The sequence below is a fragment of the Megascapheus bottae genome, chromosome 29 (genome assembly GCF_031878675.1).
Source record: "Megascapheus bottae isolate mThoBot1 chromosome 29, mThoBot2.hap1, whole genome shotgun sequence".
Lineage (NCBI taxonomy): Eukaryota > Metazoa > Chordata > Mammalia > Rodentia > Geomyidae > Megascapheus > Megascapheus bottae.
The window spans coordinates 16212220-16280017 of record NC_143537.1 but is presented as its reverse complement, the minus strand read 5'-3'; the positions used below and the strand labels follow the sequence as shown (position 1 = coordinate 16280017).

Sequence of the window (67798 nt, the reverse complement as noted above, 5' to 3'; positions counted from 1 at the left end):
GCCTTGCTGGCCACACCCATAAACTCCTCTCCCAGCACCATTGGAAGAGGTAAGAGTGGTAGAAAGCGCCTAGGCCTTTTGGGATTGTAGGGCCACAACCAAAGTCTGTGACTGGTGGGCCTCAGTGCCTACAGCTCTCCAGCTCAAGGCTAGCACTTTGCCACTTTGAGCTCCAAAGCAACTCTGCCCCAGCATTCTTCTGCTGGTAGATTAGACACCACAGTCTCACAGGGACTTTGCTTTGCCTGGGCTGGCTCAAAACTGCAGCTTTCAGATCAATGAAGCCTACAAAAGGCCACGATACTCCAATTGAAGCAACAAGTGGTAGTCTTTATTTGCATTTGAAAAGCCTTTAAGGGTTCAAGGAACTTCCTTTGTCTCCAGGCCTCCTAGAGCTCAAGGCACTCCCTTTGCCTTTTAGAAGAGGCTTTTTGTTTGTTTGTTTTTTTGCAGTTTAGCTTACTGTCTAAAACTCCAAATAAGTTTTTCTAAATCGGGACTTAGTTTCCTTCTTTTTCTAAGATACGTCCAATTGAAGGAGATAAACTTTTCATCACATTAGCATCCTATAAGTCACTGGGACTGGGGGATTAACAGCCTGGTTCCTTTCAGCCTGGGCATGGCACTCCTAATTAAAAAATGCACACCAGTTGAGATACAGGGGGCCAGGAAGCTCAGCCTTAGTTAAATTTTTCCAGTCCTGGGTGGTACACTGATGAGCCAGGCCTTGAAGGATGGCTTTGGCCCAGGGCGAATTAGGCCCATCTTTGGAGACTGCTTTCTTAAGCTCTTTTAGGGCCGGTATATTGCCCCCAGGGGTGGCGGAGGTCCCTCTACACCCCAATTGTCTGCAGCAAATTCTGGGGCAGGAGCACTTGGTGTAGGGCTCTGGGGCCCGATCCCAGGATCAAAGGGGCCCAAAAATCCCTCCCCAGGGTGAGGCTCTAAACCCTTTCTTTCCTGAGCAGCGGGAGAGCCAACTCTCCACAACTCTGCCTTATCAGGAGGGCCAACTCTCCAAGACCCTGAGCGCTGGGTGTCACTCACCACAGCAGGGTCCTCCACCTTCGTCCCAGATTTTCAAGTCCCTGTTTGGGCGCCACTTGCCGGGGCCTACCGGCAGCAAATTGGGGTTCCTGAAATAGGGGGCAGGGACTGGAAAAAATAGAAGAGAGACAAACACATGGGGTCCGGGAGGTCTGCAGCCCAGGTAAAGACTGCAGCCCCGTTTATTCGCAACTCAAGGCTTATATCCCTTCTTGAAACCAGGGAACTTGCAGGTGTTACATTCATATGGTAAATCTCAGGTCATTTAAACAGAATAAGGCCAGAAAACAATAAGACAATAAAGCAATTGTCTGATGCAAATCAAGGTACAGTTTGATTCCACTCTGGCTCCCAACAAGTATTAATTACTATTCTAGCCCTAGGATTAGCATATGAGTGAAGTAACAAAGGTCTATAACGAGATGAATATGGTAGTTAGTTTAATAAAAATGACTCGTTAGATTATGATTTAATTCATAACCATCATATGCCCCCCACAATATTAAACCTTTACCTAATGTTCTTTATTTCTTTAACCAGAATAATAACTTTCCAATCACATCTAATATCTTCTCTCCTATGTCTAGAGGGAATAATATTATCCTTATATCTTTTTTTTTTTTTTACCAGTCCTGGGCTTGAGCTCAGGGCCTGAGCACTGTCCTTGGACTTTCTCAAGGCTAGAGCTCTACCACTTGAGCCTCAGCACCACTTCTGGCTTTTTTCTATGTATGTGGTGCCGAGGAATCGAACCCGGGTCTTCATGCATGCTAGGCAAGCACTTTAACCACTAGGCCAAACTCCCAGCCCCTATCCTTATATCTTATAATAAGTGTAACCACAGCAACAAACCATCACATTTATTCATTTATATTTCCAATTATTTTATTAGTTCTAGGAGCATGTGAAGCAGCAATTGGACTATCCCTACTAGTTAAAATCAGATTATGTACAAAATTTAAACCTACTACAATGCTAAAGATCATTTTCCCACTAATTATAATTATTCCAATAACCTGACTAACAACAAAATAATCTGAATTTATTCAACATCCTACAGTTTAATGATCTCTCTAGCCTCTATTATTAGTCTTGTCTCACCATATCCTAGTATACACTTTTCCATCTTGTTTTTTTTCTGATCTCCTATCAATACCCTTATTAATCCTCACTTTTAGATTAACTCCTCTAATACTTATAGCAAGTCAAAACCATTTAGCTAAAGAATCCCCATTATGAAAAAAGACATACATCTCACTTCTAATTATTCTACAGACACTGCTAATTATAACTTTCTCAGCTACAGAGCTGATCCTATTTTATATCTTATTTGAAGCTACCTTAATTCCAACCCTAATCATTATCACACGATGGGGAAATCAGACAGAATGATTACAAGCAGGTTCATACTTTTTATTCTACACTCTATTAGGCTCCATCCCTTTACTAATCGCTCTAATTTGCTTATACAAAATTGCAGGAACCTGTGGCCGGGAGTTTGGCCTAGTGGTTAAAGTGCTTGCCTAGCATGCATGAAGACCCGGGTTCGATTCCTCGGTACCACATACATAGAAAAAAGCCGGAAGTGGTGCTGAGGCTCAAGTGGTAGAGCTCTTGCCTTGAGAAAGTCCAAGGACAGTGCTCAGGCCCTGAGCTCAAGCCCAGGACTGGCAAAAAAAAAAAAAAAACAAAATTGCAGGAACCTTAAATATATGTTCGCTACAACATACACTCAAGATTGATGTACCCACATGAGCAAATAATGTACTATGACTAGCATGTATAATAGCATTTATAGTAAAAATATCATTATATGGCCTACACTTGTGACTTCCAAAAGCCCATGTTGAAGCCCCAGTTGCAGGTTCTATAGCACTTGCTGCAATCCTTCTAAAACTAGGTAGCTATGGCATAATACGAATATCACTATTTATTAACCCAAACTCAGAAAAGATAATTTTTCCATTTATCTTATTATCTCTTTGAGGTATACTAATGACCAGCTCAGTTTGCCTACGGCAAACAGATCCTAAGTCACTAATTGCTTACTCATCAGTTAGCCATATAGCTTTAGTCATCCTAGCTATTATAATCCAAACTCCCTGAAGCTATATAGGTGCTACAGCTATAATAATTTCTCATGGACTAACATCATCAGCCTTATTCTGCCTGGCCAATACTAATTACGAACGAGTTCATAGCCGAACAATATTATTAACATGAGGCCTATAATCAATCCTACCCCTAATAGCTATATGATGATTTCTACTTTCATTAACCAATCTAGCTTTACCCCAACCATTAACTTAATTGGAGAACTATTTATCATTATTTCAACTTTTAAATGAGCCACCACAACCATTCTAGTAACAGGATTAAATATACTAATTACAGCAGCTTACACATTATATATATTAATCTCAACTCAACGAGGAAAACTCCCAACCCATCTTACAAACCTAAAGCCTACTCACACTCGAGAATACTCCCTAATTTTATTACATTTGCTCCCTATTGCCCTATTAACACTAAAACCAGAATTAATTTGGGGACCCACATTTTGTAGTTATAGTTTATAAAAACACTAGGTTGTGAAACTAGAGATAAAGATTAAACCCTTTTAATTACCCGAAAAAGTAATAGCTAAGAACTGCTAATTCTTATGCTCCATATATAAAAATATGGCTTTTTTACTTTTATAGGATAAATAGTAATCCGTTGGTCTTAGGAGCCAAAGAATTGGTGCAACTCCAAACAAAAGTAATAAATCTAAAAATTTTCTCTTTTATATCTATTTTCATTATTCTTCTAAAACCATTAATATCAAATGTTGTGTATAATAAAAACTCAAGTACTCATAATATCTTAACTGTAAAATGAGCATTTATTATAAGCATTATTCCAATAATCATCTATCTTAATCTTAACAAAGAAATTATCATCTTAAATTGGCACTGGGTTACAATTCATACTATTAATATCACGATAAGCTTTAAGATAGACTTCTACTCAATTATATTTATACCTGTAGCCTTATATGTTACATGATCAATTATAGAATTCTCATCTTGATATATAAAACATGACCCCTATCTCAATCGATTTTTAAATAACCTAAGTCTGTTTCTAATTACTATACTAATTCTAGTAACCGCAAACAACATATTCCAGCTATTTATTGGTTGAGAGGGAGTAGAAATGATATCCTTTTTACTCATTGGGTGAGGATATGGACAAACAGATGCAAATACAGCAGCCTTACAAGCTATTATCTATAATCGTATCGGAGATGTAGGACTCGTAGTTGCGATAGCATGATTTTACAAAAATTTTAACTCTTGAAAATTTCAACAAATTCTTTCTCTAAAAATGACATCAAGCCTACCCTTAATAGGATTAATTCTTGCTGCCATTGGAAAATTGGCTCAACTTGGATTACATCCTTGACTACTGGCTGCTATAGGAGTGCCTACTCCCGTATCAGCACTATTACACTCAAGCACTATAGTTGTAGCAGGAATTTTCTTACTCATTTGATTTCATCCCTTAATATCTGATAACCCTATAATACTATCAACCATTATATGTATTGGAGCAATAACAACCTTACTTACAGCTATCTGTGCATTCACACAAAATGATATTAAAAAAAAAGTTATCGCTTTTTCCACCTCCAGCCAACTAGGCTTAATAATAATAACATTAGGAATTAATCAACCCTATTTAGCATTCTTTCATATTTGTACCCACGCCTTCTTTAAAGCAATGCTATTTATACGTGCTGGATCCATTATCCATAGTCTCAATGATGAGCAAGATATTCGCAAAATAGAAGGTATCTCTAAATCTATACCTATTACTTCTTCAGCCATAGTAATCGGGACTCTAGCCCTTACAGGAATTCCATTTCTATCTGGCTTTTACTCTAAAGACCTAATCATTGAATCAATAAATACTTCTTACGTCAACTCATGAGCTCTAGTAACAACGCTAATTGCTACATCATTGACAGCAGCTTATAGTACACGATTGATTTACTTTGTTCTATCAAACCCACCACAATCCCTAACTATAATATATATAAGTGAAAATAATAAAGAACTCACCTTTCCAATCCAACGTTTATTATTAGGAAGTATTTTTGCAGGTTTCATCCTACCCAGTTATAGTCAACCAATAAATGCACAAAACATGACTATACCCATCACAATTAAATTAACAGCTATATTAGTAACAATTATAGGAGCCATAGTAGCCATAGAACTTAATTTAATGACTCGATATATAAAAGTATACCCTAACAACTATAAATTTAACTTCTCAGTCATATTAGGTTATTTTCCCCTGATTGTACATTGATTCCTAATAATAAAAATACTGAAATTTAATGAAAAATTGCAACTTCATTATTAGATTATGTGACTCGAAAAAGTGTTACCTAAAAATATTGAATTGACACAAAGTATGGTATCTTCAGCAACTTCAAATCTGAAGGGGCTAGTAAAATTATATTTTATATCTTTCATATTATCTATAATTATCTTAATAATACTAATTGCCTAACCCCACGAGTAATTTCAATAATGATAAAAACTCCTATAAGCAGGGATCAGCCTGAAATAATCATAAATCAATTCCCTAGGTTATACATACTACCTACCCCGGTAGAATCCTCACATACTACCAAGATCTCCTCACCCTCATAGCCTAGTAAATATAAACCTATAAGAGGAGACGATAATAATTCTAACCCCCCAGCACCCATAAACAGGACAATTAAGATAATCTCTAAAATGATGCCAGAGAATAATAAAAATCATAAACATTAGAGCTTCAAACCTCAGGATACTCTTCTGTAGCTAAAGCAGTTGTATAACCAAAAACTACAAGTATACCACCTAAGTAAATTAAAAATACTATGAGTCCCATATAAGAACACCCATAACATAAAACAATTCCACACCCAGCACCCCCGCTAATAATTAACCCGAACCCCGCATAAATTGGTGATGGCTTAGCTGCCACCACAACAATTCCAAGAACTATGGCTATTAAAAGAAAATTATTCAAGTAATTCATAATTTCTACATGGATATTAGCCACGACTAATGACATGAAAAATCACCGTTGTTTATTCAACTATAGAAACTAATGACAATCATATGCAAATCATATTGATTTGATTGTTGTGATTTGGAAATCATATTGATTTGTGTTGTGATTTAGAAATAAAAAATGTAACTTAGGCATTCAGCATTAAAAGAGATGTACTATTAGTAAAAAATAAAAATAAAAAATGTCATGCCTAGAGTAGTTTTGTGTTTGAAGTACTTGGGATCAAACCCAGAAGCTCTGGTGAGGAAGTGCTGCACTTGTGTTTGAGTCTTGGTCTTCCTTTGTTACCCAGGTTAGCCTCCATGTTCTGGGCTTGAATGAACCTCCCTGCTAAACCTTCCAAGTTGTCAGACCTACAGTTGTACCACTGCGTTTCAGGAAATTAGGCTTACATGGAAGAAACACATTTACTATAAGCTTTCTAGGAAGCTTGTACTGGGTATTTTGGAATTCCCTGTAGAAGTTGCATTATCAATGAAGGAACTCTGTTGTCCCAAGTGATGGCTGACTATTCCTGACTGTGGGGCAAATGCCAGAAGGCAGGCACAAGCCTGACTTCTAGAAATGGCACTTGTCTGCTCCCACAGTAATGGTCTGGGAAACAAAACATTTATTCCACAGTGTAATGGATAAGGTCTGGGAAGACAAGTCTGAGGTCCCCTGATATGTAGCCTAGAGTTCTTGAGAGGAACTTTAAGGATCAGACAAGAGGTAGGAATGAAAATCAAATTAGGGCCTACAAAACTGGCAAACAGAAACAGCCTGGTTTGGGGGAAACAATCAAGCTTCACATCTACAAAAACCTCCTCTGAAGTTCACTCCTCTACCTACACTCAATTCACACTGATATTCTCCTTCCCCTCCCCCAACCACTACTTGTTTTGAAGAGCCATGAAAGTGATGTAGTATGCTAAAAACAAAAAACAGAGACAAAAAAGCAAAAAAAAAAAAAAAAACCTATGAGAAAATTTTCACTCTTTTTATTTTTGCCAGTTCTGGGGCTTGCAGGGCCTGAGCACTGTCCTTCAACTTTCTCAAGGCTAGAGCTCTACCACTTGGGCCATGGAACCACTTCTGCCTTTTTCTATGTATGTGGTACCAAGGAAACCAACCTAGGTCTTCATGCATACTAGGCAAGCACTCTAGCACTAGGCCAAACTCACCGCCCTACAGTACCCTCTTTTAAACACAAATTATACTTTTCCCCTTTCCTTTCCTTTCCTTTCCTTTCCTTTCCTTTCCTTTCCTTCCTCCCTCCCTCCCTCCCTTCTTTATTTCTTTGTTCCTCTCTCTTTCTCTATTTTTCCTTCCTTTTTTGGTTTTGTCGGTCGTGCACCCCGTCCCTGAGCCCTTCATCTCAAGGCTACTGCCCTACCTTCCTCTTGAACCACAGCCCCACTTCCTGTTTTCTAGTGGTTAATTGGAGATAAGAGTCTCATGTTCTTTAGTGCCCGGGCTAGCTTTGAACCACAGTCCTCAGGCCAAACTCCTGGCCCTATTACTCTATTTTTATACATGCATATGAAAAACTTTGCTTGTACTTTTTATTACACTTTTCTTTCTTTTCGGGGGGCCAGTTCTGGGCCTTAAACGCAGGTCCTTATGCTCAAGGCTGGCATTTATCACTTGAACCATATCTGCATTTCCAGCTTTTTTGGTTGTTTTTTTTGGTCATGGGGCTTGAACTCATGCTCTGGGTGCTGTCCCTAAGTACTCTACCACTTTGAGTCATAGCATCACATCTGGTTTTCTGGCGGTTAATTGGAGCTAAGAGCCATAGACTTTTGTGCCCAGTCTATTTTGAACTAAAATACTCTGATCCCAACCTCCTGAATAGCTGGGATTGCAGATGTGACCCCTCCTCTGAATAGCTAGGATTACAGGTGTGACTCCCCCCCCCCCCCCCCGCCCTCCCCCCCCCCCCCCCCCCCCCCCCCCCCCCCCGCCCCACCCCATGCCTGACATCCCTGAGTCTTTTGCTCTAGGCTAGCACTCTACCACTTTGAGCCACAATGCCACTTTCTACTTCCAGCTTTTGGCTGGTTAATTAGAAATTGGTCTTAGAGATGTATCTGCCTAGGCTAGCTTTAAACTTCAATCCTCAGATAGCATCCTGAAAGCAGGAAAGAAATGATGAATCATGCATAAGGGATCTTATGTGGCACTGAGTGGGTGCAGGCTGCAACCCTCCCATGGGCAGCTGAGGCCAACCTGGACTGCATGGTGAAATCCTGCCACAAACAGACAAAAACATTAAAAATAAACCAGAAGCCAGGTGCTGGTGGCTTATTCCTTCAATCCACCCTACTTAGGAGACTAAGCTCTGAGGATTACGGTTCAAAGCCAGCATGTACAAGAAAGTTGTGAGACTGTTATCTCCAATTAACCACCATGAAATGGAAAGGAGTGTGGCTCAGTGCTACCTCACTGGGGCCAGAGTGGGGCCTAGCAGGAGAGCGCTGGGCCGATAGTGTGGCTGGGAGCAGGCCAAGTGTAGAGTGCTTGATTAGCACACGAAAAGCTCTAGGTTCCATTCCTCAGAACCACATACACAGAAAGAACCAGAGGTAGTGCTGTGGCTAAGTGGCAGAGTGCTAGCCTTGAGCAAAACCTGTCCAAGGAGAGTGCCCTGGCTGTGAGTTCAAGACCGAGGACTGGCCAAAAACAACAAGAAGAAAAGTAGAAATCTCTGTAGAAGTCTACAGAGAAAGGCAGAATTAAATCAGCCAAACACAGGGTACAATAAAGGAGAAACCGAGAAATAAATAAGACATAAAACATAAAAGGTTGGGCATGGTTCAAGTGGCAAAGTATCTGCCTGGCAAGATTGGGGGCTGGGCTCAGCGTCACCACCAAAAAACAAAACAAAAGGACAAACATGAGTTTTTTCTTTTTTTTTTTTTCTGTCCTCTTTTCCTTTAGGTGGATTAAAGTTTCCAATCAAAAGGCACAATGAAAAAATAAAACCAACTAAAGAACCATCCCCCACAAAAATCACTCATGACCCAGTGAATGGGAACATATGTTTTAGACCCAAATTCATACATGGATTGATGTAAAATAGAACAAAAATACATTCTCTCTAATTGGACCAAAAAAATGCTGGATAACCATACCAAGATACAAGATAGAGTTAATTGAAGATTGCTACAGGGCAGAGGACATTACAGATGAGTGAGTGTTCAGCACAGCAAGGACGGGCAGTTGTTCATCAGAGCTGCCTTAGGGCTGTGCTGGTGGCTCATGCCTGTAGCTCCAGCTACTCGGGAGAGGCTGAAATCCTTTTCTTCTTCTTTGTGGGTCTGGGACTTGAACTCTCGGCTATCCCTCAGCTCTTTTGCTGTATCACTTTGAGCTCCACTTTGTTTTCTACCGGTTAGTTGGAGAGACTCACAGATTTTCCTGTGCTGTCTGGCTTGAACCACAATCCTCAGATCTCAGCCTCCTGACTTGCTAGGATTACAGGTGTGAACCACCAGCTCTAGCTCTAAAATCTATTTTTTTTCGGTCCTGGAACTCAAAAATAATAGCAGATAAAAAATCACAACAGGAACCAGAATCAGTGGCTCATGCCTGGAATTCCAGCACTTGGGAAGCAGAAATAGTAGGATCACAGTTCAAGACCAGCCTAGGCCAAACTTTCATGAAATCTTATATCAGAGAACAAGCAGAGCGAGGTGGCATGTGCCTGGAGTCCCAGCTGTGTGGGGGACAGAGGTGGGGCTGCATGCGTACAGGCTGGGTGGTAATCCAAAATTTTCCCTAGGCAAAGTATGAGACCTTGTATCTGAAAAGATATGGGCGAAAGATGATGGGCAGTGCTTGTTTAACAAGCACAAGTCCTTGAGTTCAAACCCTAGCTTCTAAACCTGAAAGAAAAACAATCACAACAGAACTTTAAAAATACTTTTGGAACATTATCCAGATATAAAGCCCCCAGATCTCCCTACTCTGGCCAAGAATACTGAGTCAAGCTCTAACATAATACTTATAAACATGATGCTAAGTGAAAGAATCCTGCCAGGTGCAGTGGCTCACGCCTGTAATCCTACCTACTCAGGAGGCTAAGATCTGAGGATCAAAGGTAAAAGCCAGCCGGGGCATGAGAGACTGTGAGACTCATCTCCAGTGAATCATCAGAAAACCAGTAGTGGTGCTGAGGCGTTGAGTGTTAGCATTGAGCTGAGAAGCTCAGGGACAACACCCAGGTCCAGGACCAGAGTTCAAGCCCCACAACAGGAGGGAAAAAGAAAAGAATCCATCCATAAAATACCTCAGTTATAAAATACTTCATGCTTAAATACCTATGATAGGTAGATTCACAAAAGCAGGAGATTCCCAGAGGGCAGCGGTGAGGGATAAACACGAGACTTGTTTCTGGAGTGATGGAAGTGATAGGTATTTGTGTGATTTGTACACCTCCAGGTATACTCAAGGTCATTAAAGTGTATCTTTTAAGTGGGAGATTTGATGTGCAGTGAACTATTTTTCTGTAAAGTTAATGTTAGGAAACATGAATTGCGGTTACAGGCATTAGGGTAGAACTTTGTGACTCCGGGGTGCCTCCATCCTGGGGTGCTGCGGCTTCCACAGAGGCCCAAAGCCCCTGTCAAAGTCCCCAGGGCTCGCCCCTCCCCTAGGGGCTCTGATGAGTGGCCTGGAGGTGGGGATGCTTCTCTCAGGGTGGGGACTCTAGTGAAAGGCCACCTTGTCACCTGGGAGGAGGAACCTCCCAGCCTTTCAGGGATTTCATGCCTGTCTGTGTAGGGCTTAGACAAAGGACATTGTGTGTGTGTGTCTGTCTGTGTGGGGCTTGGACACAGGACATTGTCTGTCTGTGTGGGGCTTGGACACAGGCCATTATCTATCTGTCTGTGTGGGGCTTGGACACAGGACATTGTGTGTGTCTGTATGTCTGTCTGTGGCTTAGACACAGGGCCTTGTGTGTGTGTGTCTGTCTGTGTGGGGCTTGGACACAGGACATTGTGTGTGGGCCTGCCCTGGCCCTGGACTGCAGGAGGCAATCACAGCCAACCACAGCCTGCACTGAGCCAGCCACCAAGCTGGAGCTCCACTGGTGGAGGAGGGAGCAGACGGGCTGGGGGCGGGGCCTGGCCAAGCTGAGGGGCGGGGTTCCGGGGGCGGGGCGGAGCCCTTGCTGAGGCTCCAGGGCGGGGCTCCGGGGCGGGGAGGGGCGGGGCTCCGAGGAGGGCGGAGCCCTTGCTGAGGCTCCAGGGCGGGGCTCTGGGGTGGGGCGGGGCTCCGAGGAGGGCGGAGCCCTTGCTGAGGCTCCGGGGCGGGGCTCCGGGGTGGGGCGGGGCTCCGAGGAGGGCGGAGCCCTTGCTGAGGCTCCAGGGCGGGGCTCCGAGGAGGGCGGAGCCTTTGCTGAGGCGGTGGGGCGGGGCTCCGAGGAGGGCGGAGCCCTTGCTGAGGCGGTGGGGCGGGGCTCCGGGGCGGGGCGGGGCTCCGAGGAGGGCGGAGCCCTTGCTGAGGCTCCGGGGCGGGGCTCCGGGGCGGGGCGGGGCTCCGAGGAGGGCGGAGCCCTTGCTGAGGCTCCGGGGCGGGGCTCCGGGGCAGAGCTGGCGCCAGGAACTCCAGGGTGATGTTTGCAGGCCTGACAGAGGCAGAGGACCAAAGAGGAGTGGAAACGGTGAGTGAGGGCGGCTCTGATCTGGCCAGTGGAGATTTAGGGCGGGAATCCTGAGGCGGGGGAGGAGGAGGAGGAGGTCTTGAGGAGGAGGAGGAGGAGGAGGAGGTCTTGAGGAGGAGGAGGTTTGAGGAGGAGGAGGAGGTCTTGAGGAGGAGGAAGTTTGAGGAGGAGGAGGAGGTCTTGAGGAGGAGGAGGAGGAGGAGGAGGTCTTGAGGAGGAGGACGTTTGAGGAGGAGGAGGAGGTGGTCTTGAGGAGGATGAGGAGGTTCTGAGGAGGAGCAGGAGGTCTTAAGGAGGAGGAAGAGGTCTTTAGGAGGAGGTGGAAGTCCTGAGGAGGAGGAGTTGGAGGTCTTGAGGAGGAGGAGGAGATCCAGAGGTAGAAGAAGAGGTTCTGAGGAGGAGGAGAAGGTCTTAGGAAGAGTAGGAGGTCCAGAGGAGGAGGAGGAGGAGGAGGAGGAGGTCTTAAGGAGGAGGAAGAGGTCTTTAGGAGGAGGTGGAAGTCCTGAGGAGGAGGAGAAGGTCTTAGGAAGAGTAGGAAGTCCAGAGGAGGAGGAGGAGGATGTCTTGAGGAAGAGGAGGAGGAGGAGGAGGAGGGGAAGGAGGTCTTGAGGAGAAGAAGGTCCTGAGGAGGAGGGGAAGGAGGTCCTGAAGGTCCTGAGGAGGAGGAGGAGGAGGTCCTGAGGAGAAGAAGGTCCTGAGGAGGAGGAGGTCATGAGGAGGAGGAGGTCCTGAGGAGCAGGAGGTCTTGAGGAGGAGGAAATCCGGAGGAGGAGGAGGAGGAGGAGGAGGAGGAGGAGGAGAAGGCCTTGAGGAGGAAGCAGAAGTCCTGAGGAGGAGGAGGAGGAGAAGGAGGAGGAGGAAGTCCTGAGGAGGAGGAGGAGGAGGAGGTCTTGAGGAGGAGGAAGAGGTTCTGAGGAGGAGGAGGTGTTTAGGAGGAGGAAGAGGTTATGAGAAGGAGGAGGAGGAGTTAGTCTTGAGGAGAAGGAATAGGTTCTGAGGAGGAGGTCTTGAGGAGGAGGAGGAGGTGTTGAGGAGAAGGACATTCTGAGGAGAAGGAGGAGGATGTTCTGAGTAGGAAGAAGTCTTGAGGAGGAGTAGAAGGTCATGAGGAAGAGTAGAAAGTCCTGAGGAGGAGTAGGAGGAGGTCTTGAGGAGGAGGAGGAGGAGGTGTTGATGAGGAGTAGGAGGTCCTGAGGAGGAGGAGGAGGAGGAGGAGGAGGAGGAGGAGGAGGAAGAGGAGGAGGAGGTGTTGATGAGGAGTAGAAGGTCCTGAGGAGGAAGAGGAGGAGGAGGAGGAGGAGGAGGAGGAGGTCCTGAGGGATGAGGACTGGAGGACTCTCCTGGCTGTGGTAAAGGATCCTCCATGTGTTTAATGGGACCCCTAAGGATGACGACCCTCCCAGCGTTAGTGTGGTGCCTGGAGCCACTGCTGGGGTGCTGCTCCTGCGTGGGGAGGGCTGCCACAACTCTCAGCGCACCAGAGGTCTGGGGTGAGGGACAAATTCAGGGGATGGAGTCCCTGCTGGAATCCATGTCCACCCTGTGGGCTTTCCACCCCATTCACAGGGAGGGGAGAGGAGGGCAGGAGGGGAGGGGAAAGGAGAGAAGAGCAGGAGAGGAGAGCAGGTGAGGAGGGGAGAGCAGGTGAGGAGAGGAGAGCAGAAGAGGAGAGGAGGGGAGGAGAGGGGAGGAGAGCAGGTGAGGAGAGGAGGAAAGTGGAGGGGAGAAGAAGAGAGGCAAGCAGAAGAGGAGAGGAAAGATGAGCAGGAGGGGAGGGTTGGAGGGGAGGAGAGTAGGAGAGGAGAGGAGAGGGTTGGAGGAGAGGATGGACAGCAGGCCATCGTCCTGACAGGTGGAGTCCAGGGGCGCTGTCCCTGCTGTCAGCACAGCTTGTCTCTCCGCCACCTGTCCTGGTTGCCTGTGCTGCGCTGCCCGCTGCCTGCCCCTCTGCCCCCTGTCTTGAAGGGGTGGAGAAGCCAGGCCTGGCTGGTCAGGGGAAGGAGCCTGTGTTCTGGGCAGTGGCTGTGTGGTGTCTTGTGGCAGCCCAGCCCTCTGTCTAGCAGGGACAGCCTGGTGAAGGTTTCTGGTTGGATTCCAGGCGGGGAGGTGCAGGGGGTCCTGCTGTTTGGATCCTGTCTTGGCTTAACCTCCATCTGCTCCATAAGCAGCAAGTCTGCATCCTGGCACTTGTTTCTTAAATTAATTCCCCCCACTCAGATTGCCTGTTCTGACTCCCAGTTGTACCTCTGCTTTGCTTGGAAGATCTGTGCCAGCCCCCCGGTCTTGGAGCCTTTCCAGGTCACTAGAACACTGTCTGTTGTCTTCCTATCTGACATCCTTCCTGGCTTCCATGTCTCTCAGCCAGCAGAGACACGAAGCCCTCTCAAGGCCTCGATGCCTGCTGCGCTGTCTGTACCAGGCCACCTGACACCACAAGAGAAGCCACAGCTGGGCTCTTGCCTCTGCCAGTGCCACTCAGCCCACAGTATCATCCAGCAGGCACCGGGCTCCCCTCCTCATTCCTCCTCCAGAGCATTCTGTTGTGCCCCCTCCACTCCCCCCCTCCCCCCACCATCTTTGAAGGTCCTTTTTACAGAGACAATGGAATCTAGGGGTCTGGATTCCACGGAATGGGTTCCCATCACCTGACACCCACCTGGCTCCTGTCCTCCAGGAAGGGCAGAGAGAGGCTCTTCCTTCTGTCAGGTGCACCCCCCCCCAGTGGCATTTCTCATCTATGAATTTCCGTTCTCCTCTAGTTTCTCCCTTCCCCATAAAATCTCTGGCATCCTGAAGATGTGGCCTCCATGTCCTCTGCAGCTATGATGGCCTTTTCTCTCCCCAGTTCTGTCACCCAAAACTATAGATATTGATCCAAAGTGTCACCATCACCTACTCATTACCTTTTTTTTTTTTTTAACCTTTTTTTGTGGTACTAGGAATTGAACCCAGGGCATTCTACCACTCCAGCTATACTCTGGCCAGCCTTTCCCACCGTGGTGTGGTTCTGCTTATATTTCCAAAGTTGTATCCACTTCCTTTGTCCTTCTGAATGGGCCTAGGTCAGAGCCCTGGACCCCAGCACAAGGGGGAAGGTTGACACTAGAAAGAGGAGTTTGTGAGGTCAATTCAGAAGAAGAGGCTGGCTTCAAGAGCAAGGCCATCCACAGAAACGAGCTGGGGGATGCAAGCTAGGTGAAGAAATGGCCACAGAGTCAGGTGCGGTGGCTCACACCTGTCATCCTAGCTATTCAAGAGGCTGAGATCTGAGGATCAAGGTTCAAAGCCAGCCCAGCCAGGACCCGAGACTCTTATCTCCAATAAACCTCTTGAAAATGGGAAGTGGGGCTTGGTTGAAGGGTGAGGTGGTAGCCTTGAGCTGAAGAACTCAGGGACAGTGCTCAGGCCAAGTTCAAGCCTATGACCCACAAAAAGAAAAGAAGTGACCACAGAAATATCCTGTCGGGAACCAGGAAAATGGCCTAAACTAGCATGCACGAAAGCCTGAGTTCAATTCCTCTAAACCACATACACAGAAAAGCCAGAAGTGGTGCTGTGGCTCAAGTGGCTGAGCATTAGCCTTGAGCAAAAAGTTTCCAAGGACAGTGCCCAGGCCCTGAGTTCAAGCTCCAGTACTGACAAAAAAAATCCTGTGAGGCAACACTAAGAACCCAGCATAGCAGGGCTTGGGTGGTGAATTATGAATTCTCAGGAAGGGTGGCATTGGTCACCTCAGCCAGGACAGCAGACACAGGCACCTTCCTTCCTTTCAGGAAGTCAGGGTTTCTGTGTTTTTACTCAGTGAATGCATTTCTCTGCACCTGCAGGGCATGCTGGTGTCTCCCATCCCAGTGATGACAGCAGCCTGCTCTAACTCGGCCTGGCCCCTCAAGGCAAGTTTCCCTTGGCAGCTGGGAAGATCCTGCTGAACATAAATGTAATTGCTTCCTGCCAGAAATCATGCACCTCTGGGTGGCTGTCAGGTTAAAGTCCAGGCTTTTGGTTGTATCACCTACAGGCCTACACACACACACACACACACACACACACACACACACACACACCACTATCACTCATGCCAATGGCTAAATTATGCTCTATTTTCTGACTCTTGGTAATAACAACACACAGTCACATCACCTGAGGTACACCACCAACACACTCACACACTGATAGCTGACACACACATGCATGCGTACATCACACACCTTAGCTTGTACACACACACACACACACACACACACACACAATTCTCATATATTCACACATGAATTTCCCACACACAGATGTGTACCCAGGCCACAGGCTCCACACCACTACAGGGTGAGCTGAAACCCATTCTTGCCACTCCCAATTGCATTTCTTTCTGGAATGCTCTGGGCTCCCATCCTCCAGAAAGTATGAGCTGGTGGCTCTTACCTGTAATCTCAGGAGACTGAGATCTGAGGATCATAGTTCCAAGCCCACTCAGGCAGCACATTCTGTGAGATTATCATCTCCAGTTAACTACCAGAAAGCCAGCATTGGTGCTGTGGCTCAAATGGTAGAGCACTTGCCTTGAAAAGAACTGATATAACAGCCAGCAAGGGCTGCATCCACAGGCCTAGCTCTCAGAGGCTGAAGTGGGACTCTGACCAGGTGAGTCGAAGAAACAAAATGAAGCTAAAGCTTCTTTGGTTATCACAAGAGTAGTAAGTCAGTCTCGCTTTTCTCCTCCCCTCACTCTACCTCTCTCTAACTCTCTGTCCTGGTGGTACTGTCCTTGCATAGGGTCCTGCTCACATCTAAGGTGTGTGCTGCAGAGAGGTCAGGTGCTAAAATGTGCTACCGATCATGCCTGGGGAAACCGGGACACCAGGCTGGTGCTAGCAAGCTTGGGGAAAGTGAGATGGCAGAGGAGTGAGCAGAGGCCCAAGAGGTGTTAGCTTTTGCATGCTAAGACCCAAGTTCTCAGACTCATGTCTGGTGTAGAATAGGCCAGGCCACAGGGCTATGGGGCCACATCTAGTGGACAGTTGAGGTAGTGCAGTGACAGCTTGGCTGAGTGTGAGCCTGGGTCAGGAGGCTGAGGCCCAGTGGCACCTGCTTGGGCACTAAGGGTCACAGGGAAGGGCTGTCGGCGTGACATGACAGGTCAGCAAGCCACCCGAGACTGTCTGGAAAGTCAGTCTGCGGATCCCCTAAACACTGGCAACAGCTGTCTGCCCTCCTGTCTCACCCTGTCCTGAGCAGCTCCAGCTCCAGCCTTCTCTCATTACTCATAAGCCCCAGACCTCTAGCTTGGGTCTTGTCTCAGGCCTTAAGCCTGAGTTTTCATCTCTAAGTGGAGAGTTTCTGGGGAGGAAGATGGTCATGCACAAGGCAAGGCTGGGAGAGGCTGAGGGCGAGGCTGGAGAAGGCTGGAGGGTTAGTTCCAGGCTGGACCAGCAGGGCTGGTTTGCAGTCTTGGTGTTGCTTTGGTTCAGGGGAGCAGGGGGAGGCAGGTGCTCCTTATCAGGTGAGTAGAATTAGGCCAAGATTTACCTTTTATCCTACTTGGGTCCTGTGTCCCAATTTGGTACTATCTACGGCTTACCTGACCCCTGGTCCAGGGGTCACCCCCCACTGTCCTTGAGCATGCTCTCTTCTGGTTGGTTACCTGGGTGCTAGGAAGGGCTGGCTCCGGCCTCGCCAAGCCCACCATTGAGGCTGCTAGCCTGAGTCTTCATGGCGGATTTGAGCTCCCGATTCTCCCAGATAAGCTGCACCAGCTTCTTCAGCACCTCATTTTCCCACACCAGCTTCTCTATCTAATGCCGAAGACCCTCGTAATTGATGGGTAAGGACATACCCCAGGGTAGTTTGGAGGGCGTTGCACCTGGAGGCCGCCCAGAGCCCCAGGCCTTTCCCGGACTGGAAGAGGATCCTGCAGTCTACAAGGCTGGCCCAGTAGACCCTGGGTATTATGAGGTCAGAGGCTGTGCCCACATCCTTGCCCCTGCATGACAGGCTTAGCTCTGTGCCTACAGGCCTGTGTACGGGCCCTGACTGGCCTGGAATGTCCAGCCTCTCTGTCTGGCCAGCCTCACCCCCATGTGCCCCTCTGCAAGGCCTTCTTCTCTCCTACAGCTGTGCCGCATGTTACAGCACCTAACCTGTTCTGTCCAGTGAGCTTCTTCATGCTGTACCTGGCATCGCAGTGAAGGTGGGGGCTGGGCCTGTTCCAGGAACGCCCAGCACCCCGCAAGGGCCTGGCTTGGTGTAGGTAGGTAGACATGGACAATGCACTGCTGCTTTCCTGGTTGGGTGTCCTTTCCCTTGCCCTCTTGAGCTTGCCCCAACCTGCCCTGCCAGCCTTCTCCTGAAATGGCTCCACCCTGGATGCCCGGAGCACCTTGGCTTCTTGTTTGGCTGTGGGTCCTGGGACTCCCCACAACTGCCTGGGCCTTCTGTGCTTGGTGATTCAGCCCCCATCCCCAGGGGCAACTCCTCTGCCCCTGGACCCCTGCTCCCCAGCCTTTCTCTTCCAGTTTCTAGGAACTCAAGACTCAGGGCACTGGCTCGCTCCCTCCTCCCGTCCTTATGGCGCTCCCTCCCTCCTCTCAGAGCTTTCTACAGGGGCCTCTATCCACTGGCCAGGAGGCCTTACCCTCATGCTGGCACTGGCTCCCAAACCATTCACAGGACCGGAAACAGAGGGTGAAGTCCAGGTTCAAGTCAGCGGGTAGCCCAGAAGGAGCGGAGGCCCGGGAGGAGGAGGAGCTCAGTCAGGGCTGGGGTCTGTCTGAGTTGAGAGGTCCACCTGGACCTCACAGTGAGGGGTAGAACAAGGCTGGCTGACTGGACGCCCCAGGGAGCAGGGAAAGCCCTGTGATCTCCTGTGATAAGGAGCACTGGCATGGCACCACCTGGCTCCTCTTCGGCTTTGGAGACAGCTGAGCTCTGAGAGTGGATGTCATCTGTGATTTTGGTAAATACCGCTCTACACAGTGCTGCAAGGGCATTTTGTAAGAAGAGAGGTTACCTCGCACCTATGGATGGTCTGATCGATCAGCTAAAGACCTGAAGAGCAAACTCTCTGTTTGAATTGCCATTGAAGAGTTTTGCAAAGGGACTGCACTTCCATAAGTCAGGTTAGGAACGCAGTGCTCCATAATCAGTGCCATCCCTTCCTTCATCCTTGCATCATCTCTCTCCCTGCCCACCATGCTAGGTTACCCTCCCTCCCTCCTTTCCTGTGCTCCCTCTTTGCCCACCCCCAAAAAACATTTCCACTTCCTAGCACTTATCTTGATAAGCTATATTAGTTGTTCAGAGGAGTTACACTTTTGATTCCTCCCCTAAGTAAACCCTCCTTTAGACAGCTTGTTTGTGTGTAAATGCCTTGAGCCCTGTGTGGGTTATCATGTCCAGTGGTATTTTACATCTACCATTTACATACACCATTTGTCTCTATGAGCCTGGCCTACTTAACATGGTTTATTCTAGGTCCATCCATCTTCCTGCAAGCAACGTAACAGTATTCATTCTAATGGATGAGTAAAATTCCATGATGCATATATATACCACATTTTGTTGATTCACTCCTCTATTGTAGGCATTGGGTGTTTCCATAACTTGGCTGTTGTGAATAGTGTGGCAGTGGATGTACATGTGCAAGTGTCTTTACCATTTCCTGGCTTGTGATGCTCTGGGTAGGTGCCCAGGAGTGGTATGGCTGGGTTGTAGGGAAGGTCTGCATTTAGTTTTGTGAGAAACCTCCAGACAGTCTTCCAGTGGTTTGTATTCATTTGCATTCCCACCAACAGTGGAATGGGAGGTCTTCTCCCACTATACCAGCCAGCATCTGTTACTGTTTGAATTCTCTGTCCTGGCCAGGCTTACTGGGGTGAGATGGGAGCTCAGTGTTGTTTTTATTTGTATTTTATTTATGGCTGGGGATGTTGAACATTTCCTCATGTGTCTGTTGACCATTTTTACTTCTTTAGGTAAATCTCTGTTCAGCTCCTTTGCCCATGTATGAATCAGGTTAATAGTTTGGGTGGGATTCATTTCTTGAGCTCCTTGTCTATTTTGGATACTAGGCCCTTATTGGATATATGAATGGCAAAGATCTTCTCCCAGTCTGATATTTGTCTTTCTACTTTAGTAACTATGTCCTTTGCTGTGCAGAAACTTTAGTTCGATGTAATCCCATTGGTTAAGTCCCTCTCATATTTGCAACACCCCTGTGACTTTTCTTTTAATTTTTTTTTGGGGGGGGATGGTTCTAGGGCTTGAACACAGGGCTGGAGCACTGTTGTTGAGCTTTCTCAAGGCTAACACTCTACCACTTGAGCTGCAGCACCAGTTCCAGCTTTTCTGAGTATGTGGTACTGAGGAATTGAACCCAAGGCTTCATGCATGCTAGGCAAGTACTCTACCACTAAGCCACACTTTCGGTCTTCTTTAAAATTTTGGTTGTTGGTGGTGGTAGTGGTGGTTGAGCTCCTCAGCTCAAGGCTACAGCCCTACACCTTGAGCCACAGCTTCACTTCTCAATTTCTCGTGATTAATTGGAGATAAGAGTCTCATGAGGGCCGGGAGTTTGGCCTAGTGGTTAAAGTGCTTGCCTCGCATGCATGAAGACCCGGGTTCGATTCCTAGGTACCACATACATATAAAAAAGCTGGAAGTGGTGCTGAGGCTTAAGTGGTAGAGCTCTAGCCTTGAGAAAACCCAAGGACAGTGCTCAGGCCCTGAGCTCAAGCCCAGGACTGGCAAAAAAAAAAAAGTCTCATGAACTGTAGCACCTGGGCTGGCTTTGAACCTTGATCCTCAGGTCTTTGCCTCCTGAGTAGCTAGGATTACAGGCATGAGCCACCACGCCCGGCCTAATTTTTTTTTTGATGGGCTTGACCTCAGGAACTGTCCACTCTCTTGAGCCTCTTTGTGCTCAGGTTATTACTCCACCACTTGAACCACAGCACCAGTTCCAGCTTTTTTGAGTAGTTTAATAGTCTCGTGGGGTCTTTCCTGCCTGGGCTGGCTTTGAACTACAATCCTCAATCTCAGTCTCCTGGATAGCTAGGATTATCGGCGTGAGGGGTGGGAGTTTGGCCTAGTGGTAGAGTGCTTGCCTAGCACGCATGAAGACCCGGGTTCGATTCACATACATAGAAAAAGCCAGAAGTGGTGCTGTGGCTCAAGTGGTAGAACTCTAGCCTTGAGAAAGCCCAAACACAGTGCTCAGGCCCTGAGCTCAATCACAGAGCCCAGCACTGGCAAAAAAAGATCTTTACCTCCAAGTATGTGAATATAATAGTTAATATAGTATAATGTGATATTATAGGATATTTATTACTAAATGTATGGCAGGCATCCTGCTTCATGCCAGTGGTAAGTGGACATTGTGCCTGCTTTATCAAACTCGCAGCGAATTGGAGTGGCTGGGGACAAAGTGATCACAATAACATGGAGGCAGGGGAGCGGCTCAGTGGTCGAGGGTTCATCTAGCAAGCAGGAAGCCTGGGTTCAGTTCTTCAGCATCACAATCACAGAAAAAGTTGGAAGTGGCACTGTGGCTCAAGAGGCAGAGTACTAGCCTTGGGCAAAAGAAGCTCAAGGACAGACCCCCAGGCCCTGAGTTCAAGTCCCAGAATCGGCACAATCAATAGCCACATGGAAAGGTTGTGTCACTCAGGGCACATGGCCCTGAAAGAGGCATGGCCGGCTCAGGTGAGACTCACTTGGATCATGGAGGGGCTCGTGTTCTTGAATTCCAGGGATGGTAGGATGAGGAGCAGGGATGTAGGTGCTGGAGAAGGAGGCAGAGGACAGGCTCTAATGTTGAGGCTTTCTTCCAGAGGCTTTGAGAAGTCCCAAGGGAGCTTTCGAGGGTGTGGAAAGGAGCTACAGAAGCCGTGTATGCACGTAAGCACCAAGGGAAGGGGGGCTATTCTGGGCTGAGGAGAGCTAGAGGCCTCGGATAGAATGGTCTTGGGATGGACAGATGTGCAGAATGGCCCCCGGGTTCTGGTACAGGTGGTGGCAATGCTGGGTGTAGCAGCATTGCAGGGGAGATATGTGGGGCAGGGTTCTGGAGGGGGCTCGGGTGTGCAGCTAAGCCTGCGATTTCACCAGGTGTGAAGAAAGCAGGGAGTCCCACCAAGTCCCCCAGTAGAATGGGCTGTGTGACCAGATGGAGTCAGCCAGGAATCAGTCATGAAAGAGACAGACTGGGCAGTGGACCTTGTACCCAGGAGTGCCAGAACAAAAGGCTCCCACTGACAGAGCAGAGATGCCTGCAGGGTGGGCTAGAAGGAAGACCTGAGGAGGCCCAGCTCATGATGCTGAGGGAGGGGAGAGGTGGGGGAGGCGGTGGGGGGGACAAGCCTCATGGCAGCCTAGAGAGGGTGTCCAGCATGGCAGTGAGGCCATCAATGGGGCAGTTGGCGTGGTGAGGGCATCCAGCATGGCAGTGAGGCTGTCACCGGGGCAGTTGGCATGGTGAGGGCATCCAGCCTGGCGGTGAGGCCATCGGTGGGGCAGCTGGTGTGGTGAGGGTGTCCAGCCTGGCGGTGAGGCCGTGGGGGTGGAGCCGTTGGGAGGGCGCCAGGCTGGAGGAGTCTGGCAGGTGAGTGGAGTGGGAAGTTGGAGTGGGGATGGGGCACGCAGCCCTTCTTGGGATCCAGTGGAGAGTGGGCAGGACTGCAGTGGGTCCTGATGGGGCTCTACGGTCCCCGAATGTGAAAGTCCAGCCCACCTCCTCAGGTGACAGGCCCCACCTGGCGAATGGGCCTGCCCGGCGGGTGAGCCCAGCAGGCTCCCAGAACCCAGCCTGCATGGACTACTTCAGGCCCAAGCCACAAGCGTGCAGAGCGCACCCCAAAACACACATCCTCCAGCCCCGGGCCCACGCAGGTCCTTCACTCTGCCCCCAACCCCCCACTCTACAGGTCACCACGGCAACCCTCTACACCTCTCCATTGAAGCTGATCTGGTCTGCTGAGGTCCCCACCAACTCCTTAGAACTCAGCCAGCCACTGGCTCCTGAGTGCTGAGTCAGATTCGCCCCCTGGCTCACAGGTGACTGGATTGGCACAGTTGGTCCCTGTTGTCTTGGGTGTGGCATGCCGCCCGGTGGTCTCAGGGGTCTTTGCCCTCCTCTTGACTTGAGGTTCTTTGGAGAATCAGCAGACTTCTTCTTAAGTGGTCTTTGCAAGGCACAAAGTAGTGGATGAGATGGGCGCGGTGGCTCATGCCTGTAATCCTAGTAACTTAGGAGCCTGAGATCTGAGTATCGAGGTTCAAAGCCAGCCTGGGCACTGAAGAACATGAGACTCTTACCTCCAATTCATCACTAAAAAGGGAAGTGGTGCTGTGTTTCGGGGGTAGGGCAGCAGCCTTGAGTGGAGGAAAGCAGGGATAGGGTCCAGGCCCAAATTTCAAGTCCCACAAATGGCAAAACAAAAACCCCAAAAAAACAAAAAACAACAAAAAAGTAGTGGATGAGCTTGGGCTTTACTCCAAAGGACATGGCCCACACCTGTCAGCTTTACCCCATTCCCTCTGCAAGGAGCAGCTGCCACGCACTGTCTCTGTCACCCAGTGTCCCTGTCACACATTGCTCCAGTCACACACTGCCCCTATCACACACTGTCCCTGCCCACTCTACTCTTGAGTAGCTAGGATTATAGGCATGAGACACTGTGCCTGGCACAAATTATAGTTCTAATAAAATAATCCAAAATACAAAACTTGTGATTTGAAACGGGGATGTTCAGTTACTAATGTGTATGAGGACAGTCCAAATCCTAAATCAAGAAGTCCAGTGTAACCTGCTTGACCACCTGCATATGGAGTTTACCTTTTGAAAGCTCAGCCCTACTGAAGCTCAGCGCTGCTTCCAACCAGTCCCAAGGCAGAGAGCAGTCTCTGTACAGCTATTAAAATGACTTCTACCTGTATTCACTGAGTGCAGTTAACTTTAATGCTGTGGTTTTGAATTCCTCCCGAATGGCTTGGATTTAATGTAAAAAATTATCCCACCATGCAATCATGACATTTCTGGTCTCAATTGTAAATATGGAAACTTAGCATGAATTGAGAAGTAGTTGACACATCCCGAAGGAGTATTTTCAGTAATAACTAGTTTTAGTGAAGGTGTAATTTGTATTAATTGATTTCAGTTATTGAATTATTTTTATGGGAACATTAGTTTACAAATTCTGTATGTATATTTAGAATGGAATTGCGTGTATAAAATCTATATCTAATGAACTGGGGATTCATCTTCTTTTTTTTTTTTTTTTTTGCCAGTCCTGGGCTTGAGCTCAGGGCCTGAGCACTGTCCTTGGACTTTCTCAAGGCTAGAGCTCTACCACTTCTGGCTTTTTTTCTATGTATGTGGTACCCGGGTCTTCATGCATGCTAGGCGAGCACTTTAACCACTAGGCCAAACTCCCGGCCCCATGGGGATTCATCTTTAATGGAGAGTATAATATTCTACTTGAGATATTAAAGATTCTTCTCCCATAAGAAGTATTTATGCTTTTACAGCTCATGTATAATTTGTGTGTGTGTGTGTGTGTGTGTGTGTGTGTGTGTGTGTGTGTGTAACAACTTAACCTCTGGGCCTAGGCATTGTCCCTGAGCTCTTCAGCTCAAGGCTACTGCCCCACCCCTTGAGCCACAGCCCTACTTGTGATTTTCTGATGGTTAATTGAAGGTAAGAGTCTCATGGACTTTTTAGTGCCAGGGCAAGCTTTGAACCGCAAACCTCAGGCCTCAGCCTCCTCAGTAGCTAGGATTACAGGAGTGAGTCACTGTGCCTAGATTTGCTCCACAAACTGTGGGGCAAAATCACACAGGTTCTTTCCTGACCTCTTCATTTGCCTTCTCTCCCAGCCATGCTTCCAGAATCTTTTGTTCATTGTCAACAGCAGGAAAGAATGAAAATGTCTCTGGTGAGTTGCTTTTTATTTCTTGTGGTTAATTGGAGTCTCAGACTTTTGTGCCTGCACTGGCTTTGCACTGGCTTTGAACTGCAATCCTCTGATCTCAACCTCCTGAGTAACTGGGATTACAGGTATGTGCTACAGGCACCTAGCAGTATTGTTTCCTTCTTGTTGTATTTTACTTTTTTTTCCAGTCATGGGGCTTGACCTTAGGGCCTGAGCATTGTCCTTGGGCTTTTCCTCAAGGCTAGCACTTTACCACCTAAACTGCAGCACCGTGTTCCACTCAAATGTGCTATCAAGGAATCAAACCCAGGTCTTTGTACATGCTAAGTAAGCACTCTACCACTAGGCCAAACTCCTACCCAAGTATTGCTTTCTTCTAAGAAAAACTTCAACTTGATTATGTAATTCTTTTTTTTGGGGGGGAGGGGTAAAGGGGCTTGAATTCTGGGCCTGAGCACTACTTCTAAGATTTTCAACTGGAAGCTACCCCCCTACCCCTTGGCCTGGGCACTGTCCCTGAGCTCCACAGCTCAAGGCTGTCATCCTATCCTTGAGCCACAGCGCCCCTTCCCATTTTCTACTGATTTATTCTCATTATCTAAGCAGCCAAATCAGTAGTTTGACAAAAATCTGAACTATGTTTCCTAATAAGAGACTATCTTTACAAATCTGAGGTAATTAATGTAATTGGATATATAATCTAGAGAAGAATGCATATGACTATTGGAAGTATGATCTAGGAATCATTAGTGTGTATTCATAATCCAAACCTGGCACTGGTGCATTGGTTTATCCTTGTAATCCTACCTACTCAGGAGGCTGAAATCTAACTACAATTAAGCCCTCAAGAACTGGAATTGGAACATGGATTCATACTGGTAGAATGCTAGCCTGGAGTAAAAGCTGAGTTCCAGCCACACAATGGGGAAAAAAATGTAAAGCTAGGGAAAAGTCAATCATGGAGCCAGTGAGAAATGAGAAACATTTAAGAGCAACCTTGGTGAACAGGATGTGTTGAGACCTTACAACACAGATGACACACCATGAGCAATAACTCTCCAATATTCCTTATCAACAGGGCATCTTTTCCTAAATCTATATTGATTGTAAAGCTGGAGCAGGGTGCAGAACCATGGATACGAGAAGTCTCAGAAAAGAATTTTACAGGGGAGTTATTGCATTTTGTATAGTGATGGTAGAGCCAGAGCAAGTAGATAAATACATCTTGAGCTGTATGAAGCAATAATATTCCTAGTTCCCCTAAGTTCTGCATGTGGCAGAGAACTAAATGATCCTTTTTCTCAAAGATTTATGAATCAAGAATTCATAGGGAGACATACTGAATTTTGTGTGGCAGTAGAGTTAAGAGTTAGAAATACTCTTTATCTTTGTGGAAATCATTCTCAAGCAAAAAAAATTAGAGATATAGAAAATAAGATTTCATTTTCTTTATAACTAGGATAACACAGGTAAAATATAAAATGGAATATGCCAGTGCTGGTGTCCTTTGATAAAAAAAAATGTCTTCTCAGTGATGGGCAGACACTGTGATTCAGATTCAAAGATTTTAGTCAACAGTGGATGAGTGACAAGTCCTGAGCTGGAGTATCCTTGATCTTTCATGGTTCTCATGGTCAGAATTGTCAGAAAAGGGATTTGTACTTAGACTTTGTCTAAGATTGATAGAAATGAACTTTAAAATTCCCACAGATACATGAAGAAATTGATCGTGAGAAGTTAGTACTGAAGAGATTCATGTATAAATCTTAACTCTCAGGAACCTTTACCATTTAGATAAAAGGCAAGGGGATGGATAAAATACTCCAGTGGTATCTGAATCTAGAAAATATTTCTGTTCTTCACTTAATGGCTAAGAAGGAAAGCAGCAATATATACATATTTCAAGAAAATAAAAGACACAGCTTATTCCCCCATGGTAAATAAAAACAGTATTTGAAAAACACAACCATAAGGATGCTATAGGTAGATGGTACTCAGTTTAAAACTCTACCAACACAAAGTGGAATTATTTGTAATGTTTTAAAGTCCTAAAAGTTAGGGAGGGAGAAAATGTCTACCGTGACCTGGCATGGTGGCTCACACCTGGAATCCTAGCTACTCCAGAGGTGATGTCTGAGGATCATAGTTCAAAGCCATCCTAGGCACTCTTATCTCCCAATTAACCACTATAAAACAGAACATGGCCTGTGTCTCTGTGGGTATAGTGGTAGCCTTGGGCAAAAAATTTTAGCCCAGGGACAGTGCCCAGACCCACAATTCAAGCTCCACAACCAAAAAAAAAAAAAAAAGCCAGAGGCGATGTCTCACACCTATAATCCTACTCAGGAGTTTCAGGTCTGAGGATCAAGTTTCAAAGCCAGCCCAGGCACAAAAGGACCTGAGACTCTTATCTCCAATTAACCTGGAGAAAATGGGCAGTGGGGCTTGGCCCAAGGGTAGGGTGGTAGCCTTGAACTGAAGAGCTCAGGGACAACACCCAGGCCAAGTTCAACCTCCAGAACCCACAATAAACAAACAAACAAACAAATAAATAAGCAAGCAAGCTAATAGTACAAGTAGCCTTGATCCAGGTGCTGTTGGCTCATGCCTGTAATCCTAGCTACTCAGGAGACTGAGATCCAAGAATCGGGGTTCAAAGCCAGCCTCCGCACTAAAGACATCCATGTCCTGGCATTGAGGAGCAGGGGGCAAGGCAAAAGACCCTGGACCTTCCCATGAACACTGAACCACGAAGCTGCCCTAGCCCAGGGAAGCTCAAAGCAGTGGCTGGGGCAGTCCCCATCCCCTTTTGTCCCCCACCTGTTGCTGACCATCACTCAGCCTGTTCCTAGAGTGATATGGCATGGCTCTCCTGATGACTGTCCTGTCCTATTAGGAAATTCATTTATTAAGTAAATCAAAAATTTTAAATTAAAAGTTGTTTTTTGTGTATCCTGGGTATTGAACTTAAGGCCTGAGCACTGTGCTTGGGCTTTCTCAAGGCTAGAGCTCTACCACTTGAGCCACAGCACCACTTCTGGCTTTTTTTCTATGTATATGGTACCAAGGAATTGAACCCAGGTCTTCATTTGTACAAGGATTCTACCTCTAGGCCAAACTACTGGCCTTGCATTTTCTTTAATAATTTCTTCAGCTAACTACTGAGTAACTAGGATTGCAGTATAAGCCACCACGCCTGCCTGGGAGAAATCTCTCATCTCCTTTCCTCTTATCTGAGATCCTATGCTTCTCTCCTAAAGGCTTATTATGATTTTTTTTTGTGTGTGTGTTATATGTGGGGCTTTACTCTGGGTCTGGTCACAGTCCCTGAGCTCTTCAGCTCAACGCGATCACCCTACCCTTGAGCCACAGCGCCACCTATGCATTTCCCGTGGTTAATTGGAAATAAGAGTCTCATGGCCGGGGCCGGGAGTCTGGCCTAGTGGTTAAAGTGCTTGCCTAGCATGCATGAACACCCAGGTTCGATTCCTCCATACCACATATAGAAAAAAAGCCGGAAGTGGTGCTGAGGCTCAAGTGGTAGAGCTCTAGCCTTGAGAAAGTCCAAGAACAGTGCTCAAGCCCAGGACTGGCAAAAAAAAAAAAAAAAAAAGCTGAAATATTAAGAAATGTGAGGCAAACTCTCATCAAACAGAGAAACTAAAATTAGGACAGTCCAGCCTCTGATAAGGCAAGAGAGAATCAGACACTGTGTCTTATCAGTATTCATTGTTAGAAAATAATAAAAGACATTAAAAAAAAAAAGAGTCTCATGGCCTTTAGTGCCCAGCTGGCTTTGAACTATTATCATCAGATCACAGCCTCCCGAGTAGCTAGAATTACAGGTGTGATCTATCAGGCCCAGCTTATAATGATTTTTGATGATCTTTTACATACAACATGAGTAGGAAATATTGGGTGAAAAACTTGACAGCAAATATAATTATACAAACTAATAAATTCCTTCCTTAAAAGAAAATTCCTCAGAGGCAAGCAGATCAGGCAAAACCTGGGATACTTGAAGACTATCTGTGCAGTGTAATTTTCATTGTCCAAGGCAACATTTTGGATATATTTTAAAAATATATTTTTATTGTAATTAATAGAAGGATCACATTATATTCGCCAGGTAGAACGTGCATTACTTCACAAACATTGCTACCCTTTCTTATTTTTTTTTGCCAGTCCTGGGCTTGAGCTCAGGGTTTGAACCCTGTCCTTGGACTTTCTCAAGGCTACATCTCTACCACTTGAGCCTCAGCACCACTTCCAGCTTTTTTCTATGCATGTGGTACCGAGGAATCAAACCCAGGTCTTTGTGCATTCTAGGCAAGCACTCTACCACTAGGCCAAACTCCCGGCCCCCTTTCTCATGTTTTTGTCCCATTTCCTACCCCCACCCCTCCCAATCATCTTCTTTTCCCAACTTCCCTATCCTATTTCAAATAAACAAAGATATGTACAAAACTATGGAATGCTTCATGAATTTGTGTGTCATCCTTGCACAGGGGCCAGGCCAATCTTCTCTGTATCGTTCATTTTAGATGTATTTATTCCTAAGTATTTTACTGTTTATACTAGTGTAAACAGATTTGATTCCTGACATTATTTCTAAATTGTAAATTTCTCACATATGTATGTCCACTTAACTTTATCCGATTACTATATCCTGTTACTGCACACTGAACTGTTATTGACAAAGAGTTTCTAAATCAAAGATAAGGTCAGCTTTGAGAGCCACTGGCAGCTGCCTATCATCCTAGCTCCTCAGGGTGTTAGGTGCTTAGATTCCACCATGGCAGAGGCAGAGGCTGCTGGAACACAGTCTCCAGCAAGGCCGCAAAGGTCCAAGTTTCCACCCCCAACACCAGTGTTGGGCACCATGGAGCCACCAGGCTTGTGGTGCCCTCTTATACACTTGCTAGCAAACACCTGTATCCACGCAGATCTACCTTGTGGAGCTTTCCAGTCTCTCTGGTGCAATCTGGTAGTTCCTACATCAGACCTCCCCCTCCAGCCTCAATGGTGCATCCCGCTCCCCACCCCCCCCACCCATATGGTGGTGAGAAATTGCCAGGGGTGGGTTGGGTGGTCATCTACTGGTGTGCACTGGGAGCTGCTACACAGGGTTCACTTAGCCCAGGTCCCTTGAAACTCCAGATCAGATCCCGGACTCCTCTGCGGCTGGTGCAACGAGTCCAGCTCCTCCCGCTTTGCAGATAGTGTTGGAGCCTCGCTGGTATCCAGCACCCTGGGTCTGGGGCTCCTCACATGCGTGGGCCTGGGACTCAGGACACCAAGACCTGCTTTGACCCCAGCACCTTAGTATCCTTGGACCTGAAAAGGGGTCCACGCTTTGCCCACTGCACACTGTTCCACCTATGGCCCATGGGATGCTAGCTGTTCTGTGCACACACCCATGTGTAAACCTGAGTGCAGTTAGTGCCCACTGCCCTGTGACACATGTCTGTTTTGTCTACTAGTGTTGTGGGGAGTCCATTCTGGGACATGGCACAAAAGTTATTCAAACTTGTCAGTGGTGGCACCTGCCTGTAATCCTATCTGCTAGGCGGCTAAGATCTGAGATGTGGCAGGAGAGTCCTTGAGACTTTTTTTATTTTGCAAGCTCTTGGGTTTGAACTTAAAGCCAGAGCACAGGCCTTGGGCTGTTCCCTTAGCTCTTTAGCTGAGGCTACTGTCCTCCCTCTGGACACACAGCCCCATTTCTCATTTGGGCCAGGAGTTTGGCTTTGTGGTAAGATGCTTGCCAAGCATGCATGAAGACCCAGGTTCTATTACTTGGTACTACATATGTAGAAAAAAGCCAGAAATGATGCTGTGGCTGGAATGATAGAGCACTAGCCTTGAGAAAGCCCAAGGACAGTGCACAGGCCCTGAGTTCAAGGCCCAGGACTGGCAAAAAAAAAAGTCTCACATTCTTTAGTGGCTAGTAGCTATGATTACAAGTCAAGTGTCAGCCACTGTACCCAGCGCCATTTTGAATTTTATCAGAGGAACATTTATGCCAGACTTTGGTGGCTTATGCCTATAAGCCTCTGCTTAGGAGGCTGAGATCTGAGGATCAGGATTCCAGGCCATCCCAGGCAGGAAATACCATGAGACTTATCTCCAGTTAAACACTGAGAAACCCAGAAGTAGTGCTATGACTTAATTGGCAGCATGGTATCCATAAGGATAAAAGCCAAGAGAAAGAATCCTGGGTTCAAGCCAGAGTCCTGGCACACATGAAAGAAAAGCAATGAAATTATTTTACAACTGAGAATCCAGACCCTTGCTCATCATAACTCATTCCAAATTGCTTGTGTGAGAGAGAGCTAATAGTTTTGTTCTTTCCTTAGAGAGGTGAGTTACTGCTGTGGGTTCTCACTCAGTTTGGAGGATGGAAATAGACTCTTTGTAGCACAGCCACAAAAGGGCAGAATCATTCCAGAATTGTGTTCAGTTTATGTCCTTGCAAACTGAAGATGACCATCAGCTCCTACTTTCTACATCAATGGCTAGGATGTAGGAAGTGGTTTGTTTCAGTCAGCTTCATAGAATAGTGATTTCTAATTTGAGTGAGACTAAATGGGGTCAGTCATTCTCCTTTTCTGTTTCAGAACTCCGTCCTATTAGTGTCAGTACTAAAAATGTGGTGTGTACTGGAAAGTGAATCTCTTCTGAGTATAATGTACCTTGCATTTTAGACAATAGACACTTAATTTTTACTTTTCTGTTGTGTTGAGGCTATTGTGCTTATTTAGTTTTCTGAATAAAACCACCAATGCCATAAGAGAGTGAAAAGACAATTGACAGAATTTAAAGGCTAGGGTGAGAGAATTAAAAGGCTAGATACTTATTTCTCAAGTATACCACACTGCATTTATTGCTCCTCCTTGGAAATAAATATGCTCCAAGACACCTTTGAGGTTTCATTGATTGCTCTTTTTTGTGTGTGTGATACTAAAAGATGTTTGTTCGAATACCGACTGTAAGTGTTATACACGATCTTTACCCACTCTTTGATCTCATACATTTGGAAAATTGAGGCATTTTTCCTATTTCTGCTTTGATTTTATGTTTAATCTGCCCTTATCCTTGAATCATTTCAGGTCAAAAGTTGGGACATGGCCACCCTGACTTCCCTTGGTGGGTTTTCAGACAGCCTGGCTTTCTCCCCTGTGTGTAGGCTGTTTCAGCATAGGTGATAAGGACGACAAGATCTGTGCATGGAATACACTCTCCATAAAATACAACTTTGAGGTCAAATCTTTTTGCAAAGTGTCAGGTCTAAAGTTACGCTGGAAAGGATGCTTTCTTTTAGGCTTTTTTAAAAATTTTTATTTATTTATTTATTTATTTATTTTCTTGCCAGTCCTGGGGTTGACCTCAGGGCTTGAGCACTGTCCTTGGACTTTCTCAAAGCTACCACTCTACCACTTGAGCCTCAGCACCACTTCCGGCTTTTTGCTATGAATGTGGGGTACTAAGGAATCGAACCCAGGTCTTCGTGCATGCTAGGCAAGCACTCTCCCACTAGGCCAAACTCCCAGGCATGGGCTTCTCATTTTTAAAAAATGCTGAATCAGCTTTTTTAAAGTTTATCAGTTTCTTAAATCTGGAAAATAACAAGTTAAAAAAATTTTGGTGAAATTTGAAACTAGGAAACTAAAAGCACCTATTGTCCCCAAAATGAACATTTAAAATTATTAAATGTTTGTTCTTATGTTTTAAATTATTAAAACTTTGTTCATGTGTTTTAATTGTTAGTAATTAGAACCAAGCATGATAGCTGTCACATGTATTCCTAGTTACGTGGTGTCTCACGTCTTTAATCCTAGTTACTCAGGAGGCTGAGATCTGAAGACCCCGATACAAGGAGACTCTTATCTCCAATTAATCACTAGAAAAGGTTAAGTGGGGCTGTGGGTCTAGGGGTAGAATGGTAGCCTTGAGCTGAAGAGTTCAGATACCACGCCCAGGCCCAGAGTTCCAGCATTATGATCCCACCCCCCAACCAAAAAAGAAAAAGATACTGAGAAACTGAGGATTAGGCAAAATGTTCACAGTACTGTATCTCAAGCAATAGGTAAACTCAGTGCATTGTGATTTTATCTCAACTACTTAGAAAGGGAAGAAAGAAAGATTGTGGTCCAAGCTGATCTGGTCATAAACATAAAAAAATGAGTAAAACAAAAAGAGCAAGGTGTGCAGCTCAACTCATAGAGCACCTACTTAGCATGAGTGATGCCTTGAGTTTAAGCACTAGGATAGACAGCAGGGGAGATTGGGAGAAAAGAAGAAATTGAGGAGTTATGATATAATCACATGCTGGAATTATGTGAAATATTAAGCAAAGGGATTATACATATTTTATATGAAAAGAGAATGATAATTTACTAAAAGGCAAATTGTAAAATATGGAATTCAGATTAAAATACATGTATAAGTGTTGTTTTTCTCTAAAATGATACTTACATGCCTGTTTAGTTTAAAAGCAGTTAACGATTTCAAAACAAATAATTCAAGAGCGGTTAGAAATGAATCAATGTTTTCTCATCATTTTTTCTGCTACCTTCCCCATGTACAAATTTCAAAGAACTGTTGTTTATGATATTTGTTATTTGTTAATTTAATCTTTCATCCTGAGTCTATAGTCTATTTTGCTCACTGTTTATGTTTGAGATCTTACTTTTCCCTTCAGTCTTGGGGCTAGAACTCAGGGCCCGGGCACAGTCACTGAGCTCTTTTGCTCAAGGCTAACACACTACCACTTTGTGCCACTGTACCACTTCTGGTTTTTGAGAACTTCACAAGGGGTAAGAGTCTCACAGTATTTTTTCTGCCTGGGCTGGCTTTGAACCATGATCATACAAGTGTGAGCCACTGACAATTGGCTGAACTCATTTTCTTTACCTGTTTGGTCTGTATAACCATAGCCCTCAAATACTTGCAAAGTGAGATACAAAATTAGCTTTAAGTAAAAATCACCATCTGAGGATGCTGTCCCATAGCTTTTGTGCCCAAGCCTAGCACTCTATTACATCAGACCTCAGATTCCTGAGTTGCTAGGATTATAGCACCAATAGTTGAAGAGGCATTTTCAGTGTATGTCTTTTGTTCCTTTGTGGAAGATCAGACAAATGTAAGTACATGGTTTTATTTCTGGGTTTTTCAATCTGTCCCATTGATCTTTGGGTCTATTTTTGTGCCAATACTAACTTGTTTGTGTTACTATGGCTCTGTAGCACGATGCATTATGTTCATGTGTACTGTGAAAGAGGGATCACTTGACAGTGGTATCTGTCACATGTATGGCAGCATGTCCAGTTCCATAGATACCACTCAGCAACAAATGAGTACATATCAGAACACATGACATTGATTCAGATACGTCTTTATTTTCCATTAGCCGAGTATGTATATTTGCTTTAGATGACACCACAAAGTGATTTCAAGGGAAATCTAATATTTATGTTATAAACACTTAACAATGTCCCCAGTTCTAATGTCAGCAAAGTGTGCAGAAAGTCCATGGCAAGGTCAGAGAGAAAAAATGATTTGTGCAGGATGAGAGGAATGGTGACAAGGAAGACATTGATGTGACCTGGAATGGCTCCTTGAAGCATGGTCCAAGACAGAACCTCGGCCTAGATGAGGAATGCAGGATTCAAAAGACAATGTGTGACTTTTACTTTGTCTATGTGTACACATTGTGCAGTGGGAAGGGGGATTTGGCCTCGTTTGTCTTCAGGTAGGTCTTATGTGAGAAGCAGCTTAGGTCATTGGGCAGTGCACTAAATTAATTTTACTAAATGGAATAAATATGTGGCATCAAGCTTCAGAATCTTTGCACCTGACATTTTAGTGGATAACAGACACACCCATGTTTTTGTAGCCAACAGAAATCTTAGCTTTGAGATTTCAACATTCCTGGTATCCTAATTTGGATGTGCTAACACTGCTTTCAATGGGGCACTTCAGTCCCACCATCCCACAACAATCAATGTCATCTGCCATTCACTAAACATCTCTATGTCCGGTGGTGCTAGGAAAAAGATTGATGTGCCAACTCCATACTGGCTTGACCTATGCCATCTTCAAACATGGAACAAGTGGGGCTCCTCTCTCCATGCCACCAGGGGCTAAAACAATTGCCATTTCCTTTTCTCTACTACCCCAGGAGGACCATTAGCTTGAGATAAAATTATGAAGACTATCTACCAGCAAAGATTTCAGTGAGATATGCCTACACTGATAAAGCTAAAATCTCACAAAAGGTAAGGTTGGGTCAGTGCTAGAGCCTGAACTCAGGACCTGGGCACTGAGCATTTGTACTCGACTAGCCCTCTACCAGTTGAGCCCAAGCTCCAATTCCAGCTGTTTTTTGTTGTAAGAATCTATCGGACTTTCCTGTTCCAGGTGACTTGGAACCTCCATACTCAGATCTCAGACTCCTGACCAGCCTGGAATAAAGGTGTGGATCAGCCATGCCCCATACCTGAGGACTTCTGCCAGCACATTTTTTTCCAAAAAATTGGAAGAAGATGAAGGAGGGTTGTGCTCATCCCGGGCCTGACCGTCATTCCCTCTTGTATGCTGCTGGAGGAAAAGGAAGCACATAGGCATAGGTTGGCAGCAGATGCCACAGAACAACTTGTGACCAAGACTTCTAGAGCAGACCTCAGAGTCAATGACAGAGGAGGAGCCACCCAGTAACAGAGGCAGTGGTGACAGCTGAAACAGTGTTTGAGCCTTTGCTCCAAATACAAAGGGCCACCCATGTCTCAATGAGAAAGGTGAGATTTTGATGGAGGTGAGATTAAACATTATGTATCATGCAAGAAGCCAGACTATACAGGGTCTTTTATTATTCCATGTGAGATTTTGGATTTCCTCTTCTGTTTCTTTCAAGAATGACATTGGGATATTGATGAGTATTGCATTGAATTTGTAGATAGCCCTTAGCAAGATTGCCATTTTCACGATATTCTTCCAATCCAGGAGTGTAGGTTTTTCCATTTTCTCAGTTCTGCTTTAATTTCCTTTTCCAGGGTTTTAAAGTTTTCATCAAAAAGGTCCTTTACATTCTTAGTTAATTCCTAGGTATTTTACTTTCTTTGAGGCTATTGCAAAATGAGTAGCTTTCCTGATTGTTGCATCGTTGCTCTCATTCGTTGGCATATAGGAAGGCACTTGACTTTTGAGGGTTAATTTTATACACTGCTACTTACAAAAATTTTGAATCAGCTCAAGAAGCTTGGGAGTGGAGTCTATAGGGTTTTTTAAAATACAGAACCATGTCATCTGCAAAGAAGAAAAGTCTCACTTCCTTTTTCCCCCTTTCCACCTCACTCCAGTTAGATGAAGAAATCTAATAACAGATGTTGGAGGCAATGTAGCCAGGAGGGATCACTACTACACTGCTGGTGGGAGTGCAAACTCATTCAACCACTATGGAAAGCACTATAGCAGTGCCTCTAAAAGACTAAATATAGAGCTCCCCTATGATCCAGCAGTTCCGCTACTTGGCATTTACCCAATTATCCACAAATGAGGACATACTAAATTCACTAGATCAACAATGTTCATCACAGCACTATTTACCATAGCAAAGATATGGAACCAACCCAGATGGCCCTCAGTTGATGGATAGATCAAGATATGGTATTTATACACAATGGAATACTGTGCTTCTGTCAGAAAGAATGACAGCAACTCACTTGTAAGGAAATGGAAAGACAGAAAAAAATCATATTAAGTGAAATAAGCCAGACTCAAAGGAACATAGGCTCAATGGTTTCCCTCATTTGCCATAACCAGTAGAAACCTTGGGCTCACCTAGCAGAAATTTAAAATAGAACAAAACCCAGATACATAAGGCCATATAAAATGATGCTAAATGAAAGGACCTCAAGTATATAGAAATAAAAGCAATATAAGGAGTGATTGTTGTCCTTAATGTACTGTTAACTCTCATCTCTTTTGCTGTCCCTTAGTTATCTCATATTGTTACAGTGTTTCACCTTGTTATCTGATATAATGTATATATGCGCTTTTGGTTATTTGAAATAGGATAGTGAAGGAGGGAAGACAAGATGAGGGATGGGGGTGGGGGAGGAAAATGGGGACCAAGATAAGAGAAAGGGTATCAATGTTTGTGAGGCAATGCACCTTCTGTCTTGTGAATATAACCCTCCTATTAATTACAATAAAAATATATGAAAAAAAGAAGCCAGATTATGCCCCCATGGAATCCTCAGATGAGGATGATGAATTTCAGTTCATTAAGAAAGCTGAAGAACACAAAGCAGTCAGAACAATAGGAGGAGTCATCTAGGGACACTCATTTGTGTTGCTTACAAAAGTATCACTGAAGAGGAAGAAAGTGGCTCAACATGGAAAAACAAAGGGAACCTGAAGTGGGAGGAAAATAGGAGATGTGTGGCGGATTGAATAAGAGAGCAGTGAAGAAGAGGAAATAGAAATGCATGATTATTTTGTGCAACTGCTCAGTATGTTTCTGTACATTAGTTTAATATATTACCATCCACAACCATCTAGAAGACTGTCCTCAAGACAAATACCTACCACATTTCTCCATGTATCTAGTTGTCTCTCGCATCCCTTGGGTTTTTTTTTTTTTTTTTGGCAGTCCTGGAGCTTGAACTTATGGCCTGAGCATTGTCCTTGGACTTTCTCAAGGCCACTACTTTACCACTTAATCCACCACACCACTTCCAGCTTTTTCTATGCATGTGATACTAAGGAATCGAACCCGGGTCATTGTGCATGCTAGGAAAGCACTCTACCACTACATTAAACTTCCAGACCACATCCCTTGGATTTCCATAATCATCTTCTAAATAGCTGCTGTTTTGCATCTTTTCCATGTTAATTTTTTTGGAGGGGGGTCAGGGGCTTGACCATGGCCTGGGCCCTGTCCCTGAGCTTTTCAGCTCAAGGCTATCACCCTACCCTAGGCCTGGGGACTGTCCTTGAGGTCTTCAGCTTGGAGCCAAGCCCCACTTCCCGTTTTCTAGAGCTTAATTGGGGATAAGATTCTCAGGTCCTCATGTGCCAGGGCCGGCTTTGAACCTTGATCCTCAGATCTCAGCCTCCTGAATAGCTAGGATTACAGGTGTGACCCAACGTTCCTGGCCATGCTTCTAATTTTTTTCACTACTGTAAGTTTCACAAATCTATGTCTTAATTGGGCTTTGGTACAAAATTCTGAAGGAAGATGGTTAAAGGAATAATTAGTGGTGGTAGAAAGATATTCATCCTCCTGTTAACTTCACCTCCAGAACAGTAAGAAAACACAGTCTCTTCACATTGTGAACACTGGTGTTTTATTAAAACTCATTCAGCAGAACAAAAGAACAAGGTAAGAGTCACTAAGACACATGTGATTCATCATCAGTGAGTAACTAAATATAAAGGAAGCACTGATGTCATTTTGGAGTTACTCTTCCAAAACTGAATACTTAATACTCTTGTCTTTACCCACCAAAGAAACCAGAAGTACAGCTGTGGCTCAAGTGGTAAGCATTAGAATTGAGCAGAGACGCTTAAGGAGTGCTTATGCTCTAAGTTCCAGATAAACAACTTGTGTAAACCCACACAGTATATCCCCAAAAGTGTGTCCTTACATGTTTTCTGAATGTTTCATAAATAACTTGAGGCAAAAGGTGATGAGAAACATATTCCTATTGTGCAAATTTTGCTATAAACAGGGAGTAGTATCTTCCATCATACCTTCCATTCAAAAATTGAATTTGAAACAGTAAGTCATTTGTATTTTAATGCATAGACCACACACACAGCAGATTTTAGGGGAGCAGTGGAGAAACTGATGCTCTCAGGTCCTTGGCTTGAATTGTGTCAGTCTTTCCCCATCCAGCACTCCTCAGCCCATCGTGGAGATTACCTTAGTCCAGTCTCAATGGGCCAGAGCTCTTATTACTGAGTTAATAAAGTTAACTGAAGGGTCATTTCCATTATATCTAGCTTACTTCTGCCATGCAGGATTTCTTTGTAGAGTTTAGAAGTTAGTTACCCTCCCCTTTTCTCTCTCCCTCTTTGTCTGTAAAGTTTAGTAGTTTCTCTGTCTCTCTCTCGTGACAATCCTCAGGCTTGAACTCAGGGCCTGAGCTTCTTTTGCTCAAGGTTAAACTCTACCACTTGAACCAGTGCTGCTTCTGGCTTGCTCTTTTTATGTAGTACTGAGGGATCTAACCCAGGCCTTCATCCTTGCTAGGTAAGCACTCTACCACTAAGCCACAGTCAGCTCTTGGATTTCTGACAAAGGTTTTCCTTTATAGTATTTATTTCTTCTGCGAGTGCTCTTAATGCTTGCTGAAGGTTGACTTCTGTTTTGAAGACTTACCCTAATGCTTATATATACAGAGATTCTATATATAGCTAAATGGTTTTCATTACTCAGAATTTCTCTCTTGTGTATGTTCTGAAATGTACTGAAGACTGACTTCTGATTAAAAGTCATTGCACATTTGATACATTCATTAGTTTTCTTTTCTTCTATGGGAATCAGGTTTGTGATGAAAACAGAGGTTTGTCTTCCAGGTCAAACACTTTCCACATTTGTAATATTCATAAGGTTTTTCTCTCCTATGTGCATTCTATACTTAGCCATGCCTTCATGATGGACTTTTCACATTCCTCATATTCATGTGTGTGTGGTCTCATGCAAACTCAAGTATGACTTCTTCAAAACATTTCCCTCTCATTTTATTCATAGGATTCTCTCCTGTGGGTGTTTAGTGATAAATCCTGTGTTTTGCCTTCTGGGTTAAAGACAACATTTACTACATTCATTAAGGGCTTTACCTTGAGTTGCTTCTGTGAGTTTTCTTCCACAGACTAAAAAGGCTTTCCCATTTATTACACTGCTAAGGCTTCTCATATGTGTGAACTCTCTTATGCTTCTTGAGGGGTGAATACTGGGTGAAGGACTTTCCACTTTGGTTACATTCCTAAGGTTCCTCATATTTGTGAATTCTGTTATGACTCCCAAGATGCGACTTCCACCTGAAGGCCTTACCACATTTGTTATTCTCATAAGGTTTCTATCCTGTGTGTGTTCTCTGATGCAATCTGAGGGAAGACTTAAATCTGTAAGACTTTCCACATTGGTCACATTCATAAGGTTTCTCTCCTGTGTGAACTGTTGTATGTGTTTTGAGGTAAGACTTCTGTGTGAAGGACTTTCCACATCTGTTACACGCATAAGGTTTTTCTCCTGTGTGTATTCTCTGATGAACACGGAGTGTTGACTTCCACTTGAAGGTCTTTCCACACTTGTTGCACTCATATGGTTTCTCTCCTGTGTGTGTTCTCTGATGAACACGGAGTGTTGACTTCCACTTCAAGGTCTTTCCACATTTGTTGCACTCATATGGTTTCTCTCCTGTGTGTGTTCTCTGATGCAATTTGAGAGAAGACTTCCATTTGAAAGACTTTCCACACTGGTCACATTCATAAGGTTTCTCTGCTGTGTGCACGGTGGTATGCATGTTAAGGTATATCTTCCATGTGAAGGACTTTCCACATCTCTTACATGCATAAGGTTTTTCTCCTGTGTGTATTCTCTGATGAACACGGAGTCCTGCCTTCTGGTTAAAAGACTTTCCACATCTGTTACACTCATATGGTTTCTCTCTTGTGTGTATTCTCTGATGAACATGGAGTGTTGACTTCCACTTGAAGGTCTTTCCACATTTCTTGCACTCATAAGGTCTCTCTCCTGTGTGTGTTCTCTGATGCAAATTGAGGGAAAACTTGCGTCTGAAACACTTTCCACATTGGTCACATTCATAAGGTTTCTCTCCTGTGTGTGTTCTCTGATGAACACGGAGTGTTGACTTCCACTTGAAGGTCTTTCCACACTTGTTGCACTCATATGGTTTCTCCCCTGTGTGTGTTCTCTGATGCAATTTGAGAGAAGACTTCCATTTGAAAGACTTTCCACACTCGTCACATTCATAAGGTTTCTCTGCTGTGTGCACGGTGGTATGCATGTTAAGGTTTATCTTCCATGTGAAGGACTTTCCACATCTCTTACATGCATAAGGTTTTTCTCCTGTGTGTATTCTCTGATGAACATGGAGTCCTGCCTTCTGGTTAAAAGACTTTCCACATCTGTTACACTCATATGGTTTCTCTCTTGTGTGTATTCTCTGATGAACATGGAGTGTTGACTTCCACTTGAAGGTCTTTCCACATTTCTTGCACTCATAAGGTCTCTCTCCTGTGTGTGTTCTCTGATGCAAATTGAGGGAAGACTTCCGTCTGAAACACTTTCCACATTTCTTGCACTCATAAGGTTTCTCTCTTGTGTGTGTTCTCTGATGCAAATTGAGGGAAGACTTCCATCTGAAACACTTTCCACATTGGTCACATTCATAAGGTCTCTCTCCTGTGTGTGTTCTCTGATGCAAATTGAGGGCAGATTTCTGTCTGAAACATTTTCCACATTGGTCACATTCATAAGGTTTCTCTCCTGTGTGAATTCTTGTATGCTTGTCAAGGTTTTGCTTTTGTGTGAAGGTCTTTCCACATGTCTTACACTCATATGGTTTCTCTCCTGTGTGTATTCTCTGATGAACTCGAAGGTGTACTTTCTGGGTGAAAGACTTTCCACATTTGTTACATTCATAAAGTCTCTCTTCTGTGTGAGTTCTCTGATGCCTGCTGAGAGCTGATTTCTGGGCAGAAATTTTATTACGTTTCTCATATTCATAAGGTTTCTCTTCATTTGGACATCGAGGTTGGAATGTCAGGTCTGACTTCTCAAAAATTGAATTTTCACACTTGATATACTCATCAGATATCTCAGGATATTTGCTCTGATGTATTGTAAGGCGTACTTCATTACTGAAAGATTTCTCACATTCACTACATGTACGAGGATTCTCTTCTGTGTACTTTTTCGCATGCGTAGTGATGGTCGGTGTTAAGTACAATATTTTTCGACACACAGTACATTCAGGATTTTTCCTCCCTCCCTGAAGAATTTTTTGGGCAGGGAGAAAAGGATTATAATTCTGCAAGTCTTTTGGACTGTCACAATTGTGACTAAAATGCTCTGAATATCTGAGGGATTGTTCAACAACAGGAGATATATGAGACCTATATGCAGCATGCATCTCTTCAGGCTCAGGAGTGAGAAGCATGTTCTGACACTTAATGAACTCCTTAGACCTCATCCCTATGGTGTTCCTACTATTATTGATCAGCTCTGGCTTATGTGTGGAGCTCAAATTAAACGTTGTTGCTAATCTCACGTTTTCCTCTGCTTCGATACTACTTGCAACTGCTACTTCACAAAGACATTCATGTGGACTTTCCTGGCAGGTCTTACACACATTCTCTATTACTTGGACATCTAAAATGAGTCATAGAAAAAAAGACACAAAAATACATGAGATACAAATATTCCTTAATGTAAAGGTAAGTACTTTACTTTCCCACCCTAAGTGTTAGATATTTTACAATATAAAAGTGGAAATTGATTTGTGAAAAATACAGGTGTTTCTCCTTACATACTAAGAAAATGATATTTTAGAATGTGTTTTAGTTTGTTTTTATATCACAGGAAATATTTATTCATATTACACAATTATGTATTGCAACAGTTTTAAGCTGAGTACCTGCAGCTGTTTTTTACAAATACTGTTTTGTTTATACATTGGGAAATAGCTGCCTTTCTTTTATTTTTGAGAAATGATTTATATATTGTGCTGCTTTGCTTATTTTTAAACTTTTTTCTTCTTTTCTTTCTTTCTTTCTTTTTGTAGTTCTTGGGACTGGGCCCTGTCCCTGAACTCTTCAGCAGAAGGCTACAGCCCCCATCCTTGAGCTACAACTCCACTTCCTGTATTCTTGAGGTTACCAAGAAATAAGACTCTCAGGTCCTTTTGTGCCCAGGCTGGCTTTGAAACTTGATACTCAGATCCTGAGTACCAGCTAGAATTACCTTACCCAGCTCCAATGCTGTTTTGCTTCTTAACCATTAAGTGTGGAACAGGAATATTTTCTAGATTCAGAGGCCACAAAAGTGGTTTATATGTCCTTTTGCCTTTGATCTAAGCAAGCATGGTTCTTGAGAGTAAGGACTTACACCTACATCCCTTCAGTTATACCTTCTCACTAAAGTCTCAATTTAGGTATTTGTGGGAATTTTGAAATTTGTTTCTTTCCATTTGAAGTCTCATCAGCATTCCTTTTCTGACACTCCTGTCCCTCAGAACCATGGAATACCAGAAAAATTACAGCTCATTTTCCAGTTAATTATCTTCTCTAGAATAAAACTTCATGTGTTTTTTCCTTCCAGACCTGGGCTTGAACTTAGGACCTGACCACTGTCCTTGGGTTTTCTCAAGGCTAGAACCCTACCAATTAATTCACTACTTCTGGCTTTTTCTATGCATGTGGTACCGAGCAATCGAACCCATGTCTTTGTGCATGCTAGGCAAGCACCATACCACTAGGCTCAACTCCTGGCTGGAAAAATCTGGTTCTGAATACCAGTTTATGCCTGCCAGCCAAAAGCCATTATCCTCACCAGAGAATAAAGCCCTGACATATTCCTTGTTGCCTCATACCTTTAGTCTTAGTTTCAAAGAAAATGAAATCTCATTTCTACATTTCCTTCCTTCTTTCTTTCTTGTTTTGTCAGTCATGGGACTTGAACTCTTGACCTGGGTGTTGTCCTTGAGCTCTTCAGCTCAAGGCTACTGCCCTACCTCTTTAACTTCAGCCCCATTTTCCATTTTCTACTGGTTCATTGGAGAGAAGAGTCTAAGGTCCTGTTGTGATCTGTCTGCCTTTGAACCTTGATCCTCAGATCTCAGCCTCCTAAGTAGCTAGGATTACAGGTATGAATAACCGGCTCCCAGCTTTCTAATTTTATTTCGCTTCACAGTAATTTCCACAGAGAAATCTACCTTTAACTCAACTGCCACAGAGAATTCATTATTTCACCATGTGATTCTTGGGGCCAGGAGTTGGGCCTGGCATGCACAAAGACCTGGTTCACTTCCTTGGTTCCACATACAAAGAAAAAAGCCAAAAGTGGTGCTATGGCTCAAGTGGTAGAGATCTACCCTTGAGAAAACCCAAGGATAAGCCCAGGGCTGGGAAAAGAAAATGCTTCTCAATTCATTCACAAAGAATTCCATAGGTTCCACACAGGACTTAGGGTAACTAAGAACATTATTGCTCAGTACATCACAACATGAACTTACCAATTGGGCTCAGGCTCCAACATCAGTATGAAGATGCATTAACTCACCTGTGATATTCTTGTCAGAACACTTTCCTATCCATGGTTCTGCACCTTGCTCTAGCTTGACAATTAATTCAGGTTTGGGAACACAGGGCCCTATAAATTAGAAACAGTGGAGAATTATTGCTTATGCTGGGTCATCATTGCTGTAAGATCGCAGACAACCCACTCACAAGGTATCTATTAAATCTTTCTTCTCATTTTTCATTGGCTCCATGGTTGACTTTTCCCCAGTTCTGGATTCATTTTCTATGGCATAAACTTAGCTCTCTTGCTCAAGGCCAGAAAAATACCAGTTTGAGTCCCAATGCCACTAGCATGCATGGGTCTTCATGCATGCTAGGCAAGCACCCAACCATGAAGTCAAACTCTCAACACTCCATTAACATTTTTGAGGGGTTAATTGGATTTATTGAGTTTCATGGGAACTTTTCTGGCATTGCTGGCTTCAAATTAGAATTCTCAGATTTCTTCCTCCTGAGTGTTTAAGATTACAGGCATGAAATATTGCACCTAGTGCCAGGTTTCCATTATAAACTCAATATTTAGTGATTTGTAGATCCTTTTTAAAATAATGATATATATTCTATTTTGGATTGTTAATCCACTTACAATGACTGTGTAAGTTTGACTGTCATCTCCATTAGTGGGAACATAATTTAGAACTTTTGTCAAAGTGCTTATGAGGTATCCTAAAGAATGAGAACAAAGTTACCTTAGGTTTTCTGTAGAATGCAATGATATTTCTCAGGGCCTGGAATCTTACATTTAAATAGCATTGAAAGTTTCATAAATATTCACATATCTACAGAATACCAAGGCACTTGACCTTGCATGTTAATTTGACTTTTGCTCACCTAATGACACCAGGTTGCTGTAGGTCTCCAGCATTACATCTCTGTACAGGAACCTCTGTGCATTGTCCAGATGCTGCCACTCCTCCCAGCTGAAATCCACAGCTACATCATCAAATGACACCAGCTTCTGTAATGGCACATATCCATCAAGTAATTATACCTGAGTCATAAGTACATCATGTCTGGAATTTTATTCTTCTACATAAATGCTTTAGACTTACATAAAATATTGACCTGAAGAGCTTAGGGATGGTGCCTATGCCCAGAGTTAAAGTCCCATGACCCACAAAAAATGAAAAGGCAAGCCAGGTGTTGGTGGCTCACGTCTGCCATCATAGCTACTCAGGAGACTGAGATCTGAGGCCCATGGTTCAGAGCTAGCCTGGCACAAAATTCCATGAGACTCATTTCCAATAACTCACCATAAAATGGTTAATGGCTTGTGGCATATCGTGGTAGAGCAATTGTGGTATTGACAAAAACAAGGGGGGGGTAGATTTAGGTTATAAATGGAATTATTCCATTGAAAAGGAACTACATTATATGATGGCATATGCTGGTAATTTGAGCATATTGCAAAATCTTAGGGTATCAAGTAATAATACAGTGAAGTATATCCAGAGTGTTAATTTCCTATATCTGGCATAATAATCAGTTGGGGAAAAAACTTTTTTTCTTTTTTTTATTTTTGTGGGTTGTAGCGCTTAAACTCTGGGCCTGGACACTGTTCCTGAGCTCTTCAGCTCACCCTACCTATGAAGCCACAATGCCATTTCCCATATTCTAGTGGTTAACTGTAGATGAGAGTCTCACAGACTTTCTAATGCTCAGGCTGGCTTTGAACCAAATCTTTAGATATCAGCCTGATATCTGAGTAGCTAGGATTACAGGAATAAGTCACTGCACCTGGCAAGAAATTTATTTCTTGCTGTTTCATACTAGTTTACTGTATGTTTTACTTTTTTTAAAAAAGAGTGGGATGACCTTTGTTCTGTACATAATGGGAAGTGGCTCAAGGGGTAGAGTGGTAGGGAGCCATGAGCAGAAGAACTCAGGGGCAATACCCAGGGTAGGACAATAGCCTTAAACTAAAGCGCTCATGGCCCAATGTCCAAGCCCCATGATTTCCTTGCTCTCCCACAAAAAAAGGGGAAAAAAATGGAGATTGGAGAGGCTTTTCTAATAGGAATATATACAAAGAGTGGTTCAAAATGTAGAAAGAAGTTCAATATTAACAGTCATGAGAAATATTAAAATTACAATGAAATCACTACTTTAAATGTTAATATAAACATAGTTTTAAACAAAAAGAACCACACACACACACACACACACACACAACCCAACTTCCAAAGTCTATTACTGGGAAGGTTGTGAAAAGAAAGAGAACTTTGGTATGTTTCTGCAAGGAATATACAACAATCAAAAATTGCGTGGAGAGTGCTAAAAAAGAACTAAATATATAATTACATAGGAATGTGGTCCAACACTTATATTTCTAGATTTGTACCTAACGGAAGAGAAAGCAGAGACTAGAACAAATATGTGGAGCATCACTTCACAACTACTCATAATAACCAAAAGAGAGAAGTATGCAAAACAGTGCACTAAAAAGAAAGAACATTTTACTATGTTTTACAGATGAATTTTGTAACTAAATAAAATATAGCAGTCACAAAGGAACAGCTAGGGTATGATTTCCCTTCCAGAGCTTCCAAGGATCAACAAACCCATAGACCCAAATAGCATGATGGTTCGAGAGAATGGAGTAGAGAGAAACAGGAGCTGAATGCTTAATGATTATACGTGGAAGATGAAAATTGCTATGGATGGGTAGAAGGAAGAGAGAACTGTACCTAAACAATGGTTAATGTAGCCACACAGGATGTGACACACCTATACTCCCTGATCTTGGGAAACTCAAGAAGGATTTCTAGCCATCCTAGACTACATGGAAAGATCTACCATCAAAAGGAATGTAGAGGGGCTGGGAGTCTGGCATAGTGGTAGAGTGCTTGTATGAAGACCAGGGTTCAATTCCTCGGTACCACATACATTGAAAAAGCCAGAAGTGGTGCTGTGGCTCAAGTAGTAGATCACTGGGCTTGAGGAGAGCTGAAGGACAGCACTCAGACCGAGTTCAAGCCAAAGGAGTCCTTTAAAAAAAAAAGGAAGCTAGGCACGGTGGGCTGGTGGCTCACTTCTATAATTCTAGCTACTCAGGAGGCTGAGATCTGAGGATCAAGGTTTAAAGCCATCCTGGCACAAAAAAGACCTAAGACACTTATCTCCAATTTACCTTTAGAAAATGGGAAGTGGGGCTTGGCTCCAGGGTAATGTGGTAGCCTGAAGCTGAAGAGCTCAGGGACAGTGCCCAAGCTGAGTTCTAGCTCTATGACCCACCAAAACAAAAAAGAATATGGAAAAATTTGGATTCTGAGAACTTTATCAGGCATATAAATGTCTTTTTTCCTGTTGAAATAACAAATTAAGTGTTTGGAAACATTTTTAAAGTTTTTACCTAGAAATGTACACTGCAAATGGATTTAATAACACATATGGACAAAAGATACAAATTATTATAATATGTGTATCCTGCTTTTAGTTTTTGTATCTTTTCACTGACTCCTGATCAAATGAGTCACATATTCCTGAATCATTTCTCCCAGTCGATATGTGCCACACATGTTAGCTTGTGAACTTCTTGAGAAATCAAAACAATTACTAAGCAAATGTCTGCTAGATTTTGCCAACAGTGATATTTCAAATATAAATCCCTACTCACTGTATTATTTAATATCAATACCAGCATCTAACACACTGGCAATGGATGAGAATCTTCAAAAGTAGGGAAAAGCAAAAGCAAAACTACAGTACCACATCCAATGAGGTTAGACCACATAAAGGCAATACAATCAGGAGTGTGCTTGCATAGCATGCATGAAAACCTGGGCTGGACTCCTTCATACTACATGCGTAGAAAATGCTGGAAGTGGTTCTGTGGCTCAAGTGGTAGAGCTCTAGCCTTAAGAAAACCAAAGAAAACTTCTCAGGCCCTGAATTCAAGACCAGGATTGGCTAAATAAATAAATAAATAAATAAACGTCTTGTAGGGAGCCCTGAATTTGAGCTGAAGGTAAAAAAATTCTGAGAGGTTGGAACTCCACCCTGACAATACTCTGAGAGCTGGCTAAGGAAGGATTAAAACACACAAATCTGGAGAGGGTTAAGAGACCCTACCCAACCTTCTTAACGTTCCTGAGTGCTGCAAAGGCTGGGAACTGAACCTTGGATGCTGTTGACTTTTGTTTTTTGCCAGTCCTTGGTCTTGAACTCAGGGCCTGAACACTATTCTTGGGCATTCCTCAAGGCAGGCACTCTTCCACATGAGCCAGAGCACCTTTTCTGGCTTTTTCTTTTTATGATTTAGTGGGTCCTGGGGATTGAACTCTGAACCTGGGCGCTGTCCCTGAGCTCTTCAATTCAAGGCTACTGCCCTATCCCTTGAGTCACAGACCACTTCCCATTTTCTATTGTTTGACTGGAGATAACAGCCTCACAGTCTTTAGTGCCTAGGCTGGCTTTGAACCCTGATCCTCAGGTCTCAGCCTCCTGAGTACCTAGGATTACAAGTGTGCGCCACCTTGCTCAGCAACTCTGGCTTTCTCTGTGTATGTGGTCCTGAGGAATTGAACCTAGGTCTTCGTGCATACTAGGCAAGCACTCTACCACTAGGCCACACTCATGGCCCTGCTGTTGGCCTTTAAGGCTAGGTAAGGTGAAGTTCACATCTGGACTTTCTCTGGGCTCTAGCTTACAGACTCAAATGAGTAAGTGAACAAGTGACTCTCCCAAACTCTTTTTTTGGCTCTGATTGTAGTAGCTTTATTGTCTAGGGTTACAGTTAACAACATTTTCCTACACTGTTGATAAGAATCAATTTGCAAGGTGTGATGACTCAGGCTTGTCATCCTAGCTACTCTGGAGGCTGAAAACTGGGGATCTCAGTTCAAAGCTGGTTCAAGAGGTTGAAAGCCAGCCTAAATCCAACCCAGCCACTGAAGTCCATGAGACTCTCATCTCCAATTAGCCACTTAAGTGGCTCTGTGGCTCAAGGGGCAGGGTGGTAGTCTTGAGCTGAAGAGCTCAAGGACAGCATCCAGGACCAGAATTCAAGACCCACACCCAACAAAAAAAAAAGAAAAAGCAAAATATCAATTCAAAAAGTCATGTCAGGGGCCGGGAGTTTGGCCTAGTGGTTAAAGTGCTTGCCTAGCATGCATGAAGACCTGGGTTTGATTCCTCGGTACCATATATAGAAAAAAGCTGGAAGTGGTGCTGAGGCTCAAGTGGTAGAGCTCTAGCCTTGAGAAAGTCCAAGGACAGTGCTCAGGCCCTGAGCTCAAGCCCAGGACTGGCAAAAAAAAAAAAAAAAGTCATGTCAGCAAAGGCAAATTGATCGGGAAAGCAGAAAGGAAAACTAGCTCTCAGACATCATTTGAAGAAAAGAAAGAAAATGAGAGACACATGGAGGGAAGAGGTACTGGGTAAAAGAAAAAGAGACAGAGAAAAACAGATGCAAAAAAAGAAGAGAAATGAAGAAAACTAGTGAGCAGGAAACAGACAATAAGACAGAAATTAGACAAAAAAAATATTGTGAAGACACCTTACAAAAAAAAGAGGGATTTCTAGAAAGACCACAAACTGCATAATCAAATATAGCCTAAATTTCACATAAGACAAAGGACCAAAAACAGTCGAAGAAGCACTCCTGGAGAGTAAATACTTATACCTTACTCAGTTCCTTAGAACATTAGAAGGTATGTATGTGTGACCACCCTATTTTAGGAACTCCATTAAGACTTCATTAAGATAATATACGGTTACTCATGAGGATGTGATTTCTGACCAGTTACTAGCATACCTTCACCTTCCATGAGATGTCACCTCCTAAGTATCATTGAATCATATAACAAATGTGACTGTTTCTTTTTTTTTTTCTTTTTCTTTTACAAATCCTGGGCTTGAGCTCAGGGCCTGAGCATTTTCCTTGAACTTTCTCAAGCCTAGAACTCTACCACTTGAGCCTCAGCACAATTTTCGACTTTTTTTTTTTCTATGTATGTGGTACCGAGGAATCAAACCTTGGTCTTTGTGCATGCTAGTCAAGCACTCTACCACCTGTCCAAACTCCCGGTCATGACTTTTTCATACAGCAAAAAAAAAACTATGAAGAAACTGAAGCAAATCTGCACTCGAACACCCTTGGGTTAATAAAATAAAACGTAAAACATGAGAAAAATCAACTCACCAGAGATCCTTTCATTCTTTCTTGCTGTTGAGATTGAAAACAAGATTCTGGAAGCATGGCTGGAAAAGAAGGCAAATGAGGCAGTCAAGAAAGAACCTGTGTGATTTTGCCCCAGATTTTCCCGCTCAAAACACTATACAAGAGGGACCGGAAAATCGTGCCGAGACAATAGGGATGCTGCCTAGCTCTCTCCCACAAAAAGAGAGAACCAGGGAATCCCACAAGCCAACTACCTTAAGAAATCCACAATAAACTCAAAAAGCAACAGAAAAGGACTCAAACCTGAAAAATAAATCCAGATATAGCTTACATCCAACTTTCTCAAAGAATTCGAAATGCGAAGACCCCTCCCACACCCTTCACCACCGGCTCCAAGCCGGGAAAATTGGTGGCCTGAGCGCGCCAGGCCGGGCAGCCCTGACCGATGAAGAAACCAGCATAACACAGGGCCGGGAGTTTGGCCTAGTGGTAGAGTGCTCGCCTGGAATGCACGCAGACCCGGGTACGATTCCTTGGTACCACATGCAGAGAAAAAAGCTGGAAGTGGTGCTGAGGCTCAAGTGATCCCATTCGCAGTAGCCCCCAAAAGAATAAAATACTTAGGAATATACTCAACCAAAGAAGTAAAGGAATTAGGGCTGGGAGCTTGGCCTAGTGGTAGAGTGCTTGCCTAGCATGCACAAAGACCCGGGTTCGATTCCTTGGTACCACATACTTAGAAAAAGCCAGAAGTGGTGCTGAAGCTCAAGTGCTAGAGTTCTAGCCTTGAGAACAGCCAAGGACAGTCCACAGGCCCTGAGCTTAAGCCCAGGACTGGCCAAAAAAAAAAAAAGAAGAAGTAAAGGAATTATTCAATGAAACTATAAAAGCCTAATGAAAGCCCAGGACTGGAAAAAAACAAAAACAAACAACAACAACAACAAAAGAAGGATAACATGGCAGTAGGAGAGCAGAAACTCCTCTAGGAGAAACAAATCTGCCCCCTGAAAAGTAAGACTCGAGGCAGGCACACACACTTCACAATTTTGCTACAGTTTTTAAAGTGCTTATCTTACAGCTAGGCAAAGTGAATAAGAAGGTCACGTGGGTTAACAGCAGAATCACTCAGTCATGGAGTATAAATGCATAGTTCCTCTTCTCCTAGTCTAGAGAACCACCCAACATGCTCTAGGAGCTTCAGAAGCCAGTTTCTGCCATATGGAGGCACGTAGGCTAAGGCTAAAAGCAACACAAACTTCTGAATCCCACTCAAATCCTCCACCTCAGACTGGAGGAACACATGGAAGGTAAATGCTGTTCCTGAGCCCAGTTCGTGGTTCATACCTGACATTGGTTCTGCAGCCTGAGATCCCTTCAAGTCACAGCTCCCAAGGTCCACTGAAGACATCCTGGGCACTTGGCTTGGAGCTCTGACCTACAGAAGGCAAAACTGTACTTCAGACGCTTCCAGAAGCAAGGCAAAGGGAGAGAAACCAGGTCTTGCAAACGGAGAAAAACAACAGTGGAGACGGATGCCCCTACCTGCCACCCACCCCCCAAAAAGAAACCCCAGCACATTTAGAGGATTTGCACTCCAAAGGAGACTACAATTCCCACAATGTGCTGTGATGTAGGCTTGTTATAGAGCTTCAAACAGTGCCATACTCTAGGTCAAGGACTGTGCAGATGCCTGGGGAATTTTCTCTCGCAGCTGCGGGAGCTAAGTCAAGTTTCTTCTTAAAAAATCTGTTTGCCTCCCGAAACACTGTGAGACCAACTAAAAAATGGAAATGTTTCATGAGCATTAGATGAGTTGATTTTTTAAAATTTTTAGTTCTAATAATGTAATTGAGGTTATAAGTCTGCGTTGTTTTTATTTATTTATTTATTTATTTATTTATTTATTTATGTATTTATTTACTTTTTGAACTTCTCCACCCTTTCACTTTAGGTATTTTAAATCCTAGCTACTCAGAAAGCTGAGATCTGAGGATCAAGGTTCAACGCCAGCCTGGGCACAAAAGGACCTGAAACTCTTATCTCCAATTAATTGTCAGAAAACAGAAAATGGGGCTTGACTCAAGGGTATTGCAGTAGCCTTGAGCTGAAGAACTCAGGGACTGTGTCCAGGATGAGTTCAAGTTCCAGGATCCTCCCTTTGCCCCACCAAGATATTTTGCATGCCAGGTGAGGTGGCTCACATCGATAATTCTAGCTACGAATGAGGGAAACTGAGATATGAGGATCACGGTTCAATGCCAGCCTCAGCATGGAAATCCATGACTCATCCCTTTTTAACCACAAAATCCCAGAAGTGGCACTGTAGCTCAAAGTGGTAGAGCACAAGCCTGAAGTTGAAAAGCTCAGGGACAGCATCCAGGCCCACAGTTCAAGCCCAATGACCAAAGGGAGGAAGAAAAAAAAAAAGTATTTGCAGCAACTAGAATAAATTCCTGGTCTTTTTTCCACTGCTCTCATGTACACTTAATGTATACACTGAAATAAAATCACAGGATTGTTAAGTAAACATAAGGCACAATCCTTGTGTCAATTAAGATTTCACAAAATCTAACAATGAATTTCTTAGATACTCCAAAAATCCATATATAAAATGTTAAGGAGTTTTTGGTGACTAGTGTTTGAATTCTGCCTTTCCTCTAAGGGTTTTTGGTTGTTGTTGTTTTGTGTTGTTGTGTTTTCTTTTGTATTGTTTTGTGCTGTTGGTGCTGTGGCTTGAACTCAGAGCTTGGGCACTGATTGTGAGCACAGCTCACAGACCGTTAGTAATTTCTTCAGCTAACTAGTGAATAGTTTCTTAGAGTATGTTATATCACCACCATAAAATCCATTGCTTTTCAAGGGGACCTCACACTTGTCTTCCCAGACCTTATCCATTAGCCTGTGGAAGAGATCCTTTGTCTTCCTCCATTGTATGACAGATCCCATGCTTTGCTCTTAAAGGTTTATTGTGATGTTACATACAACATGATTGGAAGGAGAGAGTAGGGAATTTTCATGCCTACTATTCAGTCATCCAGGGTATGGGTTCTGCCTATTTAGTGGACGTAAGCTATTCCTCATGAAAATGGAGATTGTAGGGCATATTTGGATGTATAGACTTCAACTTGAGAGCACCTAAAATAATATAAAGGAAAATAGCAAACTGCCTTTTTGGAAAAGTAAATTCCTCAGTAGCAAGGAGATAAGATCAGGTAAAAACTGAGATTTCGGGATTAGAGTTCAAAGCCAGCCTGGACAGAAAGATCAGGGAGACTCTAATAAACCACTAAGGAGCCAGAAATGGTAGAGTGTACCAACCTTAAGAATGGAAGCTTAAGGACAGCACCCAGACTATGAGTTCAAGCCCTACCATATCAACAACACATAAGACAGACACAGACATACAGACACACACCCAGAATCTCTCTAACCTGTTTGTCTCTTGAGCATCATGTGGTGCATGTTACATGGACAGAGGAAAGGATTTAGGTCCTAGGCCACTAGTCTGTGTGTGCCTGAGTGCTAGAACTTGAACTTAGAGACTGGGTACTATCACTGAGCTTTTTTTGTTCAAGGCTGGCACTCTACCACATGAGTCACAGGTCAGATCCATATTTTTTTCGGTGGGTCATTGGGCTTAAACTCACACAGGGTGCTGTGTCTAGGCTCTTCAGCTTAAGGCTACCGCCCTAGTATTGGGCCTGGGCATTGTCTCTCCTTGATCACTTCAGCTCCAGGCGAGATCGCCCTGCCCTTGAGGCAAGCCCACTTCTCATTACTGGAGGTTAATTGGAATTAAGAGTATCAGGTGCTTTTATGCTCAAGATTGCTTTGAACTTGGATGCTCAGATCTCAGTCTCCTGAATAGCTAGAATTACAGGCGTGAACCACAGGTCTGGCTAGCATCTAGCTTTTTAGGAGATAAGAGTCTCAAGAACTTTCCTACCTTGGAATGGCATTGACCCATAATCCTCAAATTGCTAACCTACCAAGTACCTAGGATCACAGGTGTGAGCCACTGGCTCCTTGTAGTAAGGTTTTAGTGAAGGACAGATGGTGAGATTTTCAGTCCCTATTCTGTACTGACAGACTCTGAGACCTCTAAAGTGCCATCAGAGAAGGGTTCTGCCAGGATGAGTCAGTACCAGCCAAGGAACACTGCAGCAACAAACAGCCCCATCTTACTTCCACTCAAAAAATGCATTCAAGTGACTTAGTAGGCTATTCTGTTCTTCCTGTGAGGAACAGAGGCCACCAGGTGGAGTCTCTACTCTGACACTCTTCCAAGATCACTGAAGCAAAGGGAAAGGAACACAATGACTTTCACATTGACCCATAGCATCACCATCTATGGTGTTGTAATCACATTACTGTGCTGAACTTGGGAAAGAACAGAAAGTATAAGTCTACCATGTTCTGGAAAATAAGGCAGGCACGTACCTAAATATACTCACAAGTATTAACATACTCTCAAGGGTTGTAGGCCCATAGATAAGAAATCCCTTGCTCTATTTTTCTTTTTTTTTTTTAATTTTTGTGCTGGTGGTGGACAGTAGGCCTTGAACTCAGGGCTGCTGCCTCAGTGACTTGAACCCAGGTATTTTTACACAAGGCTAGTGCTTTATCACTTGAGCCACAGCTCCACTTCTGGATTTTTGGTGGCTAATTAGACACAACAGTCTCATAGACTTTCCTGCTCAGGCTGGCTGTGAATGGTGATCCTTAGCGCTTAGCTTCCTGGGTAGCTAGGATTAGAGGCATGAGCCATTCCTGGGTCTTGAACTCAGGACCTGGGCTCTTTGGTCACAGTGTCCTTTCCAGTTTTTTCTGTTTATGTGGTACTGGGAACCTGAACCCAGGGCTTCATGTATCGGGATTCTGGCCTAGTTGTAGAGTGCTTGCCTAGCATGCACGAAGACCTAGGTTCAATTCCTCGGTACCACACACATAGAAAAAAGCTAGAAATGGTGCTGAGGCTCAAGTGATAGAGCTCTACCCATTGAGAAAGTTCAAGGACAGTGCTCAGTCCTTAAATTCATGGCCTAGGACTGGCAAAAAAATACGAACTGGGGTTGGGAAAGAACACTTGCACCCATAGTCTTTGCTACTCAGAAGGCTGACACCTGAGGAGTGCAGCTCAAAGCCACCATGTGCAGAAAACTCCATGAGACTCTCACGTCGACTAAATTACTCAGAAAAAGCCAGAAGTAGTCCTATGGCTCAGGAAGAAAACTTGAGGGGGAAAAAAAGGCTAAGGGTTAATGCTCAGGTCCCACTTCAAGCCCCAGCACTGGCATTTAAAAAAAAAAAAACAGTTGGTGCGGTGCTTCCCATTTGTAATCCTAGCCACTCACAAGGGTGAGATCTGAGGATCTAGGTTCTCAGCCAGTCCAGATTGAGGACTTGAGACTCTTATCTCCAATTAATCACTAGAAAATGGCATGTGGGGCTTGGCTCAAGGGTGGGAGGGTAGTCTGGACCTGAAGAGCTCAAGGACAGCACCCAGGCCAGTTCAAGCCCCATGACCTACAAAAAAAAAAAAAAAAAAAAAAAGAATTGCGGCACTGTGGCTCACATCTGTAATCCTGGCTACTCAGAAAGCTGAGATCTGAGGATCAAGGTTCAAAGCCAGCCAAGGCACTAATGGCTCTTATCTCCATTAATCATAGTCTACAGACAGAGAAATTAAGGTCTAGAGACAGAGATGGTTGATGATGAACACACGCAGCAAATCCACAGCAGAGCTGAGGATACAGAGCCTAGCATCCAGACCACTTGAGGAAAGAGATTCAAGAAGAAAACACACACAGAAGATATAGAGAGGAGAAAGGTTAGGCTGGCTATCAAGATTTGAACCTTGGGTTGTTGAAAGATGTGTTCTAATGCTCTTCAGTTTCAGAACAGTAAAGATCTACCATAAAGCTGGGTGTGGGGTCTCACACCTGTAATCCTAGATACTCAGGAGGTGGAGATCTGAGGATGGAGGTTTAAAGCCACCCTTGGGCACAGACTGTGACTCTTATCTCTAATTAAGCACTAGAAAACAGGAAGTGGGACTATGGCTCCAGGGGTAAAGTGGGAGCCTTAAGTAGAAGAGCTCAGGGACAGCGCCCAGCCCAGAGCTCCAGCCCCATGTCTCACAAAAATACACATATATAAAGATTAAGCTGACTCCTCCTGGCAGTTTGCAACAACTTAGTAGAATAGTTACTCCCCTATAGATTAGCTCTATGACAAAGAACCCTCCCTGCTCAAGATACCAAAACAGATAACAACCAGATACTGAGGAGAAAAGAAAACCATCAACCTCAAAGTCAGCCTCTTCCCTTGAGGACAGCCAATACTCAGTCAAGTCTGACCCTGATACACAACCCCATAAACATCTGAAATGTCCGACTATACAAACCAATTCAAGCATGCCATATACTTGCCAGAAGATGAGAGATTTGGAGTAGGAAAATGCTAGTCCAAGCCAGGTGCCAGTGATTCACACAAGGGAATGAGATCTGAGAATCCTGGTTCTAAGCCTGCCCAGGCAGTTAATGCTGTAAGACTTTTATCTCCAATGAACCATCAAAAAGCCACAAGTTGGGTGCCAGCCATGAGTGAAAACTTCTAAAGGGCAGCGCACAGGTCCTGAGCTCAAGACCCAGGATCTGAATACTTATACACACATGAAGGAAGAAAATACTAATTTAGTACAAATGCATGTACACATGTGCAGGTTCATGAGTGAGTTTCAAAGAGGCACAATTCTGACCATGATCATGTGATCATGATCAGTTTGTAGTACCAGAAACACCATGTCCTGGGGCCAGGAGTTTGGGAGGGTACTTGCCTAGCATGCACAAAGACCAGGATTCAATTCCTCATTACCACATACATAGAAAAAAGCTGGCAGTGGTGCTGTGGCTCAAGTGGTAGAGCTCTAGCCTTGAGAAAGCTCAAGGACAGTGTTCAGGCCCTCAGTTCAATGCCCAGAAGTGGCAACAAAACAAAACAAAACAAAACCAACCAAGTTCCCATCAGCTCAGAGGAGGAAAGGAAGGCATGGAGCATTCTAGCCTCAGGGAACTGAAACTCCGGAATGTTTTGGGGGATCCCTCCACTGGGACACTTCTGTACTCCTGAAGTGACACGTTCCTCAGGAACCAGAAATTCATCTTTCACTCCATGCAAGGGATCTGAAGCTCCAAGAAGATCATTGCACTCACTCCCCAAGGACTCCCCAGGACTCCACAAAGAAATAGTAAGGGGAAACTGGCATAGGGTGAGGGGAGCAGGTAAACTGTAAAACAGACTTCCTGAGAAGAAATACCAGAATCAGCAAGTGGGGGTGATGGTGGGGAGCAGAGGTGAAGAGGGAACAAGTCCTACCCAAGACATCACACCCTGGATACAGACATGCTGACAGGGTGCTTCCCAGAATGAGAATGCTTGAGCAAGTCAGGGGACAGGAGTAGGCAACGAAAAAAAAGAAGACTAAATAAAATCTGGTAATTCGAAGCAACATTTCTGGATTGGTTACCAAGGGCCCTGGGTTCTAATTCTATCTCTGTCGAGTGGATAAATCTCTGTCCTAGGTGCCTCAGTTTACCCCATCCGGCATTAATAATAACAGCAATAATAATAATAATAATAATAATAATAATAATAAGAGGAAGAAGCACAGACCCTTCCAGAGTCCTCTCTCAGTACACAGACATGAGGAAGTGAAGTAGTAAAACTATTGCCGGGGAGGTGGATGAAGCGTCCCTGGCTCCTCTGCCCCAAGTCACTCACCAGACTGGCTGCAGGAACCAGTGCGGCCCCCAATCCCAGTCAGACTGCTGCTGCCGAGCCCACAGTCGCACGTAGGGCAGGAAAACCAGGGCCACCAGTCCCAGTGCCACTGCTGCAGAAGCTGCTTCTCCTTCTGCCGCAGCCAGGGCCCACCGGCCTTGCTTTTTCTTGCTACAGGGTGGAACTAGTCAACACGTGGGCCAAGGAGCAATGATGAAAGTAGCAGGAGCCAAGCCTCAACTCCCAGGCACTTCCGCTGCACTTCTGCTGCTCACTTCCGGTGAATTGGACGCTACCACCAACTCCCTGGGGGGGGTGGACGAATTCGGAATCACCGTGGCCAGCGCCACTGTTGGGCAGCGTGGAGTCACCGTGCTCGGGATTCTTTCTTCTCCACTTAGTAAGTTATACACCCTCCTTCTTGTGGAAGGTTCCAGTCTCTCTGGGTGTGACTTGGGGACTCCAAACATCAGATCTCCCACCTTCTGCGCGGCGATGGTGCGTCCCGCGCCTCCCCTGCCGACCCCGGGTGAGAAAGTGCCCTGGTAGGGTTGTTGGGAGGTAGTGGGTGCTTGCTGGGCACAGGGGAGCATGGTGCTGCTTTTGATGGGACAGCTCCCAGGCCTAGAGTTCAAGCCCCATGAGCGACATGCACACACACATGCACAAAGTAGTCTCTACTTGGCTTTGTTAACGGGGTAGTTAACTCTTAGCCTCTTTAATTTCGTGACTTCTTTGTACAATCTGGATACTAGGTCTTTTACTTATCTACGTTATGCCCAAGTCTCAGGACGACCACCAAGAGACCACCGAGAGTCAGACGTTCCGAAATGCAAAAGGAAGGTTTATTGCAGGTTACCAGCCAGGCAAGGAACTTGTCCACTCACACCCCAAAGCAGTGACACAGTGAGGTGGGGGGCGAGAAGTCCACAGTCAGGGTTTACACAGTCTTTTTAAAGGCAAAAATCACAGGTTTGCATCCATCAGGTGGTCCAGTGAGATAAGATAGGAATTAGGGAGCTTCCCAGGCTGGTGGAAACTGACGGGAAATTCTCACGCCGGCTGGGTCTCATTCAACTGTCAAAGAGTAGTTTTATGGTTTGGGAAACAAATGCTATGCAATGCTATACGTGCAGTCTAATTTTGACACAAAATCGGTTAGTTCCTGGAGCTTGTTCACACCTGTGTGAACAATGGCTGACTAGAGTTCAGAAGTTCCTGTTTGTGCAGCCTCTGGATCCTTGGTGATTTTTCGAATCAGAGTTTTCTTTTTATTCTGCTTACCGATGGGGAATAATTTTGGGTCTGGGGGTAGTTATTTTTCATCTGTACACCCTGAACAGCTTACATAAACAACAGGACGGTTGCTGCCTCAGAATGGGGGCGCTTTTTTAGCTCTTCAATCTATAAGTGCAAAAGCCGCCTCTCAATCTGCAGGGTGTCTTTTTTTTTCATATATTTGGGTTACATTATATTTACCAAATTACTTCACAAACATTGATACCCTTTCTCATGTCTTGGTCCCCATTTCTCTCCCCCGCCCTGCCCTTCATCTTGTTTTCCTCCCTTCCCTATCCGACTACAAATAACCAAATATGCATATATACAATATATCAGATTAGGCTGGGAGTTTGGCCTAGTGGTTAAAGTGCTTGCCTATCATGCATGAAGACCCGGGTTCGATTCCTCGGTACCACATACATACATAACAGCCAGAAGTGGTGCTGAGGCTCAAGTGGTAGAGCTCTAGCCTTGAGAAAGTCCAAGGACAGTGCTCAGGCCCTGAGCTCAAGCCCAGGACTGGCAAAAAAACAAAAAACAAAAAACAAAAAAAACAATATATCAGATTACCAGGTGAAATACTGTCACAATATGAGATAACCAAGGGACATCAAAAGAGGTTAGAGATAACACAGATTAAAGACAATCATCAGAAAGACAATTGGTGGCGGTTTGGCTGCTCAGGTCCCACTCCACTGTGCCAGCCCTTTCCACATGGTTTCAGCTGAGGAGCTTCAGGTTTGCTTGCCGCCTCTCCCACCTCCATCTTCTCCATCTTTGAACACGTTTTCCTCCTGCGTGAGTGTGGGCTGGATGGCTCCGAGTTGGAGTGGTGGACGCCCTGGAAGAGGTGGCAGGGCAGATCAGAGACTCATTGTTTTCATTAACCCAACTTCTTGAGGCCACATCTGCAGTATCAGCTCAAGTGGAAGAGATTGCCCTTAAATGTACAGAAAATGCATGCTTCCTTATAATGTGGAGAGGCCTCTTGAAAGAAGGCTATGATTCTCTGAAACCTGACAACTATGACTGTATAATTCACATTCTCATGTGGATTTGTACATGTACCACATACATAGGACAATCTCCAGCATTTGTGTGTACTCAGAGTGAAAGTTTTCTTCTTTTTCTAGACCTTTGTGAAAGTATATTGATGTGATTCTTTTTATGTTAACACAGATGTGTTTATCCTTACTTTCTATAAATGTTTTGAGATTCCTTTACAAAAGTGATTTCTCTCAACAGATAATTTTAATAGTGCCTTAGTATGACCAGATAATTGTTTTGAAAGATGGTGCATGTCAGAAGATCATGTTACAACCCCAGCGATATGAGTAAATTTGCCTATGTAAATCAGCTCCCCACTTCTATGAAAGCAAAGACAAGTTTATGACTTCCAGGCCTATAGCACCTGACACTGTCACCTGACACTCCCCAATGTTTTGTTGAGTAAAACACTTGTGTGTGTGTGTGTCTGTCTGTGTGGGGCTTGGACACAAGACCTACACCTTGTCCCTAAGCATTTTCACCCAGGTTGGTGTTCTATTACTTGAGCCACAGCCCTGCAGGAGGCACCAAGGTGGAGCTCTGCTGGTGGAGGAGGGAGCAGATAGGCTGGGGGCGGGGCCAGGCCAAGCCGAGGGGCGGGGCTCCAAGAGGGCGGAGCCCTTGCTGAGGCGGTGGGGCGGGGCTTCGGGGCAGAGCTGGCGCCAGGAACTCCAGGGTGATGTTTGCAGGCCTGACAGAGGCAGAGGACCAAAGAGGAGTGGAAACGGTGAGTGAGGGCGGCTCTGATCTGGCCAGTGGAGATTTAGGGCGGGAATCCTGAGGCTGGGGAGGAGGAGGTCCTGAGGAAGAGGAGGAGGAGGAGGAGAAGGAGGTCTTGAGGAGGAGGAGGAGGAGGTCCTGAGGAGGAGGAGGAGGTTCGGAGGAGGAGGAGGAGGAGGAGGAGGTCTTGAGGAGGAGGAGGAGGATGTCTTGAGGAGGAGGAGGAGGTTCTGAGGAGGAGCAGGAGCTCTGAAGGAGGAGGAGGAGGTCTTGAGGAGGAGGAGGAGGTCCTGAAGAGGGTGAGGAGGTCTTGAGAAGGAAGAGGTTCTGAGGAGGAGGAGGAGGAGGAGGAGGAGGAGGAGGAGGAGGAGGAGGAGGAAGAGGAGGAGGAGGAGGTGGTGGTCCTCAAGAGGAGGAAGAGGTCTTGAGGAGAAGGAAGAGGTTCTGAGGAGAAGGAAGAGGTTCTGAGGAGGAGGAGGAGGAGGAGGAGGAGGAGGAGGAGGAGGAGGAGGAGGAGGAGGTGGTGGTCCTCAAGAGGAGGAAGAGGTCTTGAGGAGAAGGAAGAGGTTCTGAGGAGCAGGTCTTGAGGAGGAGGAGGTTCTGAATAGGGGGTGGAGGTTCTGAGTAGGGGGAGGAGGACATCTTGAGGAGGAGGAGGAGGATGTTCTGAGGAGGAGGAGGAGGAGTAGAAGGTCCTGAGAAGGAGGAGGAGGAGGAGGAGGAGGAGGAGGAGGAGGAGGAGGAGGAGGAGGATGTTCTGAAGAGGAGGAGGAGGAGTAGAAGGTCCGGAGGAGGAGGAGGAGGAGGAGGAGGAGGAGGAGGAGGTCCTGAGGGAGGAGGACTGGAGGAGGACTGTCCTGGCTGTGGTGAAGGGTCCTCAGTGTGTTTAATGGGACCCCTAAGGACGACGACCCTCCCAGCGTTCGTGTGGTGCCTGGAGCCACTGCTGGGGTGCTGCTCCTGCGTGGCGAGGGCTGCCATGCCTCGCAGGGCAACAGAGGTCTGGGGTGAGGGACAAATTCAGGGGATGGAGTCCCTGCTGGAATCCATGTCCACCCTCAGGGCTCTCCACCCCATTCACAGGGAGGGGAGAGGAGAGCAGGGGGGAGAGCAGGAGAGGAGAGGAGAGAAGAAGAGGGGAGGACAGCAGAAGAGGAGAGGAGGTAAGAAGAGGGGAGGAGAGCAGAAGAGGAGAGGAGGTGAGGAGGGGAGAGCAGGTGAGGAGAGAGAAGAAGAGGGGAGGAGAGCAGAAGAGGAGAGGAGGTGAGGAGGGGGAGGAGAGCAGGTGAGGAGAGGAGGAAAGTGGAGGGGAGAGGAAGAGAGGCAAGCAGAAGAGGAGAGGAAAGATGAGCAGGAGAGGAGAGGAGGAGAGGATTGGAGGAGAGGATGGACAGCAGGCCGTCTTCCTGACAGGTGGAGTCCGGGGGCGCTGTCCCTGCTGTCAGCACAGCTTGTCTCCCCGCCACCTGTCCTGGTTGCCTGTGCTGCGCTGCCTGCTGCCTGCCCCTCTGCCCCCTGTCTTGAAGGGGTGGAGAAGCCAGGCCTGGCTGGTCAGGGGAAGGAGCCTGTGTTCTGGGCAGTGGCTGTGTGGTGTCTTGTGGCAGCCCAGCCCTCTGTCTGGCAGGGACAGCCTGGTGTAGGTTCTGGTTGGATTCCAGGCGGGGAGGTGCAGGGGGTCCTGCTGTTTGGATCCTGTCTTGGCTTAACCTCCATCTGCTCCATAACCACCAAGTCTGCATCCTGGCACTTATTTCTTCAGTTAATTCCCCCCACTCAGATTGCCTGTTCTGACTCCCAGTTGTACCTCTGCTTTGCTTGGAAGATCTGTGCCAGCCCCCCGGTCTTGGAGCCTTTCCAGGTCACTAGAACACTGTCTGTTGTCTTCCTATATGACAGCCTTCCTGGCTTCCATGTCTCTCAGCCAGCAGAGAAACAAAGCCCCCTCAAGGCCTCGATGCCTGCTGCGCTGTCTGCCCCAGGCCACCTGACACCACAAGAGAAGCCACAGCTGGGCTCTTGCCTCTGCCATTGCCACTCAGCCCACTGTAGCATCTAGCCAGCAGGTACAGTGCTCCCCTCCTCTTGCATCCTCCAGGGCATTCTGCTGTGCCCCCTTCCCCCCCAACATTTTGAAGGTCCTTCTTACACAGACAATGGAATCTAGGGGTCTGGATTCCACGGAATGGGTTCCCATCACCTGACACCCACCTGGCTCCTGTCCTCCAGGAAGGGGACAGAGAGGCTCTTCCTTCTGTCAGGTGCACCCCCCCAGTGGCCTTTCTCATCTGTGAATTTCCATTTTCCTCTCGTTTCTCCCTTCCCCATACAAACAGATTAAAATCTCTGGCATCCTGAAGATGTGGCCTCCATGTCCTATGCAGCTATGATGGCCTTTTCTCTCCCCAGTTCTGTCACCCAAAACTATACATATTGATCCAAAGTGTCACCATCACCTACTCATTACCTTTTTTTTAACCTTTTTTTGTGGTACTAGGAATTGAACCCAGGGCATTCTACCACTTGAGCTATCCTCTTGTCAGCCTTTCCCATCGTGGTGTGGCTCTGCTTATATTTCCAAAGCTGTATCCACTTCCTTTGTCCTTCTGAATGGGCCTAGGTCAGAGCCCTGGACCCCAGCACAAGGGGGAAGGTTGACCCTAGAAAGAGGAGTTTGTGAGGTCAATTCAGAAGAAGAGGCTGGCTTCAAGAGCAAGGCCATCCACAGAAACGAGCTGGGGGATGCAAGCTAGGTGAAGAAATGGCCACAGAGTCAGGCGCAGTGGCTCACACCTGTCACAGCAACATCTTTCTTCCTCCTGAGCCACAGGCCAAGTGAGCTGGCACGAGCTGGTTGGCAGTTACAATGCCTTGGTTACGAGGATTCCATATTCTGTTCCATTGTGAGGGAGGTAGGGTCACCTCTCAGGGCCCAATGGCCAAAGCTCCTTGCTCAGAGAAGACCTCACCAAAGACATACAGGAGGTTGAATCTCCCCTTCTACTTCACAATATACATGTGGATGTAGTAAACAGCACACCTTGTTTGTCAAATCCCAACATCTTTAACTAGGCCTAGGTACTAGCCTGGTCTCAGGCTCAAGGAGCCTTTCTTAGGTAAGATCCAAACTTAACTGTCACTATTCCCCTCATCTTACACAAGCCATTTTGCTTCACAGTGCCTTCTCATCTTACATTTTGCCCCATGCCGAATTTTTTTGTTTTTGCTAGTCCTGGGACTTGAGTTCAGAGCCTGAGCATTGTTCTTGGGCTTTCTTTAGGCTATTGCTGTTCCACCGAGACACCGAGATGTGGCACTGTGGCTCAAGTGGCAGAGGGCTAGACTTGAGAAAACCCAAGGACAATGCGCAGGCCCTGAGTTCAAGCCCCAGGACTGGCAGAAGAAAGAATAGAAAAGAAAAATGCTTTTTACAAGCTATTCACTGACAGCATTTGCCTCTGAAGTCTTCACTTCTGCATCTTGTGACCTATTCCTTTCCCTCAAAGTAGACAAGAAAAACCAATTTCAGGACCGGGAGTTTGGCCTAGTGGTTAAAGTGCCTGCCTAGCATGCACGAAGACCCGGGTTCGATTCCTCGGTACCACATATAGAAAAAAGCTGGAAGTGGTGCTGAGGCTCAGGTGGTAGAGCTCTAGCCTTGAGAAAGTCCAAGGACAGTGCTCAGGCCCTGAGCTCAAGCCCAGGACTGGCAAAAAAAAAAAGAAAAAAAATTAAAAAAAAAAAAGAAAAACAGATTTCATAACTTGCTATGCTGTTGTTCAATCTCTGGATATTAATTCAAGATACAATATTGCCTGAGATATTGTGTGTACATGTGCCAGTCTGTGCATGCACAGGTTTAGGGCTTCCTCTTAGGGTCTATGTGATAACCCTGAGCATCTTTTCCTCAAAGGTATTTGTCTTTCACTTCTAGCTTATTGTAGGTAATTGGAGTTGAGAGGTTCACACAATTTCTTGCCCTGTGCATTGGAAGTGATTTCTCATATGCCCAGTGCTGGGTTCTCATAGTTTTAATTGTAGCTATAGAGAAGGCTGAGATCTGAGGATCCTGGTTAGAAGCCAGCCCTGGAAAAAAAGTCACTGATAGAGATCTTTATTTTCAGTTTAGCACAAAAAAAAGAGACAAAACTGGAACTGTGACTCAGTTCCTCTTGTACCAGCCATGAGAAAAATAGTAATTGGAAGCACCTGATCCCTGAGAGGAATCCTTAGTACTAGTTTAAAATAAGAAAGAAAATAATGAAAAAATTAAAACTTGCTGAAGAATTCATAAGGATAAAGCTGCCTGTGAATAATCTTGTCCTTTCAGATTCCCCCAAGAGCTTATGTCTATCTACATTTTATCAAAGTTTTGTAAAGATATATACACATATTCTTTTTTTTTTGCCAGTCCTGGGGTTTGAACTCTTGGTCTGGGTGCTGTCACTGAGCTTCTTTAACTCAAGGCAAGTGCTCTACCACGTGAACCACAGCACACATTCCAGATTTTTTTCAGTAGTTTATTGCAGATAAGAGTCTCATGGAGTTTCTGTCTTGGGCTAGCTTTGAATTGTGATCCTCAGATCTCAAACTCCTGAGTAGCTAGGATGACAGGCTTGAGCTACCAGCACTTGGCTTCTTTTACACCCCCTTTTTTTGCCCCACCACAGCCATAGTATCACATTACTATGGTTTCTTCACCTGCCCCCAGCCAGGGGTCTGACAGATGCTTTCCACCCACTTATTCATGTCCTCCTCTGTCTTGGCTGACAGTTAAGAAATGCACTCACTTGTCTGTATGCCATCCACAAAGCCATGTGATTGTTTCTCAGTCTGGAAGGTCCCATCAGATTTCTAGCCCCCCAGAGGATGAGGTTAATGCTCCTCCAGGGCTTCTTAGATTGTTCTGGTAGTAATCCACAACACCTTTTTCATCACTTGTCTAGCTATTTCATGGAATATACCAGCATTCCCTCCAGACTTCGATCCCCATACCACCAGGACACAAGAGGGTGGATTAGGTGTGGGGCCTGCAGGTGGATCAGAGCCTGTCTAACTGGAGGGGATTTCTCTACTACAGAAAATGGAATACAAATTTAGAATCTGCATTCATGAGGTGACAATCTCTGGTAGAAGTTCTTATCAAATGTGGCATTGCCTACTTCCAGCTTAGGACATGGGTTGATGACTCAGCACCACAGAGAATGTATTCACCCAGGCCCAGTACACATGTAGGGACCCTGAACTTTCAGGTAGCATTTCGCTTTGGAGGTCATGAGATCTGAAAACTCTGCATAGCTAACATTTGAGGTTCTGTTTGAAGCCAGCCCAGAAAGGAAAGTCCATGAAACTCTCATTTCCAATCAACTGCCAAGAAAAAGCCAAAAAACACCTGGCATCAAGCTTCAGAATGTGTGCACCTGACCTCTTAGAGGATAACAAGCCCACCCGCATTTCTGTGGCCAAAAGAAATCCCAGCATTGAGATTTCAGCATTCCTGGTATCCAAGTTTGGATGCGCTAAGACAGCTTTCAATGGGACACTTAGATCCTTCCATTTCTGTGACTGTTTCTGAGATTGCTCAGTATCTTTCTGTACTTTAGCTTAATGTATTATCATCCATAACCATCCATGAGACTGTCCTCATGACAAAGAAACATGCAATCTGGCTTTGTATATCTAATCACTGCACAATGAAAACATGGAACCTAATACTGTACTTCAAAATACTGTATGTCCATACCCATGCATGCAGCAGAAAGCAAAAAGAATCACTTTTGACCTGAATTTTACTCTACCAACTACCTACCACATTTCTTACTACATCCAGTTGTCTCTCTCATCCCTTGGATTTTTTTTTTGCCAGTCCTGGAGCTTGAACTTATGGACTGACCACTGTCCTTGGACTTTTTCAAGGCCAGAACTCTACCACTTGAGTCACCGCACCACTTCCGGCTTTTTCTATGTATGTAGTACTGAGGAAGAGAACCTGAGTCCTTGTGCATGCTATGCAAGAACTCTACTACTAGGTTAAACTCCCAGCCCATATCCCTTGGATTTCTATAATCATCTTTTAAGTAGCTGCTGTTTCTCATCTTTTCCATGTTTCTTTTTTTTGGGGGGAGGGGGTCATGGGGCTTAAACTTAGCCTGGGCCCTGTCCCTGAGATATTCAGCTAAGGCTATCACCCTACCCTAGCCCTAGGGGTTGTCCCCGAGCTCTTCAGCTGAAGGAACTACCCTGGAGCCAAGCCCCACTTCCCGTTTTCTAGAGGTTATTGGGGATAAGCTTCTCAGGTCCTTTTGTGCCTGGGCTGGCTTTGAACCTTGATCCTCAGATGTCAGCCTCCAGAGTAGCTAGGATTACAGGTGTGAGCCACCGTGCCCAGCCATGCTTCTAATTATTTACACTACTGTAAGTTTAACAAATCTATGTGCTTTGGTACAAAATTCTGAAAGGAGCTCATTAAAGGAATAATTAGTGGTGGTAGAAAGATATTCATCCTCCTGTTAACTTCACCTCCAGAACAGTGAGAAAACACAGGTTCTTCACATTATGAACACTGTTTTCTTAAGACTCATTCAGCAGAACAAAAGAACAAGCTAATAGTAAATCACAAGTGATTCAACATCTGTGATTAATTAAATATCAAATATAAAAGAAACACGGAAGTCATTTTGGACTTGTTCATTCAAAACCAAACACTTAAGACTCTTGTCTTAATTTACCCAGCAAAGAAACCAGAAGTAGAGCTGTGCCTCAAGTGACAAGCATTAGCAT

At 44.9% G+C, this 67798-nt stretch overlaps 1 protein-coding gene, 2 long non-coding RNA genes, 1 other non-coding gene and 1 pseudogene across 5 annotated transcripts in view; 3 read left to right on the top strand and 2 right to left on the bottom strand.

Moving 5' to 3' along the window:
* Nucleotides 1–11755: 11755 nt before the first annotated feature.
* LOC150044882 (uncharacterized) lies at nucleotides 11756–36811 on the top strand. Its single transcript, XR_016533029.1, has 5 exons — nucleotides 11756–11812; nucleotides 21637–21703; nucleotides 24680–24738; nucleotides 34919–35015; nucleotides 35158–36811. It is a non-coding gene; the product is annotated as an uncharacterized LOC150044882 (long non-coding RNA).
* On the bottom strand, nucleotides 29199–29299 carry LOC150044883 (U6 spliceosomal RNA). The gene has a single exon (XR_016533142.1). It is a non-coding gene; the product is annotated as a U6 spliceosomal RNA (small nuclear RNA).
* A 2770-nt stretch (nucleotides 36812–39581) lies between the features above and the next one.
* Nucleotides 39582–51622, bottom strand: Znf268 (zinc finger protein 268). Its single transcript, XM_090321179.1, is given in 5 exon segments — nucleotides 39582–42142; nucleotides 44051–44140; nucleotides 44902–45028; nucleotides 50213–50271; nucleotides 51536–51622. Coding segments are annotated over 5 exon segments (2901 nt in total). The 5' UTR covers nucleotides 51600–51622.
* Nucleotides 51623–59860: 8238 nt separating this feature from the next.
* Nucleotides 59861–60413, top strand: LOC150044880 (uncharacterized protein C4orf46 homolog pseudogene; annotated as a pseudogene).
* Nucleotides 60414–60972: 559 nt separating this feature from the next.
* The window catches only part of LOC150044878 (uncharacterized), a 17559-nt gene continuing 10733 nt past the window's right edge, over nucleotides 60973–67798 (top strand). For both annotated transcript variants that reach the window (XR_016533040.1, XR_016533041.1), the window contains exon 1: nucleotides 60973–61028. This is a non-coding gene — a long non-coding RNA (uncharacterized LOC150044878). The remainder of the gene's footprint in view (nucleotides 61029–67798) is intronic.